Below are 72,089 nucleotides of genomic sequence, written 5' to 3'. Positions count from 1 at the left end.
TTTGAATTGAACTTCTGCACAGGATCTGATCTGGATGAAATGTCATATCTGAGACTAATCCTTATCTCCTAAACGTTTCCTTTGTTTCTTTGATTCTTTGGGCTTTACCCTCCTATTTTATTGTGAGTGGCCCAGGGCTTTGATCTTGCAGTAAGCCCTGGCTCGCAACACAAACCTTTGCTTTGGTATGACACACAGAAGGACATGGGTATACTTAGAAAATCTGAATAGACAAGAGGTTACTTCTTCTGTGGTTAGGGCTGAAGGCAAATGGGGTAACTTCAGAATTTATTGTCTCCCATTACATTATGGGAAACTAAAAATTCACACGGGTATTTTAACTTGAAGAAAGCACACCTGTGAGAACAAGTTTGATATACAGTATATACCTGTTTCTCATTTCATTTACAATAGTTTCTTGAGTTTTAAGTTGAAAGTTTTACCCTTTGTATTGCTGCAGACTTAAACAATTTGACAATTTGAGCCATCTTTCAGGTTCCAAATTCTTTCTGGTAAAAAAAATACATTAAAATAGTGTTGAAACTGTACAATAAGTATAAAATTATTAATATACTAAGCACAGAATATATCATTCATAAGTTTTCTCAAGCCTAAATAATAATTAGAAATGCCAAATGTATAATAAAAGTAATAATAATGTTTTTGCAAATAGTATTTCATATTTCCTATTTGCAAATATTTCATTTTCTTCAAAAAATATTTCATATTTTCTGACTATTTAAAACTTGTCTTACTTTAAAGAAAAAAGGTTCATAAAATTTTCTGAACCATATAATTCATTATACACATAGTTTCGGAGAATGTTCTCAATAATCCTGTACTGGAGACATGTATTTAGACTAAGAGACCTCTATACATGTTAGAGATATATATGTATAATAACCTCTAAAATTAGGGTTATCATAAATAAAATGCTTCAACACTTAGATTGCTCTAAAGATGCTTAAGGAGAACTTCAAACAGTTTCCTCCTTCAAGAAGATCTACTAATAAGTTAATTATAAACATATAAGTAGTGTTTTTTTAAGGCCGTTGTTTTATTTTTGGTCTTCGTTCAAGCAAAAAATATTAAGAAGCAAGCCAGAGCCAGCCATATGACTGTATTAATGGCAAGTTGATCATTTTGAAATGGAGACAGACACTTTCATGTCCCTCAAAATAAAAACAGCTAAGAAATTTATTTTACATGCTTAACAAATGAGTAATTAAGGTGGAAATATTTTACTTGCCAATCTCAAGACATTTCCGTAACAGACATTTGTGCTAACAGTTTTCATGAAATTTGAGCTGAAAGAACCAGTTTAGAAATATGTTGGTAGACAACTCCAAACCGCAGGGTATGGTAAGGAAGCAGTCTTGTTATCATGGCTGTTGTGTCAGTCTTTTACTCCAAGTAGCAGAGACTTTTTGTATGTTGCTCTTTATTTATATATTTACATGCATACTTATATTTTTTTAAACTGGGACTCACCCGCTAGCTCCTAAATAAGCACTGAACTTTGTGAGTGCGTAACCTGAATTCAAGTTGTAGATAATGTTTGTAATTCTAAAAATGCTGACATTTGTCATTGTGAATTATGTTTCCTTTAGGAAATTCCTTTACCAAAGAGAGGCAGTCATTTTTGACACTAATCAGATGCCTCTGTGCTGACCCTTTTGCTGAATGAGGCCAGGCTTTCTAGGTTATTGGTATTTAAAAAGAAATAACCATTCAGTGTAGCATTTCAGTAAATAATGACCTACAAGACTTATTAGGCATATTCCACAAGTTTTCCCACCCACAGCAATGATTAACTCAGAAAACGTTACAGGGCTTTTCTTGTGTCAGCTGAGCAGGGCTTGTAGTTCTTCATTCACATTTTTCACTTAATCCGATGGCTTTGAATTCCTTGCTTTGCAAGCTCCTATATATAAAGATTAGAAACTGCTTTTGGCTATGCAGAATTACATGCTTTTAGATGAAATTCAATCCATTGTAAAAGGTTTTGTTCAGAGCAACACTATTTATTCCTTGTTGAATTTGGATGACACAGAGAAGAACATTAGTTAACTGGGAACAGAAATTGTGTTACCCAATTTAAAAAAGCTGTAGCAATGATTTCGAGAAAGACTAGAAAAATTAAACATGGGTGAGTTTATTTAAGCCTTTTAAGGAAAAGAGGAAATACCGAAAGATAATTAAAAGTGCAGGGCTAACTTTTCCTCTGGAATGTCTTTGACTTGTCTGCCTTTTATATAGGTTATGTCATAATGAAGGCTGGGAATTGGAAACAAATTTTTGGTATTTAAGGAAGTGATGGGGTTTGTGTGTGTGTGTGTGTGTGTGTGTGTGTGTGTGCGTGATTATTAGTACTCACCTTTGAGTAAAACAGGTTAAAAAATCTTTAGGAGGGAAAAAAGCAAAATATTTGGATCTCATGAGCTATTGGAAATGTGTGTGTATATGTGTGTGCCTATTTTTCACATATGTAGGTTAGAAACTTAGAGAAGTCCCAAGAAGTGACTACTGTCTCCTAAATGATTTCTTTATCTGACCAGTTAAGGACCAGAGTGGAGGCTCCTCTCTGAGATTCTTGCCGTGTGGCTGCAGAATTCCAAAGAAACAGAAACATAGAGGGTGGGGGTTGGGGTGGGGAGTGGAAGTAAGAAAGGTAAGCACACATTATCCATAGAGGAAAATGCTGAACAAATATTTCACTTGTTCATATAGCAGGATTAAAATTTTTGTTCCCTGTGGAGCACAGGCATAAATCCTTAGACAATCTCTGCAAAATTTCTTGAAGGATCAAGAAATTCTTGGGGTTTTTCAGTTACACATTTTTACCTCCTTACACCCTTTTCAATTAACAGAAATGACAAAATAGCCACAAGGACCCCCTTTATTGTTCTCCGGGTCCTTCTCTGCCTTTCACATCTTATTTTCTTCCCAGATGCATTTAGCAGATTTTTGTTTTGGTTCGTGTGAATGAGTTTCACCTCAAGGTAGCCACATCCCTCCCACTTCTGAATCCACTCTTAATGGATAACCCTTACTTCCTTGTTTCCCAGTCTCCCCCCTAGAAACATTTACTGCTCCACTGTGTTTAGCATTAGTATTGAATGGTTCTCAGGATTCATTCAAAGATGGCAAATGAGTTTTCTTTTTTAATTGAGTTGGCTGGAAGACGCTCATACAAAAAGGATCCTGGGAAAAGAAAATAAGCAGGCATTCTAGGGAAGTGAGGTTGATGTATGGAACAGAGGGAGGTTCCAGAAGGTTCCACTCAGAGTGGGCTTCAGTGTTACGCAGCATGAATCTCCCAGTTCCTGGCTCAGTGCCTTGTGATAGAAAGGGTAACAGAAATATTTAATCCCTCTTTGGTGGGCCCTTCTCATCACTGATAAGTTATTGACTAATTATTTGCTTTAGGAAGATTTTTTAAAAGAATTTATTTATTTTTAGAGATAGGGGAAAGGAGGGAGAAAGAAAGGGAGAGAAACATCAATGTGGGAATGTTTCTCCTACCCCCCATACTGGAGACTAGCCTGCAGCCCAGGCATGGGCCCTGACTGGGAATTGAACCAGTGACCCTTTGGTTTGCAGGCTGGCACTCAATCCACTGAGTCATACCAGCCAGGGCAGGAAGATTGTTTTTAAAGAAACTTAAAAAAAAAAAGATTAAAAAACCATGGCTGACTTCTCTGACTAACCTTATTGAAGAGGAAACTGAAAATGCTCAACCAAAGAATGTAGACAGCTGGTTCACGTGTACCCAGCTCATACTGTTTGGCGGGGGAAGCGAATATCACCAGAAAGAACAGCACAGTGAGCTCTGAGCAGGCCAGGACTGTGGCCCTCCAGTCCACTGCATCCCCAGGGTGGTGGGTGCTTGGCACATGGATGAATGAGTTAGTTATCCTGCAAGCTGCCGCTGCCAAGTCTTTGGCTTATTCCTTTTTAATGCCATTTGTATTAGGCCTGAAATTTGCTTTGAAATCACAGGAAGAAAGACTCTATATAAACTAAATGGCCATTGTTTTCTCTAATATTATTATGTCACACCCAACCCCCAATCCCTCCCAGACAACAATTGAACCAAAGCAATATCTGTCACATGACACCTGAGGTCAAATTAGTTCACCTCCCTCCCTCTAGCCTGGCATTGTGTAAACCACTGAAATAAAGGCAAATATTTCTTTGGAGGTACACACTTAATAAAAACACAATTTGTGGTGTGAGGGCAGAGGGAGGACATTGTTTGATTTCCTCCAAAGGAGTTCATTATGCTCGGACACAGAGCAAGTCTCCTGCAAATTCCTTTTTTCCCTTCGATGAAGTTAACAGAAAAGTGATTTTGGACTTCCAGGTTGCTGTGGGGAGGGAGGGCTTGTCCTCACTTGCACCAAGCGATTTCCATCTGTCTCACGCAACGGGCTGAAGCTCAGTCAACACCAGATTCTAGGTGAGTTTATCCTGACATTTTGGTAATGGTATGGACAAAAGGAGGCCATAGATTTTGAGCCTCATGAAAATATCCTCGGGTTGGTTAAATCTCCATGTGCTTGTATTTTATAATTTATAATGGGAAAAGGAAATGCTTTCCCATGTCCCTAAATATTGATAAGACGTGTACCCTTCTCATGAGAATATGCCTCTAGGTCTTAGTGTTTTTCATATGTCTATACAGCAGATGTTTATTTAGTCTCTACTGGGCCAGGCGGGGGCAGGACAGACATGATTCCTACCTTCCTGAACTTCCTATGTTTAACATTGAAACATTTATCAGTAAACAACTAGGATTTCTCACTCTTTGAAATACTATATTTAGAAGCTGAAGACCACTTGATAGTAATAATGAAGAGGAGGAAGTGGAGAAAAAGGAAGAGAAGGATAAATAGAAGAAAATGAGAGAAAATACACCTAAGATATAAACCAAGAACATACCAAAAAGAGATGCAGGGACTGTGTTAATTAGTAGCAGAGTGTTCTGCCCGGATCCACGAATCCTCTGGGCCACCTTGTGACACCCTATCACATATTGTTTGTTCAATGGACACTCTAGAGTGGGAAGCAGCAGGAGAGCCAAGGCTTGAGTCAGGATGTAGATGTTTACTATTCTTCCAGGAGTTCCTTCCCCCACACAAGCACCTGCCAAGGTAACAGAATTGTGGCAGCCACAGAGAAAGCACAGAAGGGGCCTCCCCATTCGTCTTGCAAGGGCAAGTTTGGGCTATAAGTTCAATACACTTTTGCTTGATGAGAACCCTTCAGCAGTGACACTGAGCCTATTTACTTTAGTCACCCAGTGCCAGTGGTGGGGGACCTTCAGCAGAAAGGAGGGGAGTGCCCACACATGATAAAAGAACATCTTTTCCGCCCGTGGTCCTGTTCTTCCAGATGTGTCTATAAGCAGTGCTCGAGGCATAGCAAGCCATAAAAAATATGCTGCATAAGTTAATAAAAATATTGTCCAAGGAGTAAGTCAAATGCCTTACAAGGCAGGTGGGAAACACAAATGAGCGGAGTGGCCAACTGGATGGGTGGCACTCAAAGCTGGCCGAGCAGGCAGCACGAGCCCCACTCATGGGAAGCCGCAGCTCAGTGTTGCCATGGCAGAGACATGGGTCCAGCATTGCTCAATCTTCAGATTTTTCAAGAGGAGCCAGAAATTTAGATTTGTGTGTGAAATCTCATTTTTAAAAAATCTCATTTTAAAAATGTTGCTGTCACTATTTTTAAAACACTATGAGGAGGACCAAACAAACATATCTGTGGACCAGATGCAGCCTAAGTCTGCTGGTTTATAGCAGCAGATGAAAACAAAGGGGACTGCATTGGGGAAAACAACTCAAAGGAAATAATTTTGGAAAAATTCTTTTCAGTCCATATTCGTGAACTCTTTCGTGAACTCTTTCGGTTGTATCACTTAGAGAACATGTGAGACTGTGAGGTGCGATGCATGCACATTGGGTGCTCTCTAACTCATCCTTTGGGACACTCTTTGGCTTTCTGTTGTCTTCTGAGAGCAGGTACCTCCTTAGCTCCAGGATGCCAGAAATCTCAGGGTTGCTGCTTGTGCTCAGTTCCTCCAAAGTAATGGAAAGACTTTAAAATACTTTTGTGTGGTGGATCTTTCTAGTTGTTGGTCAGTGGAGGTACCAACAAGGCCATGCTCTGGGAATGATCACAATAAGCCACATTACCTGACCTCAATATATTTAATTATAAGTCATGGGGAGGGGTGGAGAACTGAGGCCTGATATCACTCTGGGAATAAGAGAAAATGGACTTTTTACTCCAGTCATTAAAAAGCACATTTCTAGGGTGTGACCTGCAGAGAACATCTGTGACCTTCTTTATTTTAGAAGTTCCAGGAGGGGGCTGTGGCTCTGGCTGCCACCACGGGTTGAGCTGGTCAGCAGGAAGCTTGGCCTGCCAGATAAACAAGGCAGGGAACAAGAAAGGCTTTTTTCCAACTTATCCAGATGCCTCAGAGCCTAGAGCTGATGGGCCAAAGAGAACTGATTTTAATGAGTCTATCTTCACCAGTGTGTATTAGATATGGTAAGCTACCTGATGCTGTAACAAATAAACCCCAACCTCAGTAGCTTAATACAATAAGTTTCTTTCTTTCTTTTTTATCCAAAGTTCATTGGGTGCTTAGAGGGTAGCTACTGTGGGACTCTCCCCGAAGCATAGATTCTGGGATCCAGCTCCTCCCTGTTAGAGCCTCTGCTGTCCCTTAGGGCTGGCTGCCTTGATGTCCTCTGCTGGCATAAGCAAAGAAAGGGAATTGACTAGCTTGTCTTAGAGCCAGGTCTCGTAGTGGCAGTCTTTGCTTCTGTCACATTTTGTTGTCCAGAACTTAGTCATATGGGAAGAAGCTGTTTCCCAGACTATTTGCCGTGGAGGAGGAAACAATGTGTGTGAACATGAAGTCTTCCTGACACACTGACTATTGACCATCTGAGCAGAGGAGGGAGAATTATGCCAATGTGTTCTTTTCTCCCTCCCTTCCTACCCACCCTCCCCCAATCGCCTCTTTTCTCTTTTTCTCTCTTCTCCCTCATCTTTTTTCCTCTCTCATGATGGTTATTACCAGCTAATTACAAAAACAGTGAAGCCAACTAACTATAGGTTGGTAGCTTGGCTTTCTATGAGGTTGGATTTCAAAAATCACAAAAGAAGCATGATGGTCTCATTTAGATTGGTTCGTAAGAGTTAATTGGAGCTAATGTGTCTCTAATTAGCCTATCGCTAATTTCTTACTTGATAGAGTTGTTTCCAAATAACTCTCCTTCGCCTCCTTTGTAAGTCTAAACTCATAAAATCACATAGACCGACATAAGATGTATATAGACAATTCCAAGTAAATATTTACCTAGGTTTTCATGACCAAGACAAATCATTTAATTCATTGATTGTTTGCACTTTCAAAGTGGCTTTCATCAGAGGACATAATGGTGCTTCATGAGTAATTAATTCAATATTTATCCCAATGAATTTTTGAGGTAGCTGAGCCAAGCATCAAACTTCCTTAGTTTACAGGGGAGAAACTGAGCCACAGAATTAAGGGATTTGTTCATGGCTACTCTCATAAGTAATCATTATTGCTAGAAGTTCATGAGACTCTTAATCATCTAATTCCCCAAAGCAGATCAGAATGTGCATTTAAAACCCTTACATCACTCCTGAAAAAACTAAAGCATATTTAAGTTTTGTGTATTTTAAATATGCATTTTGAACCATTTCCACTGAAATGACAAGTCCCTTGTCCTAATTCAGAAACGATTTGGACGTATATTTAAAGAGTTTTCTCAAAGACAAGATTTTGAAAGTCACAAGGTCGTGTTAGTTGTGCAAGCAAGTGGGTCCTCTTGGTTTGCGAATGTGGCTTCATGGTGAGTCTGTGTTCCTAAGAAACAAGCCTAAACAACGTGCCTGATCTGTGAATGCAACTGACAGAGCATCAGTAAGAGGTGGTGTTCTTCGCGCAAACAGCTTATGCGGGGAGGCAATGATCTTCTAACCAAGTTAGGTGAGAAATACCTATTTCGTGCACTGTATACAAAATTGTTAAATTAAAAAGTCTTCTGATTGGGCTCAAAGTGACATTTTTGGGGGAGGGTTTATTGAGCAGATGCAGTGAATCTGAGATCAATTAATTTTGCTTTGAAGTTTGTTCTTGATCCAGATCTTCAATAAGAAGGTAGTTTCCAAATCACTGGTCTGTGAACACTGCTTGTGATTAATTACCCTTTTATAATCTTAGGAATTCTGTTCTTTGCTATATTTTGAATAACTCAGACTCCATGGGGAGTTGTATTTTGGCTAGTATTTTTGGAACTGCTAATAAACACCTACTTCCTGTTTTTCTTACTACTGTGTATAGCAAAATTGTAAAATTACTTGTATTGCCATCTCTGTTTCTTGTGTTTAACCAGCCCTGATTTATGTTAGGGACTAATCTGCATTAAACAGTCTTTGCCAACACATTTCTCATAGCTTCAAAATGTAAGATACTCTATCTTACTATTGCAGTACAAACTTGAAAGATGATAGGAGAAAGTATATCGTTTCATCAACACAGAAGAAGTAGAATTTTGGTATCTTGGACCCCAAACAATTCTCGGAAAGTTTAGTGTATTTTTGTTTAGTTTCTTAATATTTTTTGAGTTCAGTAGTTTTATTCTTTTCAGATAGAAAATGTTCTTCTGTTTTCCCTTGAGGTACAGTTTTTCTTGCTAACGTCTAAACAGCATATCGAACCAACAAGTAATTATTATTATTATTGTTATTCATCTCAGGGTTTTATTTATTTATTTATTTATATTTCTTAAATTTTATTTTGAAAATTTTTATTATTTTAAATATTTTTAAATTTTTCAATTATATTTGACATACAATCTTATATTATAATTTCAGGTGTACAATGTAGTGGTTACACAATTATATAACTTATGAAGTGATTACCCTAAATCTAGTACCCATCTGACACCACACATAATTTTTATTAAGATTTTATTTATTTATATTTTTTTAGAGAGGGAAGGAAAAGAGAAAGAGAGAGAGAAACATCAATGTGCTGTTGTTGGGGGCTGTGGCCTGCAACCCAGGCATGTACCCTGACTGGGAATCAAACCTGAGACACTTTGGTTCACAGCCCACGCTCAATCCACTGAGCTATGCCAGCCAGGACTAATTTTTACAATATTATTGACTATAGTCTGTGTGCTGTACTTTACAGCCCCATGACTGTTTTTTGAACTGGCAATTTGTACATCTTAATCCTTTCCCTTTGTTCCTCCACTCCCCCAATCCCCCTCCCATCTGGCAACTACCAAAATGTTCTCTGTATCTATGAGTTTGTTTCTGTTTTGTTTGTTCCTTTATTTTGGGTTTCTTTCTTTTTTTTTTAGATTCCTCATATAAGTGAAATCATATGGAATTTGGCTTTCTCTATCTGACTTATTTCGTTAGCCTAAGACTCTGTAAGTCCATCCATGTTGTTGCAGATGGCAAGATTTCATTCTTTTTTATGGCTGTGTAACATTCCAGCATATATATGCACTACCACCTCTTTATCCACTCATCTACTGATGGACACTTAGGTTGCTTCCATATCTTGGCTATTGTAAATAATGTTGCAGTGAATGTAGGGGCACACATGTCTTTTCAAATTAGCATTCTGGGTTTCTTTTGATAAACACCCAAAAGTGGAATTGCCAGGTCCTTCCTTGTCTCTTATTATACCTTTGTTTTGAAGTCTATTTTGTCTAATGTAAGTAATGCTACCCCATTTTTTGGTTTCCATTCACATAAAATACTTTCAAAAAAATCTCTTTTCTTTCAGTCTGTGTGTGTCTTTCAATCTGAAATGGGTCTCCTGTAGGTAGAATATGTATGGGTCTTGTTTTCTTATACATTCAACCACACTATGTCCTTTACTTGGATCATTTAATCCATTTACATTTAAAATAATTATTGATAGGTATGTAGTTATTGAGATTTTTTAATTCATATTTTTTAGTTTTTCTTCTTTTTGAAAAAGTTTCATTAACACTTCTTGTAATACTGGTTTGGTAGTGGTGAACTCCTTTAGTTTTTTCTTGACTGAAATACCCATCTCAGGTTTTTAATTTACAAAACGTTCTTATTGTTTTTGTTGCACACAGTAGCCTGGCCACCACTGAAACCACCAGTCTGCGTTGTGTCGTTTGCAGGCTCCTGTCGAAGGCCAGGGAGTTGCTGATTTAGGATAGGTCAGGGCCTCCCATGGAAGCCCAGGAGGACTGGCCTGTGTCTAGCACTGGCCTTGAGAGGAGGTGACTCCCTTTCCCTCGCAAGTCCAGCCACTTATTGAGTGAATTATCAACAGATCATTCTCCTTTGCTGATAGAAATGTATAGAGAGTTAATGAGTTACTGGTGCCCTGGAATCTCTTTCCTTTTTCTGCTCACGTACCAGATCACCACCCCAGGCTCCTGATGACTCTAGTGGAAATGAAAAGGTTGAAAATGATATGTGATGTTGCTCAGCAACAGCCCACAAATTTGGCCCTGCCCTGGTGGCGGGGCAGCACTACCCTTGAACCTGGGCAGTTGGGCTCTGTGACCCGTTGCTTTAGAGAACGCAGCTCAGAACCTTCTCTGCTTTGCTTCTAACCAATGGGGTAAGGCATTTTGGGGGTTAAGAAGTATGCGCCCATAGCTCATGCTCAACCCCTCCATAATCTGGGTGCCCAGAACTAGAGAAGTCCTGCCCTAAATGACCCTAATACTTCTTCCAGGGCCTGTGAAGGCCTCATTCCTCATCTTTTATTCTGAGGGGTGATGTGTGTGTGTGTTGGGAGGATGGAGTTTGCACATAAGGAATGAGGGGTCCACACATGCACCCCAGACCCTCACAATGCAGGATGGAGCTAGTGATGGGGACAGAGGCAAGAGGCCAATACCTGAGACCTCCACATATTTTCTTGCCCAGGCCAGGAGATGTTAGGGGCAGTCCTGCTGTGTGGTGCCAAAGGAGAGACGGAACTTAGAGCCTCTGCTGTGCTCCCCAAGCTTCTCTCCTTTCCTCTTGCACTTTCTTTTCAGCTCTTGCCAGCATTCTTATATCTTCGCCTCTCATTTCTCTGCAGGTGACTGCCCAAACCACCCCACTCACCACTCTAACCTCCAGACTCCTTCAACCGCCCTCTTATTTTTTCTCCATAAACGTTCTCTCAGCATGTCACAGTCAACACATTTAAAACCAGAATGAAAATCAGAATTTCCCACAAGTAGCTCTTATTTTTAAGATTGGTGCTTCTGCTAATCACACCAGCCTCTATAATTATCCAGGCAGCTGTATTCAGAACCAGTTTTGACTTTTTGCTTTCCTGTCCTGCTCTCATTTACCTTATTCAAAATTAATGAGTTAATTCTAAATGTGAGGTAGAAGATTGCTGGGCAAAGCCTCTTGTTGGCTGCTGTCTCCTGGGGGTCTCATGGTGGCTCACCAGAGGGACCTTTCCAGCTCCTCCCCTCCCCCTGCTCCTTGTTGTAACCTCCTCACACCACCTGGCCAGACTCATCTTTCCAGAGGACAGAAGCCCATTTATGACTTTCCTGCTCAAGAGCCTTCAAGAACTCTCACATGCTGAGCAAATTTAGTAAAAATTCTTTAGCCAGCTCTTCACTTTTTTCTGTTTCTTTGATATTTATGCTGCATTTCCTATCAAACCATTGTGATCCCTCAAGATCTATTTACATAATACCAAGAAGCCTATCTTGAACATTTTTTCTTCTTTTAATGCTTTTTTTTACTGTGTAATATCTCAAAAAGGCAAGATTTTGGAGCAATATGGTGAACAGCATATACTTACCATTCAGCTTTATCAAATCCTAATTTTATGCTATATTTGTTTCAGAGTTTTCTTTTTTAGTTTAAGAAAGCAAACTTCACTGATATAGAAAAGGCCCCTGAGTACCCTATTTCATTCTCTTCCCTCCATCTTTTTTCCCAGAAATAAAAAACACTATTGTGAATTCAGTGCTTATTATTACCATACATCTGTTTATACTATATATTTATGTATTCAAAAGTATGCTTTATTACTTTTCATGTTTATAAACTTGATGTAAAAGTTATAATTTAGCAATTGTTTTGCTCTACATATTGCTTTGCAGCCAAGTGCCTGAGAGTATATTTATTTCATTTAGTGGTTATAAATTATTCCACTATATGGATATTCTACAATTTACTTATCTATTTCCAATTGATGGATATTTATGTTGTTTCTAATCTTTTACTCTTTCAATATTTTGCTTTTTCAAAATCCTGTGCCTCCTTGTTGGCCTAGGGCTTATATTTAAAGGTGAAATTTCATTATAAAGGGGTGTGGCCATATTCAGCTTCATTAGACATTGCTAACCTGCTCCTTGAATTGCACCCACTCCCATTCCTACTGGCAGGCTAGGAAGGCCCCTGCTTTTCCACACTGTCATGTTCCCTTGTGGTCATCAGAGTTTTAAAATTTTACCAATACAAGTGGTGCAAAGTTAGGTCTCATTTTTTTTTAAAGAAAGATTTTATTTTATTTATTTATTTATTTATTTTTAGAGAGGGAAGGGAGGGAGAAAGAGAGAGAGAGAGAAACATCAATGTGCGGTTACTGAGGGTCACGGCCTGAAATCCAGGCATGTACCCTGACTGGGAATCGAACCGTGACACTAAGTCTCATTGTTTTAACTTGCATTTTTTAAAAAATTTTCAGTAGAGAAGGCTTTTCTGGGCAAGACATATTAAGTACAAGCATGAAAGTCCCATAGAAGATCCATATATTTGACAGTCCAAAATTTAAGACCTCTGAATCACAAAAGCTACCATAGAGCTAAAGACACAGATAAGACACAATCAGGAAGAATAAATATGTGATGCATGTACCTAACATAAGATTAGTATCCAGAATATGTAAAAGAACACCTGTAAATTTTAAAACAAGACAACCCAAACAAAGCTGCACATGTTTTGAACAGGCAATCCTCAAAGAAGAAACCTCACAGGTTCCTGGAACTCAGTAAACATTTGCTGGTAATAAAAGGAGTAGAATGAGTGGCTGAAGCAAATCGCTGCTGATGTCAATGTCTTCCTTGGGTTCTTGGGACACAGACCCTGTGACAGGGATTTGTGTGTGGGAAATTTAATGGGAGGGCTCTCAGGAAGGGAACTAGGAAAGCAGGATTGGGCAGAGTGGGAAGTTGATTTGGGAATGTTGGAACTAAATAGCCCTTCAGAGGGCTTCTGGACTGACAAAAAAGGCTGGGCTTTTGTCTCCTTGAATGATTCCTTACTGGCTACAAGCTTCTCCAAGGAGGGGAAGTAACCTTTGGCAGATCCCTTTGGCAGAAGGGACTGTCCAAGGAGACACTCAGCTCTGAGCCATCAGTAGCCTACGCTCCTGGCAGCTGGAGGAACAAAGTGGGATCGGGATGGGTGATACCACAGTATCCACTTCATCCATTACTAAGGTTCAGTAGATTAATCAAAGTACCATGGTTACAAATACTGGCCTTAGGGTCAGAGAGCCCCTATTCAACTACTTACCCTGTGAGGCGACCTTGGACAAGTTAACTGTACTTAGTTTCAGCCATGATATTCTTTCAACAAGTGCCTGAGAGTATCTACCTTGAGGTTGTTGTGATGGTTAAGTGAATGAATACTCATAAGTACCTTAACCCAGTTTCTGGCACATGTTTAATGCTTGATAAGCAGTGACTATTATTTATTATGATTAATAATACTTGTGGGTAAAAGCCTGTGTTAGTTTTGCTCTGTCAGTATATTACAGCAAGAAACGTTCTTGGAATGTGCTTCTGTGGCTTTCTTAGATAAATGCAGCACTCATGAGGCTCGTGGGGTTTAGAGCAGGCTTATTCTTCAGTCTAAGCCGGTAAATGCCTTCGCTGTTTAATAAAACATTTCCTGGATTTATATTTAAAACTCAACTGACTTCCCACTTCTCAATGCCAGTTGTTATTTTTCTCTTCCTATTTTCATATGACTTAATTCCCACAGCAAATGGGTAATAATCTCAGAAAACAGAAATGATTCAAATGCTCCATGTTTATCAGATGACTGTGGCACCTAGAATTATGAAAAAATGCTTTTTTTTAAGAATTGAGCAGATTCAAGTAAACTTTAGAATCAGAGGGGTCTACAAACCTTAAAGATTGTCCAGAGGTAATGGGACTCTACCTCCTCCCACTTCTGCCATTTTTTAAATAAACAAAATCTCATGCAACAACCTATTATTTGGAGCAAGAAAACACAGACCAGCTCTGGTTGAAGTAGGGATGAGGAGACTAAAATGCATCCTCTTTGTTTGCTCTTGCAGTCCACCTTTTAATATAGCCGCCCTTCATGTATCTCTTGGTCATAGTTTTAAAAAAATCACTGGTGTCGTGTAATAAATTCATTGAAAAGATGAAGAAATGTCTCGTTTTCTTCCTGCCTCCCTGGCCACCTCTCAATCTCCTTTGCTGGGTCCTCGTTTTTTCCTGTTACCGAGTCTCCTCAGGACTCTGTTCTTGAACTTCTCCTTTTTGTACAGTCACATCTTTGATGATTCTTTCCAATCTTATGATTTTCACTTCCATCTATATCCTATTAATTCCAGAATTTATATCTCCAGCCCAGACTTCTGTCCTAAATGCCAAACATATTTCCCACTGTCTAACGGGAAGCTTTCTCAAGTATCTAATGGAGAGCTCAAAATGACCATGGCCCAAATAAGACACCTGAACTTCTTCAAAGCCTGTTCTATTTTATTTAATGGCAACTATGTCTTTCCAGTTGCTGGATCCTCAAAGTTCTTGACTCCACTTTCTCTCTGATGGTCCACATCCAAGCCATCAGGAAATTCCTCGGACTCCACCTTTAAAACATATTTTGAATCAGATTATTTCTCCTTCATTGCTATTTCCGTCTCATACCATCATCATTTCTCATCTGGATGATTGCAATAGTATGGTCTCTTAGAGTCTTAACATAATTTATTATCTGAAGATAATTTGAAGACCTCAAGGAGAAGGGCATTAATAATTGTATTGAGACATTTTGTCTGAGATTATTCTGGGCAAACAGGAGGTATGGTCATCCTCCTCTTAGCTCATCTTCCTATCTCTACTCTTGCCATCTTGAAGTTTAATCCCAATATATCAGCCAGAGTATCCCTGTTCAGCTATAACCCCTTCAATGAACTTCATTTTACCCAAAGTAAAGCCAAAGTCCTTACAAGGTTCTGTACCACCTGCTCTGCTCCCTTTTGCCCTCTAAGTATAGTTTCTGTTCCTTTCCTTCTCTCCCTTTGTCCAGCCACCTCTCTCCTGTTTCTCAGTCATGCCAGGCAGGCTCCCACCTCAGAACCCTTATATTGGTCATTTCCCTGTCTGCAATGCACTTGCCCTGGACATTTGCATGGCTGTTCCCTTATCTCCTTTACATGTCACTTAGTCATTGAAGCCACCTCTTACTACATTATTTTAAATTATAACCACCCTCTTCCACTCCTTATCCTCCTTTCTTTGCTTTAATTTTTGGCATAGTACTCCTCTAATATTTTATGCAATTTACTTCTTATGTATTTATTTTCTGTCTCTGACCAAAGGACTACAAGCTCCATGGAGATGGGGAATTACGTTTCTTTTTTTTTGGTTGGTTTCTGCTGTTCCTCCTGAGACTTGAACAGAACCTGGTGTATAGCAGGAACTCAAAAGATATTTGCTGATAACTGAGTGAAGAAGTTGAAGCCGCAGAAGCTTAAAAGGCTTCCTTCAGTCACTAAATGAGCCTGTGGAAAGTCTGAATCTGGAGCTGGTGTCCCTGACTTCCCATCTCAAGGGCTTCAGTCACAACATGCAATGAGGTAACAAACCAAACTCCTGGTTGTTCCGCTGAGCTCTGTTGTAATTGGGCACTGTCTTGTTTAGATCTGCTTGTCATTTCTGAAGTTCGTTTCTGAAGTCTAGGTACTAAAAATGACATTGGAAATGGTTCAGAGAAAATCGTGCAGAACTAATTCTTAGAAGTAATTCTTTGTTTTAAGAGCAGTGATGTGAAAACAAATGAAATCCTATTCAGAGGATGATCTGGGAAGGATTTCTGCTTCAATCCTATTGAACTTGAGATTAAAATACCACTTTTTCTTCAGTCGGTACCTCAGAAAACAGATTCTAAAGAATTGGCTGTGTTTGAGGAAGAGAATGGTAGCCTGGACCCTGGGCTCTGCAAATGTTTGGAAATATGGAACTCTAGGGCTCTTTGGATTCTACTTTCATCCTCTGTTTCTTTGAAAACATCAATCATTTCTTCCCGCAAGTAGGAGGTAATGAATGAGTCAAATTTTCAGTATTAAAATGGGAATTTCTACTGCTGATGTGTGACTTCTTCCATTTCTTATGTCTGAAATGTCTTCTCCACCCTCTTTCCCAGGTTTCTTCCAAAAAAGAATCCAAGTTTAACTATTTTCAATAGTTTGAAATATTTACATGTTGCTTTGTCTATTATATCCCAATTTCAAAATGTTATTAAACTATTTTCGTAAGAGTCTGTCTTGAATTTCCACTTAAATTTAAAATCTTCTGAAGGTAGAGGGTGGACACCTGTGTACCTTTTTTTCCTTAAGTTTTCTCTTAAAGTAGTCTATTCATCTCATAAGGGTCAATGAAGGGAATGAGGAGACCTTGATTCCATGTCAAGTTTTCTGTATATATAACCTCTCTGAAACTCAGTTTCCTCATCTGTACAATGAGAAGAATAATAATAACTTTGTTGGGTAGTGCAGAACATCAAGTAAAATATATATATATATATATATATATATATATCCATCCATTGGGTTGCTGGTCCTGGACCCTCACTTTTGGCGCAACTTTCCCACCTCCACTGATCGCCCACTCCCATCTGCCTGACTTACAATGGCTGTGCTCCTGCCAGACATAGTTGAGCCATTTGACCCAGCTTTCCTGCCCAGGTGATTGACAGAGGTTGCCTGGGAACCTGACCAAGGAGGCCTTTTAAACCCTCTTGAAATTAAGACCAAAAAAATTCAGTTACATTTGGCTGTCCTTTTAAGTAAAGAAGAGGCAGACTCAAAAAGTTTGCTTGGTGACATTTTGTCCCATCATGCAGTTGAATCAGAGAGAAATCGGCTCCGCGGTTAAAGACAATAAAGACAAAAGAAAAAGGATTTTTGAGGGTGTCCTGGGCTAGAACATTCCACTTCCTCATTCTTGAGCTTCTCCCCGCCCCCACCTGCCTGCCCTGAGGCGGTGAGAAACTCTGGTATCCACATAACCAATTATCATTATTATTTGCTTTATTTAGCTTGAGTTAGTTTCTGTTATAACCAAAAGCATACTGGTTAATATATTATATGAGAAAATGATTTGTGTATCAGATATAAAGGATTATTACAGAGTAACTTCTTTTTCACTGTGTTCTACATTCTCTGCTTGTGTCCTGGATGGCAGTGAAGATTTTGAAGTGAATCAACATTTTAACCTCCAGCTTCCATCCCTTGCACACACAGACACAGTCTTTGCTACCAGCAGTCACTAAATATCACTTCCTTTGCACTATATCGAGCTGATACAGCTGTTCTGTGGGCAAGAAAGGAATTGGGACTTTTGTGGTAGCAAGCTAAGACTGAGTCAGGAAAGTAAGAATGCACAGCCCTTGGGAATGACTGTTTCAACCAAAAGGCTCCTAGAGCAGCAATTATTGGCAGGGGGTTCTGGCACTGGTGGGTCAGAGACCAGTGAAGCTGGGTGTCATCGAGTGCTTTCAGGATCACTTCAGCACAGACCTTGCAGGAATACAGGGCTCTGCCTCATGTTTAACACTCTTATGTGGTCTGTTTTGGTTCTGCTCACACATTCAATGCCGTTTCATGATGTTACGTCTAAGAGCCAAGATAAAATGAGACAGAAGTGCTGCTTGTCAGACGCAAAGTTTGTACTAAACTTTTAAAAGAGATTCTAACACAATGACCCATTCAAGTTTTCTACCCTTGTAGGGAAGTTGAAAACACACGTATGCAGCATCGTACCTTGGCTGTTTGCTAGCTACAAAGGATGTAGTTAAGAGCACTACGGAGCTCCTCTCCACACCTCCCATGTGTGAAGTCAGTACATGAGGTTAATAGCAGGCATCCACATCAAAAATTATTTTTGAAACAGAACAATGGGGTGCAACCTTGGCTTCCGAAAGGAATGTGTGGATCTGCATGACAAATGTCACAGATGGCATGGCACACTGAGGAAAACCACATTTCTCTGTCATCTACTCTTTTATGTTAAAATTCAAGTGCCTTGCCTACAAGCCGAGTGTATCTGTCTCCCATCATGGGAAAATGTGAGAAGAGTCTTGAACACCAACCAGCACTGCAGTTGTTTTTAGACTGTGGCAGAAATGAATATGACGGGAAAATGAGTGGCCCAGTGACATGACTTTAGCCATCTCTTGCTGAGAGGTGGCCAGTTAGCTAAGGAAGAGGAAGGTTGAGCAGAATTGTGGTCAGAGTTAAATTGAATGACTCAGAGGAGACCCACCATCATTCCCTGAGCTGCGATTTTACTGTTGAGGAAGTTCTGCCCTCTGTGATGGGGTATGCACAGGCCACTTGTCTCCCGCTACATTTACTTTCACCCCCCCCACCACACACACACACTCACTGCTTCTGACAGTGTTAAACTATTCTGAAACACAGATGACCAAGTGATTTTTCTCTCCCCAAAGTTCTCTGCTATGGCATGTTGTTTTTTAAAAATTTGATTATTAATTATCAGGCTGTAATAGCTTGGTAACTTACCAACTTGGAAACACCCAATAAAAACATTTATGACATTAAAAATTATACACAATTATATTGTAAGTCAATGACCTAAGCATGCTCTAAAGCTAGAAAAACAATTACATTCTTTGGTTAGTTTATATAGCAGAAAGTAGCAGAGTGTTAGCCACCCACATACAGTATCCAATCCCAAGATAAGTGCTAATACACTTGTACTGGTGTGTCTGCAGGCAATGAGCACAACACAGTTCAAGGAGCTTACACTTTGGAATTGGATTTGGTTCTCCCACAGCACGGGTGACATTTTGGGCACTTTAAATAACCTCTTTTTTAAAATTTTTATTTTAGTCATTGCTCAAGTACAGCTTTCTCCCTTTTACTCCCACTCCAGCCCATCCACCCAACCCTCCCCACTTCCCTCCCATTACCACCCTCCCCCTAGTTTTTGTCCATGTGTCCTTTAAATTTGTTCCTGTAAACCCTTCCCATTCTCCCCTGAAATTCCCTCTTCTCTTTCCTCTGTTCATGATCAGCCTGTCCTCTATTTCAGTGTCTTTGGTTATATTTTGCTTGTTTCTTTGTTCTGTTGTTTAGGTTCCTGTTAAAGGTGAGATCATATGGTATTTGTCTTTCACTGCCTGGCTTGTTTCACTTAGCATAATGCTTTCCAGCTCCATCCATGCTGTCACAAAGGGTAGGAGCTCCTTCTTTCTGCTGCATAGAATTCCATTGTGTAAATGTACCATAGTTTTTTCATCCATTCATTTACTGATGGGTATCTAAATAACCTCTTAAAAGCTCAGTTTCTTTTTCAGGAGTACAGAGCTGTGATAAGAATAAAACAAAATAAAATATAAGGCACCTGGAGCTGCTATGAGTCAAAATAATATAGTTACTGTCTGCCTTATACTTAATCCTGTTTTTTCTCCAGGTACATTTGTAACTAACTAGCACACACTACATTAGTTTGATGTCTTTACCTTCCTGCTCCCCCACCATTTGTTCAGCTTTGATTTTTTTTTCCTCACAAGAAGCATTACAAAGCGAGAACAATAGAACCAGTGGAAACAACTTCTTAGGAATAAATTGATTAATTATCACTGATTATTCCGAATGTTGAGTGTTGTTCCTTGCATTTGGTAGGTACACAAGATTTTTGATTAATTGACTGATGGTTCACCAAATGCTTTAATTTAACATTTCAAGCTTTGCTTTGAAAGGAGCAGCTCCAGTTGCCAAGCAAGGAATTACTGGTAAACCTTTTTTAGAAAAATATCTCCAAGTAGGAAGGGTACCATGATATGTTTGTAGGAAGGGATAGAAAATATAAGGAAGGTAATATCAGCTCAGTTTTAAGGGTGTTTAACAACTAGAATTATCCATTTGTATAGTGGGTGTTCCTGTGAGGTATACGCATATAAGAAGGTGAAATGATCTTAAAAACACTCACTTTCCCTGGCTGGCATAGCTCAGTGGATTGAGCGCAGGCTGGGAACCAAAGTGTCCCAGGTTCGATTCCCAGCCAGGGTACATTCTTGGGTTGCAGGCCAGAACCCCCAGCAACCGCACATTGATGTTTCTCTCTCTCTCTCTCTATCTCCCTCCCTTCCCTCTCTAAAAATAAATAAATAAAATCTTTAAAAAACAAACACTCACTTTCCCTGAAATATCTCCCTCCTTCTATTGTATTGTGTATTGATGTTATTTTTTGAGAATATAATAACATTTATAAAGAACAGCTGTTTATATAAACACTGTTATAAAGAATAAAATAAACTCAGAAAAAATTAATCAGAGTATTACTTCTTACATATAAGGCAACTAATGCCCTAATATCTCAAAATTCTTTACAAAGGGAGATAGCTTAATGAGTTGTAGTTCAGGGTGGTTGTTTTTTTATGCAAATTTAATTTGTCCTCTTTTTCTTTTCATCTGCTTCCATTTTAAACTTAACTTCTTCAACTACAAGAGCTTCCACTTTTTAATGCTTTGCTCTTTTAATCTTTTCCTCGGTGGCAGCCACATTAATTTCAGTTTCAGAAGAAGCTTCCTCAGCTTTTACACCTGGTTTTTCTGTAGGTAGAATCAAAGCTCTGTTTTCCTCCTCTTGTCTCTTACTGAGAGCTTCTGCTCATTTAACCTTCACTGCTTTCATTTCTGTCCTCTTCTTTCAACTTGCCTTCAGAAAGTATTCACCACCAGCCAATTCTTGATCAATTTGACTCTCTGGCTATGGTGGGGGGATTGGTGTGTGCTCTTTCTTAATAGTTTTTTTCTTTGGTTCCTTGCATTTATTCACATTTTTGTGTTGAACTGTGGCAAAAATCATTCCCAATCTTGTGGTCATAATTCAGAATCTTTTGCCAACTCTTATTTAATCATTAAGGTCTCCTTTAGGCCACAAAAAGGTCCAAATTGCTGTAACGGTGTTTCCATGGACCATAATGTAACAGTGTGTCAAAGTTGCCAATGCCTGTCCAGATGAAACACTCCTTGCTAATAGTTTTATCAGGTCTCTGTGCCTAATGATGATATATGGATCAAAATCTTCTTTGTTTTACAAATAGTCATGCTGCCTTCGATCAGGTCCAAAGTTGCGACAACATGATGTTTATTCAAGGCTTTCTGTAGCCGTGGCCAGCACTCTTTCAAGTAAGCCTCTCTATAATTTGGGAACAAAGTTGCAAAACTGCCCTCATGTAAGAGTCCCCTGGGATTGTCGTCTTTGGAAATAGCTGGTTCCTTCCAATCATCAGGAATAGTGAGGAGCTCTACTTATCTCCATTCTCTGACTTTGGCTTCTGGTTACAAAATTCACTTTTCTTAGCCTCTGTGGCTGGCCCTTTGTTTGGAGGATGCCATCTTCAAATCGCTTCCTCTGATTTTTTAAAAACTTAATTGATATTATAAGAGGTTGTATCTGTGTATATAAACCGGATAATATTAGTGAACTTTAACCAGTCGTTCACTATACACTAACCTCTTGGAATGTTAGAGCAACACCCTGTTCTGGACAAGCATTGAGGAGGTCTAGCCTCATCTTAAGTGAATGTAAGGGGTGGGCGATGTGGTTGCAAGATGAGTGAAAAGAGGATGTGGTTATAAGATAAGTTATAAGATAAATGAATACCTTAGCCTGTGACTCAGTCTTGGAAGGGTCAAGAAGTGAGCATCCAACATTTAGCTGCATGCTAAATCAGATACTGGGATCCAGGAAAAGGGTTTAAAAAAAATTGTTCGGGGCTTTCCTGTTGAGTGTTCTTCACTACCTACCCCTGACAATTTACTCAGGGCTCTGCTGGGTGACCAGCTGGCCTCTCACATTGGTGGCAGCTGAGAGCTAGTTTTATGGCTTCTGTCTGTCCATCGGATGGGCTTTATGAACCCAGTGTAGGGCCATCCTAGAGATGTCCTATCTCCAAGACTGAGGGGTGCAGTGTAGGGAGTGGGAAGAAAAAATTACACTGAATTGGATTTTATTTATTTATTTATTTACTTACTTATTTAATAATGTGCTGACTTTCTGAACACATTTACAAGGATAAATAGTCCTTTCAATGTGGAGGAAAAGGACAGGCATTGCTCTAGCACAGAGTCAAAGCCAAGGGAACTATAAAGCACACTTGGGTATTCACTGTGCCATGAACTGGATTTTTTATTCATTTTAAAATTTCCATCTGTTTTGAAAGACTAGCTACTGATGGAAACTGATTTAACCAGTCTAATTCAGGTTGGGGAGGAAATTTGAAACCCTAGTAACTTCTGAGAGTTGTATCTCTATTAATTTGGATCTGCTTCGAACCATCCAGAGAGGTGGCAGAAGCTTCTCCCCTTGCAGACCCTTTTACGCAGGGCTCGTGTGGCTTGTGTGGCCAGTGTGAAGGCGGGCAGGTCAATTCTGTGTTCTTTTATAATTTGGAGAATCTATGGGGCTTTTTAAGATAAGGTAGAGTGAATTTCAATTTTGGAGGTGAGAAAGTTCTGGACCGGAACATTTTCTCCCGAGATTCTGCCTGCAGAGCCTCTCTTGCTGTGCCCGTTAGAATCTCAGCCCTGCTGCCCAGAGAAGTCAGTGCATTTTCCTCTAGTGCTGCTTTCGAGAAGGGGTCGACTAGCACTCTCACCGCTTGGCCTGACTTTCTGCTGCTCAGAAGGAAGCTGTGGAAATGCCTTGGATTTAATCATGGCAAATGATGTGTTTACCTCTGAACATTTTAAGTTAATGAAAAACCTGGAAAATATCAATTTGGTCGTAATGCAAAGCCCAGAAAGCAGTAAATAATTCTAGCACCTTTCTGCGTCCATGACACACAAAACTAGCTTTGTTTTATTTTTTCTATTTTAAATCTATTTTCTGTTTTAAATCTCAGTGGGATATGTTTTCAGCTTTGAAAGGCTCATTAAATCACAGATCCTTAAATTAGGTTCTTTTCAATGGGTTTGAAAAACACAAGCACCCATAAGTTCTACTGATTCATACTGCCTTAAATTGTCTGGGTGGATGCATTCACATTCAGAGAGAGAAACTTGGCCAATCTACTGAATCACTGCAGGGCAAAAACATTTTAGTTTATCCACGTATACTTGAAGGAATATACCCATATTTGCATTAGTGTCATAATCTGTATTTGTTCTGTAGTCTTCACTTTGTGATTGGCAGGTTAAATACTTATTTACATGCTCTGAAAGGTCTGTAAAGAACAATTCATGCTGCTCAGAGGACACTCTTGGGTAGAAGGAAGAGGGTTTAGGGATCGGCATGGTGCAAGTGTTGCTTCCTGAGGCTGGATATCGTAGTGTTGGCGCAGGGAGCGCACGTGTTTATCCAACCCGGACTTACCGAGTACCTGCCACACGCCACATTCTGTGTTGGACACTGTGGATACCACTGTCTGCTTCATGGGTTTAATAATTTTGTCCTTTGCTTACGCTTGGTAGGGGTCCCTTACAAGAGCTGTGTGAAGGGAGGTATGAAATCAAGTCACGGTACTGATTGGATTAGGACTGATCTCAGTATGATCCAAAGGGGGACAGCCTAATCCCCTCTTAAATGTGGCCTCCCAAGGGTCAGGTTCCCAGGAAGCCATGTTGACTTTTTGGTCAAGAAGCCAGTGGTGACTCCTTAGATTGAAGGCCAATTCAAGAGCTGCTTTCATGTGCTATATCATAAATGCCTTAGCAGAAGTCAGGTTCAAGCCAGTGAAAGAAAAATAGCAAGTGAATTTTATGTGACCAAGAGGATAAAAAGTATTATCCTATTGCTTACTTTGAAAAAAAAGCAATGTATTTACTGATTCAAAAATAGCTAGCATCACTGAGTTTTTACTATGTACCAGGACCTGTGCTAAGTATCAGATATACATACTCTCATTCAGTCTTCACCATCGGACTGTGAGCTGCATTGTATTATTACCTCAGTTTTGCCATTAGGGAACTGAGACTCAGAGAGGCTAAGTAACTTGTTCAACACCATGAGGCTCTTGAATGGGAGGGAAAGCAATGGACTTGAATCCTAATCTCTGACTTCAAAGCTCCTGCTCTCCACTGATCACTGGGTTTAGCTCTGGTGTTGGAAGAGGCATGCAGAAAAACCGAACCCCACTGCTCCTTCCGTCTTATCCAGCCTCATTTGCCGGGGCCCGGCCTCGGTGGGGTCTCAGGGTCCCCGAAGGATGCATGGCTAAGGCTAAGAGACTGAAGCGAGACACCCAGTGGGGTGCCGGAGGACGGCCAGGCTTTTTGGGCCTGACTGACTAACCGAGAAAAATCAATCTTTATTTTTTATAGGAGAGGTTATATAACATTCAATGCATAATGTGATTATTAAAACAGAAACAGTGACCATAGAAATAATTTCTAAAAACACAAAAGGCTTTACAGATCAATCATGTTAAACAAAGAAATAACTGAAAAGTACAGGAGTTCCCACAGATCAACCATATTAAACAAAGGTTATTTTGACCAAGAGGGTCATTAATCAGATAGCCAACAAAGCTATACAGGCATAAACTTTCAGGTGCCAATTAATAACTAGATATCTATTAAACTTCTAGGAATTGGTCTAAATTAAAAGGGTGCAAGGGGTGATTTATAGGTATATAAAAATCAACTATTATCTGTTAAGGTTAAATTTACTCAGTTAGGTAACTGGTTTTTTGCCTAGATTTTTTTGATTTATACATCTTGGGGGGAGGGCCGCGTTTTGTGTTCGTTTCCATGTATTGAAATTATTACTTTCAACTAGAACTCCTTGTTTCTATACACTCCTGTCCAGGGTATGGGAGGGATAGTGGCTCTAATAAATCTTAAGCTCTCAAGTGGTGACTCCCTAAGAAACATTCCTAGCAACAGCTTCCTTCAGTGTTCTGGCAGTTGGTATGCCCATAGTTTAATTTTGTCCCTAACTTCCCAGGTGAGGGAAACAGGCAACATTAGGGTTGCTAGGGGTCTCTATTCTGTGGTCAGCAAGTCATTTCGAGTAAAATCAGAGGCATCGTGCAGATTTTTTGTTATAAAACTGAGTTATAAGCCAAAATCCCATCACCTATTGCCAGCAGGGACAGGCATACAGGAAGAGATAGACAGGAGATCTGGCCACAGTCGCCTCTGCTATGCAGATGTGTCTCATCCAACCTGACTGTGTCAAAGGTCAGCTGTTGGTCAGCTCCCAACACTCATTATCTTTCCAAACCTGAAACCTAGGGATCACCTGGACCTCTTTCTTTCCTCTCTTCCCCTTTCCTCACACCCATCAGTCTTTAGGTCCTGGTCATTTTAATTCCTTTCTTGAATTGTTCTCTTCCTCCTCCCCCTCCATCTTCTTCTTTTAACCTGGACAATTGCAGTAATTTCCTAACCAGCATGTCTCTTTATCTCTCTTCCAATTCAGTCTTTACAATGCTACCAACAACATTCAATAATAAAGATGTTTGTGCCACATCTCTGCTTAAAAAGCTTCGGTGACTTTCAGACCCATCATAATCTGGACTTTCCACCCTCTCCTCTCTCGCTGTGTGCTCTAGGGACATGAACTAGTTGCAGTTAGCTGATTGTGCTGTTGCTTCCATGCCTCTGCTTAGCCTTCTCTCTGTGTCCAGAATGACCTCCTCATGGTTTTCTGCCCAGTAAACTGGCTCTAATCTCTCTTCCAAGAAGCCTTCCCTGGCCCTTCCAGACAGAGCTAGTTTCCCTGCCTCTGATTGCATCTCATCTGTGTCTCTGTGATAACAGTCACTACTTCAAGCTGCAATTTAATAACTGTCTATTTCACTCCTTCCATGATGAATGTTTCAGGGAAGAGAAGTGTAACCTATCAGACAGACGCAGGGTATTAGGAGGAGCTGTCCATACCCAAAAGACCACCAATAATGATATTAATAGTACCCTAAGTCCCACTAAAAGTCCTGTTCAGGGTCAATAAGAGAAGCTTTCCACAGGTATCCATGGCTTTCAGACATCTGTTTTGCTGGTGTGATCAGCTCATATACCAAATGTCAGTCCTGCCAGGATGCTCCCTTCATATTTTTCAGTTGGAATATTCAAACTGAGGCTTCCCACTCCTCCATCAACTGTGCTGCCCTCAAGTGTAAAGCAGGGCAAGTTTTGCCGGATCTGGTGTCTTTCCTTATTTACTGAGCATAGTCCCTATGTCCCTGTGCATGCAGAGATAATCAGTCATAGGAACATGGTCTGCTTGTCCCCTCCCTGAATAATATGCCCTTCTCTTCATTCTTCGTACTTTAGTTTTTGTTTTCATTGGAAGTATGTCACTCATAAGTTTTCTTTGGGGGCAATTTGTGAAATGGGGGTCTTGCCATTGTAAAAGTGATGTACCCTTTACTTGGAACTCAGTTTTCCTTTGAGCTCTAAATCAGACCACTGCCTTTTCAGGGTGGCAAGTCTCAGCACGCGCACAGCCTTGCCACAACTCCCTACTGCCGGTGGAAGACCTCACAAATGGATTGAAGCATTCTTGTCTCTAAGCCTGGGCACAGCCTTAGAATCTTGCTTAACCCAGTCATTTAGGCAGCTACTACCAATCATTGGGAATTGACACCTGAAAGGAAAATCAAATGAATCTGTGCTCTTGTGGTGGCTGTATAGTCTGCCTAGTACTTCTTGGAGAAAATGGAACTGTCTTTCCCCAGGGACCACGTCATGACTTTTATTAATTTCCACCTTGTTCCGATGAAGATTTTAGGTCTTTGTGGATGAGAATTTAAGAATCTGCAAAAGCCTCCTGGGTATAATGTGAAAAGCACAGGAAACCCAGACTTGTACGCAGTTTGCAGGAGCGGGAGCTGCTGTCATCTGGGCGTGAGCAGGGCACCTCTTGAAACAGTCGATGCACCAGCTATTCACTTGAAACCCAAAGGGCTGAATTCCTGGCAATTCTAACAAGATCACGTGCCTATTGTGTGGGAAATAGAAAAAAGAAATCAAAAAGCTATGGAAGACAGTTAGATTTTTTTCAAGTAAAGGAAGAAATGTGATCACAGATGTGATTGCTCCCAGTCAGATAGTTATATATTATATTTGCTTTTATTTAATTTTACTTTTTGTTTTTGTCTCAAAAGAATCTTAAATGACAAGAAGACCCACATGTATATCCTTTGAGGTGGGATTGCAAATAGCCAGCCAACTTGAAATTTAGCTTTAAAATATTTATTTTAATATGCTTTAAAATAAAGCATATTAGAGACCTATAGGAAGAAAATGAGTGTCTATGAAGCAACATTGAATTGTAGAAAAGATGCTAAGCTGGCAGCCAGAGAGCCTGGAGTTTGTCTGGTGTCTCTGCCTGTCGCCAGCTGTGTGACACTGGGCAGATCATTTAATGCCTCTGAGCCTCACTCCCTGCACGTGTAAAACTGGAGATAGTTACAATACTCAAAAGCCTGACGCATAAACGGCACTCAGTCGATGGATGTACTGTGTGTCAAGTGGACCTATAGTAAATGAAAATGCATTATTTAAATTGCAGTCAGAAAAACTGCCCTTGGTTAAGGTAATCTCTTCTCTGACAGATTTTTTACCAAGAGACCCTTAACTCAACAGCAGACTTGAACTCAGGGGCAGGTGAGCTCTGAACAAACTCATCCAAGGCTGACATGACCTTCAAGGCAGTTTTTACTACATTTGCTGCAGATGGCCTAGCTTTGCCCTAAGGCCAGCAATGTGTTATTTATTCTGTGTCCAGTACAGAAGGAGCTGGAACCCTCAAGAAAAACTATCCCTGTGGAAAAGAATGGCAAGATGAAGCCAGATCCTTGTTTGGGGAATCCTCCACTGATTTTAAGATTCAGCCTGTTGGCAACTGCTCCAGGTGCACTGTAAACAGACTCGAACTTACCTGTTGCCCTCCCACAGCATCCAAACGACAATATACTCAGAGAGGGAACAAGACAGAAACAATCGTCACTGGTCCTCAAACCCAAGGAGTACCTGTGATGGGCAAATAGAGTTCTGACTTCGACAATCCTCCCTGCAGCACCGAGAGAAATCAGCATTGCTGTTCTTATTTTATAGGCAGAAAACCCAAGGCACCAAGGGATTCAAGAATTTGTACTGGAATGAGATTTTACTAACTCCATAGGAAATTGACCTAAAATTTAAACATGGATAAACCACATCCTTTATTTAAACAGTACATTACAATCTATGATGAAAGAATACTTAGGGATGGAATTTCCAGATTGGCTGTTTGTGAACTCAGAAAAAAAATCATGCAACTTCTCATTCATCCAGCAAACATTTATTCAGTACACACCAAGTGCTAGGCACTGTGATAGGTGCTGGGAATACAAGCTCATATAAGACTATTACCTGCCTTCAGAAAAATCAGAAGGAGACACATATGTAGAGAAATAAAGTTAAATGGTATAGACATCGTGATAATAACAAAAATCTGTACATATGACGGCAGGGACCCAAAGGGGAGGCGAGTCCTGAAGGATCAAAATGGACCTCAGTTCATTTTGCCCTGGGTACGCTTGGCAACAGGAAGAATGTTACTGAACCCTGAATGAGTTGCAATATTTGCCAAGTTTAAACCCACAGATAAGTGAACTTAACGTAGGCCTACATGCTAGAAACCTAAGCACTCAGTTTAGTGCTTGTGCGCAGAGAATGTTATTTTTTGTTTAGTACCTGAAGAGACATTGTAACTATTTTCCGAATCCTGAAAAACCAGGCATTGAAGTCTCCTAAGTTTGACCTTTAAATAATAACTCCTTGCTAATAGTTTTCTTGCCAAAATGGAGACTTACCATGGGGAGGGCCTGAGATCAACCCGGAGGTCAGACTGTTGGAAGGAGGGCAGAACTCCACGGCCCGACAAAATTAAACGCAGCTTTCAACCCACTTACACTTTCTGTTCTTGAAACACTCCCTTGCATTGACTTTGGCAACACCCCTTTCTCTTGGTTTCCTTGTAGCTTGCTGGCACTCCTTCCTAGCCTCCTTTGCTGACTCATCACCCTCTGCCTTTAGTGAAGGGCATTTTCAGGCCCCTCCTGCTTTCTCCTTAGGTAATTGTACATTCTGCCATAACATCTACTAGAAAGTAAATGTCAATCCCTTTCACCCATCTTTAATTTAGATCTTTCCTCTCCCATCTAGACTTGTATGTCCAACTTTAAACTTGTTACATCACTTGGGCTTCTCTGACAAAACCCACATAAGAGTGGAAATCCACGGAATTTCTCCTCAAACTCTCTCTTTTGGGTGTTTTCTTCCCTGGGAACTCTTGTTCACCTAATTCAGGGATTCTCTAACTTGGCTTCATATTTTAAATATCTAAGAGGCATTGAAAACATACCCATGTCTGGGTGTCCTGCTTAACCAATTAAATCAGAATCTTAGGGATGAGGGTATTCTGGAGAGTTTAATGAGCAGCCAGGTTAAGAATCGCTGAGCTGGTGGCTCGAGTTGGAAATCTGTCAGCCACATGCTGATGCAGCTCTAGACTGTGTCTACTGTTTTCCATCATCAAAGTCGACACCCTAAACCAAGACATCATCATCTCTTGCTGGAAATAAACTCTGACTGTTCTCTTTGCTTCTATTTTTGGTCCCGTCTACATTATTCTTCACTATGCAGTCAGGTGATTTAAAAAATCTGATCTGATCACATCACTCTCTCTCTTTTTTTAAAATTTTAATTGTTGTTCAAGTACAGTTTTCTATCTTTTACTCCCATCCCAGCCCACCCCCCCCCCCACATCACTCTCGTACTTACAATATTACCCTGCCTTTCTTTCTGCTTGTTTTTAGAAGAAGTCCTAGATCATTATGGCCTGTAAAGATGTGGGTATAGAGGTATAGACTTTGTGTTTTGGTCTGATCAACAAACTTACTCATCTCCACTTTTCTGATAACATGCCTCCTAACACAGGGTGGGCTTATGATCAGGTGTCCCAGGGGTGGGCTCAGTGATCCAAGCCTACCAGGTGAACTGGGGTCCACCTTCCTTATTCTTTTTGGGTCTAGAGTGGAAGCAGCCTTGCCTTGGGCTCGTAGTGAAAGGGTATGGATTTGGAACTCTTGGCCAACATTTTTTTCTCCTCTCCAAGTCACAAAGTAAAATCCAGTATTCCTGGTGACACAGGGAAATCCCCTCTACAATGAATTAATTGTTTGAGTAATATTTTGCTTACTTTCTACCTTTCCTGCTCAACTGTTATCGTCATGAAGGCAACAGCCATGCCTATTTCATTCAAAGCAGTATCTTCATTTTCTAGTACAGAGAAAGTCATCATTCTCCAATGAATAAATGAATAAATGCCTAGTCTTGGAGACATCCATGGCAACAAAGGCAAGATTAAGAATGCAGGTGCCAACAGAAGGCTTGTGGACCCATTTTTACCAGATTTCCCTGGGCTGACTCAGCAACGAGGCCCTGAAGTGGAGGTGTATGTGCCAAGTGAATGCCTAGCTGCCCATCTTGGTGCAACCAGGGGTTTCTTTAACTTTATCTCGCCAAAAGATGCTTCCTCGGCATGTTTAAGCTCCTCTTCCCTAGTACGGTAAAACTGCTGTCCTTTCAAAGCACCCAAGAATGGAATAGTTGCTATGGGCTGCTTTATTTTATAATTTGACATTGGAATGGAAGAAGAGAGTATGCTTTTAAAGCTCTTTAAAATGCAGTTCTGTTAAAAAGAACTATTGAGACACATCCATAAAATAAGCTCTAAGGAAAGATAAGGAAGAGTAATAGATATGTGTTCTGGTGTTCTATCTGGAAATATTGTGCAATATGGGGATAAATTTATTCCTTAAAAATTTATCCAAAATATATATAATCCTCCGTGACTTTTGTTTCATAATTTAATTCACTAGGGTTTTTGATGTTTTGATGTAGCTATTTGATTCACTGCTATTGAGATGGCAATTTTTGACACAACTAAAAACAAACCCTAAAAGCATATCTATTTTAATTAGGAATAATACATGAATCAGATTTACCCCATCTTTGAACTTCACCCCATTCCAACCTATTCTCCAAACTATCCCCCTTCAGGTAGGGATCAGGGATGAGATGAGGTCAGGGTGGGAGACAGGTGGTATGGAATATGCTCCCAAATGGCTGGCGAACTACATGGAAAAAGGAGTCATAGTCTCACATTTGCCAGTCTTATAAAGGGCCACCTGCTCACTTTCTGAGAATTTATTTGTATCGTCTGTATGTCAATACCTTAAATTTATCTCTGAAATGACAATTGTCATTATCATTTCCTTTTAATCAATAAATGGGTGGGATCATTTAATTGAGGTATTTTTAAAAGATTGTATTTATTTTTAGAGAGAGGGAAAGGGAGGGAGAAAGAAAGCAAGAGAAACATCGATGTGAAAGAGAAACATCGATTGGTTGTTTCTCACACCTGCCCCAAAAGGAACTGAACCTGCAACCTAGGCATGTGCCCTGCCCAGGAATCAAGTGTAGACCTTTCACTTTGCAGGATGATGCCCAACCAACTGAGCCACACCGGTCAGGGTTAATTAAGTATTCTTTCTGTCTTCTCATTTGAAAAGCTATAGGACGAACACCTGTAAGTTGACTTCTTCATTGTTATCTTATTTGAGTGGGTATATATTATCCATTAGGCAAGGTGGAGGTGGGGATAGGAAAAGGATATCTGTAGCATAATAGGACCTCATATTCCCCAGAAAACACTCAGATTTCTGATGGTTTTCTTAGTAGTTCATTTTCCCATGTTCATTATACATAGACATTTTACTAGTTATTACACTCCTTCAAAGTGGAGGTTGGGGGATGAGCCTTAGAGTCTAACTTGATCAATTCCAATAGACTAAAAATCTGGGCTGTTCTTCTGATTTTAAAATTAAAGCTTATTCAAATAGAATAACATTTTGTATTCAAATAATACAGAAATAAAATTTCAAAGGAAGAAAATTCTTCATGATCAAGTTTAAACTTAGGGATAGAGTAAAATCAGAGACCAAATGTTGAAGCACAAGCTTCAAGTCCCCTCACTTGCATAGGCCCCTCTGAAAACCCTGGGAGGGCCCTCATAGTATGTAGATAGAATCATTTGCTTTTATGAAATGTATACGTGTGAAGTGTTAACTCCGGGTAGTGAAGGCAGCTTCCTCTTTCTACCCTCACCTCCTCTTGTCATGTTTTCCGTTGAGTGGCACTGGGGTTGCCACAGGCCTTTTGGAGAATAGTCTGCAGAAATGTTGAGGTGGGGATCTCTTTATATTTAGGTCAAAGAGGTATATTTACATTGTTTACAGTCATATCGATGAGGGGCTATTTAGATAGCTGTTTTGGTGTAGCCATCACTCCTAGTATCACTCCTACAATCCACTGCTTTGACTCACCAATGTGATGACACAAAAGTGTAAGCCCAGATCTTGCAGAATAACCTGTGAGTGGGCTGAAGCTCCTACCACTGACAGGATGTAGGTGGTAGAGGACAAACATGGTTTCAAATATTCGGAGCTATAAGTCAGTCTGTGGAAAATTCTTCCAATCATCGGTCACACAAAATTGTAAGAGAATCACTCAGTTTTTATCAATGCCTCATCAAAACAGAAGTTCTTTGCTGCCAGAAATATACTTGATAATGTTTCGATACATTTAGAAATATTTTGGAAGTCTCTCAAAAGGGTATTTATCAGAATCACTGTGTTTATAGAACAAACATGTTTTATGTATCCCAACATATTACCAAATCACACCGGTATTTAGAAAAAATACACTTATAACTGATGTAAAAACAAAATACTGACATCAACAATGGCAACATAGAATTATAATATATTATTATAACAAGTTCACAGACTAGTTCTGTTCACTCAAACAGTAAGATTGTTCTTTGCACAAGACAGCTTGAGATGCCTTGAAATCGTACAGTGCACATGAAAGCTGGTAGAAGTTTCCCAAAATTTGACAACCAACCTAAGAACGCATGTGTATTTGCCAGTAAGAAATTGTAATGCTAAACTATCAGTAACTTTCAGTGACTTTTCTGAACTATCAATAATTAAAAACAATTTTGATCAAGGATGCTAGAAGAAAAAATTATTTTTATATTCTCTCTAAGGTCTGATATTATAATTATACTGGCACACAAAAGGATGACCAAGAAGTACGTAGTCAAAAATTATGGGGAAAAGTTCTTTAGAGGTCTGCTAGGCTATTAATACAAAAAGTTGTTTTTCTGGGTTTTTGATGTTTGTGCTTTTGTAGCTCTTTAAAATTTGTAAAATTTTTAATTTGCTGTATGTTTTTCCTCATTCTGAATAAATAACTTATTTGCATACCAAATTTAATCTTTTTCTTTCTAATGTAAGAACTGAATCCAACACTGGTAGGGGATAACTTTTTTATTTGTTTTGAAAAGGTGGCAATTTTACATGTTGACAAGGAAGTTTGACATCAAATGGCCGTATCAAAGCGCTCCGTCAATGCACCCCACTTTGAACCAGCCCTGTCCCAGGTGGAGGCCCTTCCGCCCGCACCACTGGCTCCAGCCTCACACTCACAAAATCAGTGAGGTTATACCTGTAGTTACCTGGGCTGAGCAGAAAGTAGAACTGAAAACTGCAGAACCGAAGGTGGAAGTTTCTCACAGAGTGCCCTTGTACATGTGACCTATTGTCAAACCACCTGCCCTGGGGTTCACTTTGAATTGATATTTAAAATAAATAATCATCTTATGGCTAGTTCAATTATAGCACACTGGATTCTTTTTCCTGTTAAAGGCATTGATTTGTTAAATGCAAAACATTTCAAACAGGCCACAGTCTCTGTAACCTTGCCTAGACCTCAGGAATGTTCTCCCACACCTCAGGCCTGGTCCTTGGGCCATGAAAACTGTGCTGGGCTTAATTCTTGGCATAAGTGTTTGGCACGTAGTAGGTCCTCAAACATGACTTTTTTCCTTCCCTCTTTCTTCTACTCTTTTTCTGTTGGGTATAAGGAAATGTTTACTAAAAGAAAACATACTTAACACATTCCAATCATACTACCAAACGACTGCCTTTGTCAAGCTGTCCGGTGCGACAGAGCCCAGGTCTCTGACAACATAGCACCTAGGAACTGTCTTCACACCTGGCATAATTTTTCATTGTTTCATACAACGCTGCAACTAATGGATCAACTGTGACAAACTAGAATAAAATGTATTTATCAAGATAAAGACATATGCTTAACTGAGAGATGACATATTTGAATGCTAGTCATCCTGTGGACAGAAAAATAGCAACTAATAATAATAAAAATAATAACTACACTAAATTGTGAACCTAGTTTGGTGTAGAGGACCCTTTGACATGCATTGCCTCATGAAATCCTTTCAACAATTTTGGAGGGTGGGTATAGCCTGTCCTAATTTTTGAGAGGACAATGTTGTGTGGGGGATTAAGTGACTGACCCAGGATATCCTGGCCAATGAGTGGATGGGCCAGAACTTAGATCCATGACTATATGACTTCTATGACTCCTGAACATTTATAGCATTTATATCAGTGGTTTTCAAGGACAACACCCCCCTTGTTGACAGGCCCGTTCTTCTCTTTAACTCTGCCGAGATGGAAGCCATTGTGCAAAAAACTTGGATGTTGGATAAAATGCTATCACTTCGGGAAGTCTCTGGTGGCCTCAGGGGATAAAAATAGAAAAACAAATGACAGAAAAGAGATGAAAGCTTTGAAACAAGAAAGAGCTTGGCATTTGGAAGAAAATAAAAGAAAGTGGGAGGCATGAGCCACGGGGAGGTAGGTAGGAATAAGATACTCATGGCCTCGCAAAAGATTGTATCTGTTTACTAAACACTTACATGGCAGTTTATATGTACCAGGCTCTATTTTAGTCCTCCCACCAGTTCTGTGAAGTAGAGCTTTTTACTGACCACATTTTTCAGATGGTAAAGCTGAGGCGGTGGGAGGTTAAGCAGCTTGCTGGGTGGAACTTGGCAGTCTGCCTCCTGAGTCTGCCAACCTGGAAGGTAGATGGAGGCAGTTTATTACGGAGCACCCGAAAGGAATGTCTCAGATCATTGTACACAAAGCCTGAAACACAGGGGTGGCCTGGAGATTGAAGATACAGAGTTATCAGTCATGATGGCTGCAATTGATGACTTCTGATCACTTTTAAATGTGTTTTACTCCGGCAGATTTAAAGATGATGTTGTTTCTTTCTGTTTCTATTCTCAATTCAGCCAAATTACTGCATGTGTTGTAGCTTTTGACTTTAAGGCCTCATGGTTTTCCATGAATTTTCTTGTGATGTATTGAAATCACAGCATTTGTTCATTCTTTTGCTTTATTGAAAATTTTTAATGAAAAAAATACTACTATTAAATAGTATAAATCTATAATAAAAAATAGTATTAAGCTATTAATCACCATTTTTAAAAGAATATATAAAATAAAGCAAAATACATGTACATTATTTTAAAAGTGATGCAATATAACTACTTAACAAATCCATGAATATAAAAATTTCATCTTATTCTGGATTTTAATGTTATATATCAATAAGGTTCACTGGCATAGTCCTGATGTTAGTGTACTGAAAAATTCCTGGCAATTTGGTTTTAAAATAATTCTTGCTTTAACTATTGGCAAAAAAACAAACTTTATTATGAATTAAAAGAGAAACATTAGTTTGCTTTTGCCAAGGTTCCTTTTGGTTTAGCGTTGTGCTAGAGAAATTGTGAGTGGCAATCAGCAAGAGGTGGTTCTAGCTCTGGGAGGGTTTGCAGTCCAGGGAAGCATCCACCATGTAAACAGCTGACCATAATACAGTAGGTGCCCAGCTCCAAGAGTCACAGATAAAATCCACTGGAATCAATGACCAGAGAGGGAAAAACTGTAGCTATTGGGAAACCCAATACCTATGCCCACTTCTTAGTTTGCATAAAATAATACTGCAGTAGTTAATACAGTCACTTAGAAAGATTACACATTAACTTCTGCAGTGTCTTAGAGTCACTCAAGTTTACAAACCGAATATACCTGGAGTTTAAGAATTTGAAAGAGATGTAATGAAATTTCACCACTGTGCCGATGTGGTTTTTCATTTTTCATCCTAGTTATCTGACTTCTTTGTTAATATTGTCTCTTTATTTTCAACATCTTTTTTTTTGTATTTTCTTTTGTAGTTAAGTCCTTGTCCTTTAAACCTAAATAAAGCAGTTCATGCCATCCTGCTACAAATAGGTCCTGAATCAGACTCCCAGTTGGAGAAGATGAACCAACCAAATGGCTTTCTCCTCTTACTCTTCCCATATTTAATCTGTGTTTATTTGATTGTGTGGCACCTGCACAGCTGCACGGAAGTATATGGTCTATTCATTGCTGCTCATGAAGAAAATTAAAAGCAGACATTACTGAGTTAGATAGAATTATAAAATCCACTTATGGGAACAGACTATTTCTTTGCCTAGGATTATTTAGAGGTTAATTTTTTAGTAGTACAATGGAATTATATGCTTAAATTGTTTTCACTTTTGTCTGTCAGCAGGATGATTATAAACACATCCAAGCATTATGAATTTTGTGCTGGCTATTTTCCCAACTCTACTATAATATATGTGAAAACTGGATGTTTGCTGGTAAAGATAATTTTGGATAGATTTTCTAATTTGGCCCACTAAACAACAGATTGAACTAAATGCTTAATTTAAATTTTGAAACAAAATCCTAGACTTTAATGCCTTTCCCTGCTAAAAATTGTCCCAAATATGTCCTGTAGTAAAATAATATGTCCTTTTCTGTTCCCATTATAGTTTCCTTGTCTCTTTAAAAAAACATAGCCCCTCCTACTGCTCTCTGTCCTCCATAATTTAGATTAGGGACATAGTTGTTTGCTAAGCCTCTGTCCTCATTTTCCTTTTTTTCAGAGAGCATTTTCCTTTTTTCCAGTTTGTTTTTCTCCTGATGAACCTTACCTGTATTGTTTCTAGCTTCGTGTGTGTGTGTGTGTGTGTGTGTGTGTGTGTGTGTGTGTTTATCCTTTAAGCTCTTTCTCCCCCTGGTATCATTAGCCCTGACCATGGATTAAGGACCAATCTTCCTTCTCTCATCCCAATTCTCTTACTATCTGCACTATGCTCACAGAATCTCTTCATTCTTAAGTGGAAAGTGGTAAAAAGTTTGATGGTCTTTGAGTTATATGTGACTGTGAATTAGTTAAGACTTTTTTTAAGTGACAAAAAATACAAATGGAAAGTGGGGGAGAGAGAGAGAGAGAGAGATAGAGAGAGAGAGAGAGAGAGATGCATCATTGGCTCATATGAAACAACTAGAGAAGTTTTGGATGGCCAGGATCCAGAGGTACAAATGACACAGCAGCTTCCTCCATGATGTATGCCCTGGGAAATTTAGCTAATACCTGGCAAATTCAATCCCAGCAGGAGACCTTCCCCCTCTGATATTCCAGTGCAAATTCTCAGATCAGTTCTTGATTAGACCAATTCAGATCAGTTGCCATCTCTGAGCCAATGATTGCTACTGAAGGCATGGAATATGTTAATTGGGCAAGCCTGGGTCAGGTGTCCATTCTTGGATTCTGGGAATGGAGATCAACCCCATCAGAACCTCAAGGTCTTAGGCAAGGAGGAGTGGTACCCACGTGAAGATCAGGGTGGTAGTACAGAAGTGGATTGGATATTGACCAGGCCAACACAACAGGTGTCCATCATGATCACCTTCCAAGGCACACTATGTTCCGTTCAGACCCCTGGTTTCTGTATTTGGGTTTTGAACTCTACCCACTTCAATAAAAATACTGTAGAATAAAGTGTTTTCATTTCATTTAATACTAATAGCAAATCATGACTGCAGAGTAATAGAGCAATGGTTTAAATTTTCTCACTTAAAGAAATGTGGCATAAATAAATATCTGCTATCTCTCTCTTTGTGGTTACTAACAATAGCTTGGAGCAATAAGGAAGGTTTGCGGGGAGTAGTTGATAGGGCTCCATTGCTGACCCCACATTCCTGAGGCCTGATATCTGTATACTGTTTGGTCTTTGAACTTGGCTTCACTCCCGGGCATACCTGATACTGTCCTGGCTCATCTCTGCCCGTGGAGGGCATGCTGGATACATCACGTGTTATACTCTGCCAATATAACTACAACACAATTCATTGCCTAATCTGTGTTGTATGACTTCCTAGTGATGTGGCTTTGCTCAGGACACTTCACTTAGCTGACCTTCATCTCCAATTGTACTTATTTGCTACTTCAAAGGGTGATCATAAGGAAGTTTTGAGTTGATGTGAAAGCGGCCTGGCATACAGACCGCAGCCAGTAAGTAGAGGTTATCCCTGGAAACATGTCCTCAAGGGACAAGATCTCTGCTTGCTCCTCCGGCTCCACCCTTTTAGAATTTTCTTCTGTTCAATTTCCTCCTTGTGTCTCCTTCATCTAGTCACATTTGGTGAAGCTTTTTCTTTTCTTGTGGGAAGAACACTTAACATGACATTGACCCTCTTAACAAAATTTTAAAATGTGTAACATATTATCATATGTTACTTTGTTGGTAAATTCTTCATGAATTTATTATAAGTTCTATTGAATTTACTGAGCACCTGCTATATGTCTAATAACCTTAGATTGTTAATCATTTAATCCTCCCAACAAAACTAGAGGTAGATAGTATTTATTGATTTTATTCAACAGATGGGGAAACTGAGTCTTTGAGGTCAGAATCAGACACCCTTGTTCTCATCTAGTGACTGGTCAGAAACTTCAGAATACAGAAGAATCACCTGCAACGTGTTCAAAGTACAGATTTCTGAAGCTCACCTTCAAAGGTTCTGATGTGAGGGCTCTGCCGTATGTCAAAGAAATATTCATTTGTAACAAGATGTCCAGGAGATTTCACAGGGGGCCCACAAACCACATGCCTTCATCAGGCTTTCAGATGACTGATTCCCCTTCCTGCGGTCTCTCACCTCTCCCAGCTTCTCTGGTGGGAGGAGAGAACTGCTCTTCTACCTGGAGGTTCTGGCATCTGCCCTGAGCCATCCTCTCCTGGTTTTCTGTTTGTTGTTGTTGTTGTTGTTGTTGTTGTTGTTGTTGTTTTCAGACAATTCCTGAATCTTTGGAACACTAAGCTAATCAGATCTCCCTTTGAGCCATTAGCACTTATGCTGAGAGTGCTTGTGTATTAGCCTTTTTCATATGAGTACCTGCTGTGCACTGTGCATGTAACAGGAGTTCCATAGATGTTTGTTGATTACTTTTGTATTGTGTGAATTTCCGTTTAGTCCTCTTCAGTTTGTATGTTCAGGTTTCCTCAACTACATAGTAAAATGCTTAAGAAAAGGGGATGACAGGTCTTCCATTGTTCGTTAGCTGAGCTCTCTCCATATTTTGTATGCTCCACAAAGACTGCTGACTCAGTTACAGCAGAAGATGCTTAATACATGTTTGCTTAATTAATTAACCATTCAAAGGTGTTGGTTACCACTATATTTTCATAGATGATGAGATTTTCATGGCTAGAAATCTTTTGAACATTTACACTTGGTTTTCCACCTTAAACATTCAGCAGGGAGGGAAACAATAACACAATTTTAGCCTCAGAGGTAAAATATTTAACTACTCAACCTTCTTTGTTTTTGCCTGAAGAAATGTTTAACCAAGATTCCTCAGGTTACAGTCAGATGGCCAAACTTTTAAAAACAAACACGTGGACAAAAATTTGCAGGCGGGATTTAGCTCAGATGCAACTGCTTATGGACTATGTCTCTACTTCTGTGTCTTTATGGGATCTTGAGCTCTTTCTAACACTTGGATCTGCCTGAACAAATGGTTTGTTCTTTGACACCAAAGTCCTTATCAAGGACAATTGTTGAGATCCTGGACATTCAGTTGGAGCACTGGGAGTTAGAAATGGAAGTATAAGACAAAATGCCTAATGTGTGACATGGTGACTACAGTTCATGAGACTATAATGCATAATTAAAATTTACTAAGAGAGTAAAATTTGAGTGTTCTCACTAAAAAAGAAGAATGGTAAATATGTGAAGTGATAGGTCCGTTAATTAATTTGATGGGAGGAAATCCTTTCACAATGTATATATGTATCAAATTATCACACTGTACACTTTAAATATCTTACAATTTTATTGGTCAGTTATACCTCAATAAAGCTGAAAAATAAAAAAAAAACTAAAAGTAAGCTCAAATGCCCGCCTTCAAGGAGGTTGCAATCTAATTGCGGTGACAGCAAATGTGTGTACCAGACAATTGAGAGTAAAAGGCTGTTCTTTTGTGTTTCCAGAATCTTGAAGACTATCTAGTTCAAACTTCTCAGTTTTCAGATAAAAAGGGTGGGAGTGATGTGGCAACGTCACAGAGAACGTTAAAGGCCTAGGCTGAACCAGAGCCCCGATCCCTGTTTCTGATTTATGGGTCCTTTCTAAACCTCAGTAAAACCTACACTTCTGGGAGAAAAACGTTTACATGTCACCAGAGCTCCAGCAACATGATGGAGATGGACAGGACCAAAAGGCCTGTCCAACCAGAGGGCTATTCATTATATCAAAGGGTGACTATTATGGGATTGCAGCCAGGAAGCTAATTAGCATGGGGATAGGTATGTGAGTCATAACAGTTTCAAGCCAGGAGGCAGAGGATAGGATTTAGAGTAGTGCTGGCCAGGAAAAATATAATGCAAGCCACAAGTGCAAGCCACATGTATAATTTTAAAATTTCTGGTAGCCACAGTAAAAAAGTAAGAAAAAACAGGTGACATTAATTTTAGTAATATATTTTATTTAACCCAATATGTCTAAATATTATTATTTTAACTTATAATTAATATGAAAAGTAAAGTATTTTACACTTGCTTTCACGTATTAAGTCTTTGAAATCCACTGCATATTTTATGCTGACAGCACGTGTCAAATGTTCCATAGCCACAAGTGGCTGGTGGCTTCTGTATTGGACAGCGTGGGTTTGGAGGATTCTCACTGATGAGAAGGGTTGGGGGAGGAGCAACATACCAAGTAGATTGTCTTGGTGTGAGGGCCTCTTAAAGAATGCTTCTCACACTTTCGAATGCAGAGAACTCCCCAAGGATATGACAAAAATGCTGGCTGTCATTCACTAGGTCCAGATTCTGCATTGCTAGCACGCTTCCAGGTGATGCTGGCCTGAGACCCACACTTTGAACAGCCAGGTAAATTTAGGAGATCAACTGCAGTAGGGAGAAAAAAACAGAAATAAGGAAGTTCTAAGTGGGCCAACCAGAATTTTATCAGCAAGGAAAATATCTTTCCTCACTGAGTTCCTTGTCCCATGAAATGGGCCAACTTCTACCAACACTTCTACTTTCTCACAAAAGCAGGGATGCTTCTGTTCTGTCTGGGCTGTGACTCAGGTGTGCTTCTGTGGGGGAAGAAGAAAGCACATGTTAGTAAAAATTTGTATTTCACATCATGAATGTGATATCTCTTTTCATTTACATAGGTCTGTTCAATGTATTTTAAAATCTTTTATAATTTGCTCCTTAAGGTCTTGAATATATTTTGATAGATTAATTTCTAAGTATTTTCCCCTCTGTAAAATTTATCATTTTTTTCTGTAGTAAACAATATTTTAGAAAACTATATATTTTTTCCTCAGTTTGTTGCTGGTTTCTAGAAATCTAATTAATTTTCATTTTATTTCTAGATAATCCACTAAACTTTCTTACTGATTCTCATAATTTATGTGAGAAATTTTATGGATTTTCCAAGACGACAATCATATCATCTATAATTAACACCAATCTTTTTTTCTTTCTGATCCTATTCTTCTATATTTTTTCCTTGTTCTGTTGCACTGTCTAGGTTGTTCAGTGCATTGCTAAATTGAGGTAAAAGTGGATATATTTATATTGGTTTTGAAGCTTAATATGTCATTTGTTGTATTTATATTTTATAGATGTTCTTTATTAATTTAAGAGTATTTTATTCTATTTCTGTTTTTTGAATCATAAAAATATATGCTAAATTTTATCAAATAATTTTTGCATCTATTGAGTTGATCTTTTCCCTCTTCTAAGCTTTTTAAAAAACATTTTTAAATATTATTTTTCAATTACAGTTTACATTCAATATCATTTTGTATTAATTCCAGGTGCACAGCATAGTGGTTAGACAATCATATACTTTACAAAGTGTTTCCCCCGGTATTTCCAGTCCCCACCTAGCACCATACATAGTTTCCCTTCTGAGCTATTAATGTGGTAAAATAATAGATTTTCTATCACTAAACCAACTTTTCATGTCTGGAGAAAACTCTACCTGGTTATTAAATATATTTTTTATACTTTGCCACATTTGGATGCTAATCTTTTGCTTAGAATTTTTATATGGTTTGTGTATTACTGGGATTAGCCTAGGGCACTCTTTTTTTAAAAAAATGCTTTCTTTATTTTGCTGTTACAGATATATTAGCCTCCTACAATGTGCTGGGGAGAGTTTTCTCTTTTGCCCTTCTTAAAAGAATTTATATATGTGTATAGTAATCTATTATTTGGAAATTGGAAGGAGCTTTCCTGTGAAGTTACCTAAGCCTGATATTTTCATTTTGGGAAGACATTTATCTACTAATTCAGTTTCTTTTTATAAAAAAGATTTTACTTATTTATTTATTTTAAGGAGAGGAGAAGGGAGGGAGAAAGAGGCAGAGAAACACTGATGTGTGAGAAAAATATTGGTCAGTTGCCTCTCACACACCCCCAACCAGGCCCCTGGCCACAACCCAGGCCTGTGCCTCAACCAGGAATCGAACCTGTGACCTTTAGGTTTGCTGGATGTTGCCCAACCCACTGAACCACACCAGTCAATTTCTTCCATTTTCATAGTATTATCCTTTTTTAAAAAATTTCCTCATAAGTTGGTTTTGGTGATTTCCATTTTAATAACTGAACCATTTCATCAACTTTAAACCTATTTTTAGCATAACTTTGTTCATTTCTTTTGTTATTAGTTTCCTGAAGAATCTACAGTTATGTCCCTGTTTTTATTCCTAAGATTATTCATTTAGAAATTCTTTTTTCTTGATCAATCCTGTCAGAATATTGTCAGTTTCATGAGTTCTTTAAAGCACTTTTTAACAAAGTTAAATAAAGTTTTACAATGTTTAACAAAGTTTTTAAAAATAAAAATTTTTCAACTTTGTTAATTTTTTCTGTTCTGCTTTGTTTTCTATTTCATTAATTTCTGTTGTCTTTACATTTTTACGTTACATTACACTTCAAAGAAAATGGTTTTCTTTGGCTTTATTTTAATTTTTTAGTCTCAATTTTTAGATATTTTTCTTTATATATAATTTAAGGTAATACATTTTTCTTTAGGTACCACTTTATCTTTGTCATGTAATTTTGTTTTCTAATTCCCATTGCTTTTTGTGCATTAGTCAGTGAATTATTTTAAAGTGTTTTAAAATTTCCAAATCTATTGCTTTATTAGCTATCTTTTTTGTAATTGTGCCTTATGTTATTGTCATTGTGGGAAGTGATATCAACCCTTTCATAATTTGTGAAAGCTTGCAATAGCATATGGACATATAAGATGTGCATACGAATTAATTTGTTCTCAAAATTTAGGTGAGTTAGTCTATAAAACTTGTTTCAAACCTTTACAATTTAACTTCTGCTTTTTGTATCAATTACTGAGAGGGTATATTAAAAATTACCTGTTGAACGATGGATTTGTCAAATTGCTTTGTTGTTTTGCCTATTTAAAAATATGGGGCGGGGGTGGAAACTAGAGGGAGGTGGGAAGGGCTGGGGTGGGCTGGGGTGGGGGTGAAAGGCAGAAAGCTGTACTTGAACAATTAAAATAAAAAATAAAAAAATACATTTTAAGGCTATATTATTAGTAAGTACAATGGTCAAATTAATTTCATGTTGTTGAACTTTTTATTGTAATGCAGCGACCTTTTCATTTAATCTTTAGTAATTCTTTTTGCCTTAAGTCTACTTTGCCTAATATCAATATAGCTACAGAAACCTTTTATGTGAAGATAATGGTTACCTTGCATATCTCCTTCCATCCTTTAAACAGATCTATGTTGTACTGTTTGTGAGTATCTCTGGTAAACAGTATTTATCTGGAATTCTTATTTTATCTAAGCTGATAAGCTTTTTCTTTGATCTGGAGAGTTTTAGTCTATTTATAATTATTTTCATTACTGATGCATTTGTATTTATTTTTGCTATATTCCTTACTCTTTTTTTCCACATTTTAAATGTTGTTTCTCCTTTCATTTCTCTTCTGTAGTATTTTTCTCTTTTTCTCATTCTATAGCCTCCTTCTATTAGGTTAGAGAAAATAATTTTTAATGTGTATCCATTTAGTAATCACTATATATAATCACACACACACACACACACATATATATATATAGTTTCTCTCTCTATAAAAATATATATATTTGATCCTCACCCAAGGACATTTTTTATTTTCATTGCTTCCAGAAAGAGAGTAAGAAGGAGAGAGAGAGAGAGAGAGGGAGAAAGGGAGAGAGAGAGAAACATCGATGTGAGACAGAGACATAGCTGATTGTCTCTGGTCTGCTCCCCAGCTGGGGATCAAACCGGTAACCTGTGTATGTGCTCTAACTGGGAATAGAACCCAGGACTCTTTGGTCTATGGGAAGAGACTCCATCCAACTGAACCATACAAGCCAGGGCTACCTTTGTTATTTTAATACACTCACTTAATTTACCAAAGCTTACAGACCATTAGGTTTTTCCCTCCTTCCAAATTAGGCAAAGATCTTAGAATACTTTAATCACCATCTTCCCAACTTATACTCTATTTTTGTAGTATATTTTAATTCTAACCCTGAAAGACAAATTTTTATTAGTGCTGTACACAGTGATAATGTAGAGCATTTCTCCTCAGCATTTCTCAACCTCAGCACTGTGAACATTTGGGCCAGATAAACCTGTTGCGAGGAGCCGTTCCGTGCATTGCAGGGTGTTCGGCAGCATGCCTAACCTCTACACAGTGGATGCAGACAGCACACTCCCCCACAAGCTGTCACAGATAAAAATGTCTTCCAGTTTGTCAAGTGCTGCCTGAGGGAGAAAAATCGCTCCAGGTTGAGAACCATTGATTTAGATCTCTCCACTTCTTTAACAATATCTTTTCTCAACATTCTGTCATGTCTCACACCTTCTGTTGTTTTCCTTCTGCCTAAAATAAGCAATGTAGAATTTTTTTTAGTAAAGTCCGTAGGGTACAAGGTAACAAATCTGTTTTCTCTTTCTTTGGTAATTCTGATAAAAGTCTTTTTTCCTTTGTTCTATAAAGATAATTTATTAAGTATAGACTTTTAGATTGAGGGTTATTTTCTTTTGGCCTTTTGGATAAATCATTCCATTGTTCAGTGACATGGTGGCTGTTGAGGAGAAAGGGCTAATTGTTATTCATTTTTAGATAATATTTCATTTCTCTATGGCTCATTTGAAGAAAAAATTTCATCTTTTGTATTAAGTATCATAATCATGAGTCTAGGAGTATATATCTTTTTCTTTTTGCTTGTGATTTGTTGGGATTTCTAAATCCAAGAACTTTCAACAGTTTTGGAAAATTCTCAGCTATTATATCTTTGAAAGTTGTTTATGCCCCATTCTTTCTGTAGTGTTTCTGGAAATTAGACACATATTACATTTTCTCATATTATCTTCTGTTTTCCCTTAAGTTTTCTTTTATATATTCCTTCTCCTGGCCTCTCATTTCTGTATTTTTTATATTTACCTTTCAATTTAGTAGTTATCGCCAGTGTAGTCTAAGACACTGTTTCCCCTCTGAACTGAACTTTTTACTTTTAGTTTTTTTTGTTTCTACTTGTTTCTTTGCAAGTGCCCTTGAAAACTTTTCAATTATTTCTTCATTCTATTTACATTTTACAGCCTCTCTTTTTTTATTTAAATATATTAAACAACATTCATCATTTTGTGATGATTACTGTATCTTTGTGTGTCGGATTTTGTTGTCTGTTGTATCTACTTGTGTTCTCTCATGGCACTTTGTTTCTTGGTGTGTTTTGACTTTTTGAAATATTGGGGATTCTGTGAGGCCTGGATCAATATTGATTTTTGATATACTTACTAGTCACATAGAGGTTACTGCCGATATGGGATCTTCAAATCAAATGTTCCATTTATGGTTTCTTTGGACCTGCATACATAGGTAACATTGATCTGAACACCCATGTGATGGAGAGCTTATGGTTATGAGTTTTTATGGGTGATTCACCTTCTTCAGCCAGTACCACGTTTCCGTGATATCCCTTCTACCGATGAGTTTATTTCTCGAAGGTTGTAGTCATTTACACTCCCAGCTTTTTAAAAATCTTCAATGCCCCCTAGCCTTTCTTTTTAAAATATGTTCCATCCCATGCAGCCATTATCAAGAATTGTGCAGGGCCTGCTATTTTTATCCTGATCTTACCCTATTTTTGAGCCAAGAAATTTCATGGATGCTGGTACAAGACTGGAGACACCTGAGTCAAAGATAAAGGACAATTTATTTTTGTAGCAATAGGGAGTAGCCCAAGTGTCACATTTTGCACTCGTTCCCCAGGGTCAGTCCCCACAAGGTGACACAGAAGGCTTTCTGATGACCTCTGTGCATTCATTGGGTTGTACTGTTAGACAGAAACTCTGAGTTTAAGGAACCCACACCTTTTATAACGGCCATTTAAGCATGCCTGGTTTTGCTCTGGATGGAGACACTATCGCTATATTCCGAGGCCATCCAGTGAATAAACATTATGGAAAAGATAGGTTAGAACAAAGGGTAATGAGAACCTTTTTCACAAAACATGTAGAAACAAGACAGACCTGTGCAGAATTATTCCCCAAAAGTCATCAAAAGGAAAACTTGACCATCATGGAAGGTCAAGTTCCAGGAGATATCCTTAGCATAAAATTTATTAATGCTCACTAACCTCAGAGAATTTCTGTTTCATTTTAACCTTTGCAGCTCCTTAGTTTTTTAAAAATAAAATATTTAGTATATTTGATTCACCATTTTAAAAAAACAAAAGCATCTCAGAATTCTAGTTTGTGATTTTGCTGGAAATTGAAATTGCAAAGTTAATTTACAGAATTTAAAATAAGCCAACCACTTATCTTAAGCTTGTTTCTTACTGTAATTCTTCCATGGTCTGCAAGATCAGAATTACAAACAGTTCCTTTATATTTCCTTTTCTAATTTGGTATTTCAAAATATAGCTTTCCATTTTTTAAAAGATTTTTAAATGGATAAAAAAGATGTTTTAGCAGACAAAGGAAGATTCTGCTCTTGTGTTGAATACAAAAATGGTTCTCCACATAAGCATCTGTAATCTTCCTTGATGGCAGAACAGAAGAGAAACACTACGCAAATCCCAGCTAAGAACGGCATCTCCATAGATTATGGAATTAATCCTCAAGAATAAAACTGTATTAGACTAGTCTCTTTGTTGAAATGGTTTTCCTCAGTTAAGTGGGAACACTTTGGAGTCATAAATATAAGTGAAATGGTTTTAACTTCCTTTATGTATGTTTCAAACTCTCATGCAGCTTATTTCCCACAAGATCTTTGTTGTGTCCACATGCATCTGGCCTTTGTGTAGATTTCAGGAAATAGTTAAGTAGCCAAATTTTAAAGCATAGTCTTGTTAAATTCTAGCTCCAGGCATAGCTTGTCTTTTGTATTTTGCTATCTACAATGATAGTATTTGGTAGTGAGAAATAGAATAAGTACCATGAGAAGACATTTATATAGGAATAGAAAACCTTCGAGACAGAATTTGCCAGAATTGATTTTCTCTAGCCAACCCCAAGGCTAAAGGTGAGGTTAAAGGATTTCTAAAAGGTCACCACAAGGTGCTTACAGGTCACTCGAGCTGTAATCGTTAGTCCATTTCCAGATTCCCATGCCATTTCATGGTTTTGTGAACTTTGGACAGTGCCAACTCCACACTGCAGGTTAAACACCATGACCCAGATAAGTAAATGTTTTTGTATCACGTTGCTGAAGAAAAAAGAGCTGGGTAGAGACCTAGGCTAAGGTTTTTTTCCCTGCCAGGTTTCATGCATTACCATAATATAGAAACTTTGCAAATTGTACACATGGGATGCTTTTTTCATAGGTGTTAGGAAGTATTCCTTTAAATACAGGTCTAATCATTTTTTAAATGCTGGCTTGAATAAAATTTTGAGTATTTAAAAATATATTTTGGATCCTATTCCTTTATAAGTTATATGATTTGTAAATACCTTTCCTCATTCTGGGTCTTGTCTTTCCACTTTTTACAGCATCTTTTTTTCTACTAAAGTATAGTTGGCATACAATATTATATTAGTTTCAGGTGTACAACATAATTATTTGACAGTTATATACCTTAAAAATGATCACCACAATAAGTCTAGCCACCATTTGACAACACACATAGTTATTACAATATTAATGACTGTATTTCCTATGCTCTACAGTAGCTTTTGATGGCTAGAAGTTTTAAATTAAACTATAGGCTAATTATTAATTTTTTTAACATTTGGTCTTTTTGAAGTTTGATTTTAAGAACTGTCTTTTGACCCAGCAATTCCACTGCTAGGATTATACCCTAAGAATCCTGATACACCAATTCAAAAGAACCTATGCACCGTATGTTCCTAGCAGCACAGTTTATAATAGCCAAGTGTTTGAAGCAACCTAAGTGCCCATCAGTAAGTTAGTGGATCAAAAAACTATGGTACCTTTACACAATTGAATACTATGCAGCAGAAAGAAGAAATGAGCTCCTACCCTTCATGACAGCATGGATGGATCTGGAGAGCATTATGCTAAGTGAAATAAGCCAGGCGGTGAAAGACAAATACCATATGATCTCACCTATAAGTGGAACCTAATCAACAAAACAAACAAGTAAGCAAAGTATAACCAGAGACATTGAAATAAAGAACAAACTGACAGTAACCAGAGGGGAGGGAGAGGATTACAGGGGGAAAAGAGGAAGGATAGTCAAGGAACATGTATAAAGGACACACGGACAAAGCCAAAGGCAGATAGGATCGAGGGTGGGAGATGGGGATGAGTGGGGTGGAGGGAAGTGGTGGGGGGAAAATGGAGATAGCTGTACTTGAATAACAATAAAAAAAAGATTCCTCCCTACTCCCATATATTTTCTATTAGAAATTTAATGTTTTGTTTTTTACATTTAAGTCTATACCTAAAACTGATAATGTAATATAACTGGAACTGATTTGGAGATATGGTGTGAGGTAAGGATCTAACTTTTTTGACACATATAAATAATTTTCCCTGCACTATTTGATAACCAATCTTCAGGGGTCACCTCTATCACATGTGAAATTTCCACATGTGTGTGAATCTGTTTCTGGCCTGTCTATTCTCTTCCATTTTGCTACTCTGTCTATTCACACAGTAATACCAATACTGTTTGTAATTGAAAACAAAACAAAACAAAACAAAGAAGCAATCTACATGTCCAACAGGAGACTGGATGGATAAATTGCAATTATTCATACAATTAAATATTATTCAACAGTGAAAAAACAAACTAGAGCTACATATGTTCAAATCTCAAAAATATAATGTTCAACCCCTCCAGAAAGAATTAGCAAAGCAATATCTAGAATATTGAACCATTTTTAGGAAACCTAAAAATGTAAAAAACAAAACTATTCATTGTTTAGGAGTATGTGGAAGTACAATAAATATATTAATAAATGCATAGGAACCATTTGCCTTCAGCGTGTTGTTACTTCTGAAAGATGGAAAGAGTATAATGAGGGAAAGACACACAGAGCTTTCCACTGTATTTGTAATACTTCTTAAGCTGCTAGGTGTGTACCTGTGTTTATTTTATTATTCTTTACATATTTTTATGTCTTAAATTATTTCTAATGTTGTACAATAACAATACAAGATGCCTTTGCTGTAGCAGCTCTCAGAGCCTTTAATTTGCCAATAGGTCCTGTCTTTATCCAAAAAAAAAAGAGAGCATTCTATAAATATTTCCCAAATTTAATCGAGCATGGAATCTTCTTTTCCCAAGAACACCCATTGGTACCTTGGGAATTAGTCTGTTTTATGGATCCCAGATTCAGAACATGCACATGAGACCATACTGCTTATAAAGATGAGACCAATCCAAGGTCTAGTCTTGACTGTGTCACCGAGTTACTAGATGTGCTTTGAACCCAGCAGGATGTAAAGGGAGGTGTTGTGCATGTGGTCTTTTACCTTAGTGTCTTTTCTTAAGTCTCTGGATGTTCCTATGACATTTTCATTGGGTGCATCCTCCTCCCATTCCACTCTGTGGGGGCAGTGGGAATGTTGGAAGTAGAGGAGTCAGTTAAGGAGAATTTCCATGTGGGGAGAATACAGCTACAACATGACCTCCTCTTTGTTTCTAAAGTGCAATTCGAATCGCACACAGTGTAGAGAATGTTTGTTACGGGATGAGGAACCACCAAAGGCATTCATTGATCAACAATCAATTGTTATGAAAAAATGTTTATCCCCCTAATGATAGAGCATTTTTATGATGGGTTACCCTAATAAATAACATGTCGCTTTTTTTGTAATGAAAGTCATTGTAATGAGACTTTGATTTAATTAGTACTTTTAATATAGAAAAACGAGCCTGATTCCCACTTTTTTGCAATAGGAATGCTTTATTTGGCAGACTTCATATAAAAAAAAAGAATGTATAAATAAAGCAGCTGATTTGACCTGGCAAGCTTCGATTCCAATTCAGCGTACTTTCCCTATTTATAAAGTGCAGTAAAAATGTTGGCCTTTAGAAACTGATATTCCCTGGGTGTGCAAATGCGGTAAGGCTTTTTTTGTTTGTTTTGTTTTGTTTTGCTTTTGTGAATATTGCTCTTTTTTTAAAAAAAGTAGTAAAATTCTAATAGAAAAACTCCAAATAAGAGCTAAGGTAATGTCTGTAGGCAGATAAAAAGGAATGAATTATTTTTAAATGACTTTTTAAAGATTGTGGCCCCAAAGGGTGACCACAGGCCTCATGCAGTCCAGCGTATGTGCTACTATGATCTTGCTCGAGGCTCATAAATCTTGTATTATTTGGAGTGAGCATAGACACTCCAAAATGAATTTAGAGGCAAACGTGAATGTGTTTCTGGGCACAGGCCGGGTGGAGAGAATGCTGTGATCATGTCTCAAAAAATTCTAATCATCTGGTCTTATAATGAATGGATTAGTTCCTCCATTCTGCCAATAGAACATGAGCATATGAAAACTTTGAAGTGCGGGAGGCAACGGCAAAGAAAACAATAAACTGTGCATGTGAGACTGGCTTGATGCTCGGTGATTAAGAGAGGAGGACCCCGCGGGTCAGCTCCCCATAGGTACAAACAGATGTTTGCACTGTTTCACAGCTGCTAAATATGATATAAATCCAAAGAATTTTTCTTGTTTTTATAAAGGAAAAAAATACCCAGACAGCAAATTTTTGGTCATTCAGATACTCTTACCAAATGACATCTGGTTTCTGTACTGCTTATTTAAGCAATCCTTAAAAAAAATGTTTGCCAAGGGGAGTAACTCTAAACTTTCAGTCCTTCACCATACATAACAGTGCAGTTTAAATTACAGTGTAGCATGCAGAGTTTATTATAAGCAATGCCATTCTTTATTTCTTAACTAGCAAGTTTTACTTTTGAGAAAATGGGTTAGATATTATGTAATTAGTTTGGGGAAATCTATGGTGGAGTTACATCTAGAATATCTAGGATTCCTATCCTAATGATGGCAGAGAAAATGAATTAATTGTTTCCATATGTTAAGAACAGTGGTGAGCAAAGTTAAATTCTACAGTTACCTAAACGAAAATGTCAGCAGTACAGCAGGACAGTATTTTGACTTGCATCAAGGTGAGAGAACATGAAAGCCAGAAAGGAAGCAGTGACAGGTTGAAGGTCAAGATGGAAATGAACCTTAATAAAAGACTTGCCCAAATCTTTAGAGAAGAACCAGATTTTTGCCATCTCTATGTCCATTGTACCTCTGAGTTTGTATGCAGAAATTGGTTGATTATTATGCTCAACAGCAAATATGTTTATATTGCTTGTCTTCCCAAAATTGTCTATTTTAAAGGACCTAATGACCAGGTTTACAGGCTTGCTTTCTGAAATTCTTCAACCTCAAACCTTTGTGTCTGACATTGATCTATATTTTTTTTTTGGAGCTTTTATTCAGTGAGAGCTTACCACTGAAACAGAAAATGTGATAATTCCATAACAAATTTGGCAATTAGCAGCATTCTTCCTTTTGGGTTTTACATCATTATTTGGCTTGATATTGTAATTCCAGTGTGATATTAATAAAGAGTAAACAGCTTGACAAGTCCAGCTTTGCTGGAGAGTCCTCACCCAAAGATTTGCTAGGTCTGTGTAGCATTCAAGCAGACAGTGCAATGGGAGTTGCCCAGAGTGATGATAATATACTGCATGGACCTCTCTTTGTCTCCTTTAAAAATTGACATGTTTGTAATGCTAAGCAAAATCAGTGAGTCAGAAAAAGCTAAGAGCTGTATGATTTCACTCATATGTGGGATATAAAACTGAAACTCATACACACAGACAGACAATGGCATGGTGGTTACCCTAGAGAAGGGCATGGGAGGTTAGTAAAGGGTAAAGGGGGCCATATACTTGGTGACAGAAGTTGATTTGACTTGGGGTGGTGGGCACACAATGCAATATACAGATCATGTATCATCGAAATGTACACCTGAAACCTATACAACCATATGAATCAAAGTCACCCCAATAAATTTAAGAAAATAAAAATGAAAGATAAAATAAAAATAAATAAAATTGATATGCTTGTGTCTTGGGCACTAGACTCTTGCCATGAGCTGACATAGGGCCTACCAGAGCTGTACTTTCAGAGAGGTAGTGATTTTTCTCACTGTGTTTTACTTTGTAAAATTTGTATAAGCATGCAGGATTGGCATATGTAATGATCTTAGGTTTCAGCTTGAAGTCTACTTCACTGCTTCACTTACTGTTTCTTTTTGGTCTCTAGCAGGAATGTTGCTTCCTCCTGATTCCATGTTGAGGTTTACCCCACATCTAGCATCCATCATCTCTGTGTTTACTAACTTTGAGAAACTTCTCATGTCAAACTTTCTTGTAAATACCATCTGCATGTGAAAGTCCCAGGTGGGGGCTCATCAAGAGGTTGCATGGAATCGTAGCTGAGGAGTCCTGAATTCAGATTGGCACTCAGCTGTGCACATCGAAATCCTCCTCCCCCTCGCCCCCAGTGCCAAGTTCTCCTTATCACTAACAGCTTCCTATTGATGTCAGGGAGACTAAATATGCACAGGAAATATGAAGCTCTTCATTCCCTGAGAACCAGGATATTTAGCTTGTGCAAATCCCTGAACCCTAAAATGGATTTAATCAGCCCAATTCACATCATAAATATCATGTTGCAAGGACACACATGTGCTGGAACAGATATGAGATTTCATTTTAACTTTAAATTTGCAAAATCATACCCTCTGGGCCATCAATTTTTCTTGGACACTCCAGGGACTTCATGCCAAGAGAAGTTCTTGAGAGACTCCATGCCAAGAGGAATTCTTACTCACACTGAGTAAGTTCATATTCTTTATTGAGAAGGGAACAGTTTTCTTTGTTTTCGAAGATATTACATTGCACCTTCTAGAACCCCATTGGAACCTCTTGGCTGTTCTTCCTGCCTCCATCCTGGACTGTTTCGAAGAAAGGTTAGATGATCTCTTCCAAGGTCTATTCCTATTTTTTTCTCCCTTCTCCACCCCACCTCCTGTCCCAATCTCCCTACTGTCTCCCTCCTTTCCTCCCTTCCTTCCTTCTTTTCTTCTCTCCTCCTGTCCTCCCTTCCTTCCTTCTTCTTTCCTTCCTTTCTCCCTCCTATCTTCCAAATATCCTCTTAATATATAGTGATTTCCTACTGGATGTCTTCTAAACTTGAGAAAATTTTAAAATTAAAAGACCAGAAGTTTTTTAAATTCAATTTTTAATTTTGAAATCATTGTAACCTGCAGTTGTCAGAGATAATACAGAGATCCCCTATACACTTTACCAGTTTCTGCAATGGGAACATCTTGCAAAACTATGGTACAATGTCACAACCGGGATTTTGACATTAATTCAGTCAAGATACAGAACATTTCCATCAGTACAAAAATCCCTCACTTTACCCTTTTATAGCTATACCCCACTATACTAACCACTGGTGAATGCTAATTGATTTCTATAATTTGGTCATTTTGAGAATGTTATATAAATGTAATCATACAATATGTAATCATGAGGGTAGTTTTTTTTTCACTGAGCATAATTTGCAGGACATTCATCCAAGTTATTTCATGTATTAATAGTTGGATCCTTTTTTTAAAGGTAAGATTTTCATTCTTTATTTATTTTTAGAGAGAGGGTACGGGAGAGAGAAAGAGAGGGAGAGAAACATCAGTGTGTAGTTGCCTCTTGCTTGCCCCCAACCGGGGACCTGGCATGCAACCCAGGCATGTGCCCTGACTGGGAATTGAACCAGCAACCCTTTGTTTTGCAGGCTCATGCTCAATCCACTGAGCTACACGAGCTAGGGCAGTTGGATCCTTTTTATTGTTGAGTAATATTCCATGGTATGTATGGATGTACCAAAGTTTGTCTAATTTTTCACCTGGTGAAGAACATCTGTGCTCTTTCCAATTTGTGGCCAGTATCACTAAAGTTGCTATGAACATTTGTGTATAGGTGTGTGTGTGAACGTGTCTTCATTACTCTGAGATAAATGCCCAGGAGTACAATAACCAAATCATATGATCATCGAAGGTTTAGTTTTTTAAGGAACTACCAAGCTGTTGTCCAATGTGGTTGTACCATTGCTCATTCCTGTCAGGAACAACATAAATTATACAGTTTGTCCACATTTGGTGTTGTCAGTATTTCCTATTTCAGCCATTCTGATAGATGCGTATTGACATCTCATTGTGGCTTAATTTGCACTTCCCTAATGGCTAACGAAGCTCAACATGTTTTCAGCTTCATGTGCTTATTTGCCATCTGTATGTTCTCGTCAATGAAATGCCTGATAATGTCTTTTGTCCATTTTGTAATTGGATTTTTTTACTGTTGAGTTTTGACAGTTTTTTAACATTTTCTAGCTACTAATCCTTTGTTGGATATGTGATTCACAAATATTTCCTCCCAGTTTCTAGCTTGTCTCTTCATTCTTTTAACAGGATCTCAAGCAGAACAAAGGTTTCTATCTTTGATAAGGTCCATTTTATCTACTTTTTCCTTTCATGGATTATGCTTTTTGTGTCAAGTGTAAGAACTCTTTGCCTAGCCTATGTTCTGAAGACTTCTTTCTGATTTTTTTCTAAAAGTTTTAAAGCCTATAAAGTTATAGCTTATATAGTTTATAAGTGATATATATAACTTTATATGTATATCTTATATCACATGTATATCTTCCATAATTTATCATTACAGTTTATGGCTATTGACATTTTACAAGTTTGGATGAAGTATAAAAAAGCATTATCTCCCTTTACATGGGCTTACCTTACTGTATTTGTAATGTAATTGTCTTAAATGTTTCCTCTATAAGTTTAGAATCATATCTGCCAGTGTTATAACTTTTGATTTCATCATCAAACATAATTTTGAAAACTCAGGAAGAAAGAAGTCTATTTATCTATGTATTTTCTTACTGTGTTCTTCTTTCTTAGAGTTCCAAAGCTCCTATTTTTATCATTTTCTTTCTGTATAGAGAGCTTTCTTCTATCATTAGGTAGGTTAGCTGTGCTGGTGACAGATTCTCTTAGTTTTCTTTCATCTGAGGATGTCTTGATTTCTAGCACAATCATGAGTCCACATACAAACTGCTAGGATTTATTAATGGGGACAAACTACTCTTGTCGGTGAGTTTCAACTCAGTCACTTAAAGAAGCTATTTGCATATGTGCTCAAGGCCAGTTAAACTTGTGGTGGGTGAGCAGGAGTAATCTGTGCTGTTCAGGTTATGTGACTGGCGAGACAGAAGACTGGTACGACTTTGCAGCTTCATGTAGATTCCTTCTTTTTGTGTGACTCCTCAAGAACACAGCTTATTTTAATTACTACATACAGAGAACTGTGACAGAGGGTGGTCTCCTGGAAAGTCGAACCATGAGCCCCGCCGTTCCTCAGGAGTCATTTGAGACGATGCCTTTTGAGGTGATTATAGTTGATTGGTAATTAAAGGCCTTCCTGAACAAGCATTGATTTTTTTTATCAATTTTTTAAAAACCAGGTATTTCTTTTCTGTAGATATTAAAGTAAGTATATCTATCATTTCAGAAATTGAATTTCTGAAAATATGAATTTTAAAGTCTAATAGAAAGATAATCAGAAGGAATGGGTAGTAGTACAACAAATGCTTTTAAAATTAACTCATATTTCACTATTTTATCTTTTCTTTGTTTTGGGTAGAATAACCTCTTTGAATATTTCCTGCAATGGAGGTTATCTGGTAATGAATTCCCTCAGTGTCTGTACTTCTGGAAAAGTCTTTATTTCTCCTTCATATTTAAAGGATAACTTTGATGGGCACACAATGCAATATGCAGACAATTTATTATGAAAATGTACACTTGAAACCTATATGACCTTATGAACCAATGTCACCTCAATAAATTTAATAAAATAAAATAAAATGAAATTAACTCATATTTATGGGACTTACTTTGTAGCAGGCATTGTGCTAGTTGCTTTATATATGCATCTCACTTAATTCTCCTAAAAGACTCTTGAAGTTCTCACAGCTATTAAAAGATGGGCTCTGGGTTTGAATCTAGGTCTGTGTGATCCTAAAGCACGTACGTGTTTTCTTTCCATGCTCTGTCACCATCCCCCAGCAACTGGCCCACTTGCCATGCAAGGCTGTCTTCTCTATACCCTGTCTCCTGGTGGCTGACTAGCTTCCACGGCTTCTGTTGCCACTGCAGCGGTGAGATCCCAGATTCACAACTCATGGGCCAAATTCTAAACCAAGTGTTGTTCCATTTTACTGACTTTTCAACAATGACTTCTGCATAGCCTAAGGCCCATCTCAAATGCAACCTTTTTATTAAGAAAACAAAAAAACCCTTTCCTAATCCCCCATCTTTCATTCCTTTAAAGTCAAATCTTTTCATGACACTTATCTTGCCTTTTATGTTAATTGTGTGCCAAACAAGATGGCAAAAATACTGTTATTTTCATCGTTTGTACAGTATAAGACAGTGTCTTAGTCTTCTTAATAGGTCTTCGATATTTGTGGCTTTGGGTTTTGTAAATGAACCTTCAAGGATTAGGGGTCCTACCAAAGCTTGTTCTACATTGTTGTGTTATTACTGACAAATATACTTTTCCTATATTTGGGTTCATCTGGATAAAATGCATTACTGATCTTTACAAAAAGGATGATAACCACCCACTAAATGCTCTTCTCTCACTTGCCATCAGAATGACTCTTAAATGTAGTGAGGATTAACTCTAAAGATAGATTTCTGAGCATAAGCCTGTTACAAATAAAATTCCACAAGGATATTTTTCAACTGAGAAAACAGGTAAATGACATTTTTTGAAATGTGGTGGTGTATGTATGTCTGTTATGGACATGTTATGCCTTGGAGATGATAAAATATTTCTGGAAAAACAATCCCATTAAAAACTAAGTATTTCATTAGTTTATGAATAATGAAATCTGTTAAAATGTGTAAGCAATACCTTCATCAGTATTTTGTAAAAGCTGCATATGTGTTCCTCTAGATTTGGAAACCTTACATCTGAAATAGGAGTGTAAGATTGGCTTTTGACATTCTTATTGTAGAGGTCTCTGTAGGTTCTATGCAGAGCAACTGTGGAGGTGGGAGAATTTTGGGCCAATGGGTTCTGAGTTCTGGTGTATAATTTTCAGTTCACAGAACTATTTTTTTGCAGAATACAAGAATGTGGATTTATAGCCTTTATAATTTGGTAATTATACCCAATAAATGAAAATGACATCATGTAACTTGGAGAATACAAGAATGTGGATTTATGACCATTATAATTTAGTAATTATACCCAATAAATGAAAATGACATCATATGACTTGGACTGGAGAGTCTAAAATTGCAGAAAGATGCCAGGGACAAATGTTCATGATCAAAATCAGGGCCACTAGTTATTCACTATTGAGCTTGGAAGTTAGATGACTGCGCTGTGAATATAAATAATTCTCAGCCATGGAAACAAGCAATACCTTTTTTTCTCAGCACATTTTAAGCACCAAAATCCCACTAATAAATCCTACAGTGTAGATTACTCTTCTTTTCTTTCCCCTCCCCCAAAATGGCCTTCATCCTCTTTATTACCATTTGTTAATAATAGTTCCATGTTAGAAGGTTGTAAAGTACTTGGTTGAAAGAACAGTTTAGAGTCAGACAAACCTATTTCAAACTTAGCTCTTTAACTTTCTGTGTCCCCTTAAACAAACAACTTAGTGAGGTTAGGCCCTGGTTTCCTTGTATGTAAAGTAGAGATAATCCTATCTCGTAGGTTGTGGTGAGATAGAAATAATTTATAGAACCCAGTGACAGCTGTGATTATTGTTATTATTAATTATTACTTATCTTTATATTTGTAATTGTAAGTAATTTGGAATTAAAAGCCATTGGTTTTGTCTTCAACCCTAAGGACCTACCTACCTGAGGTAACTGGAACATTCCTGAAACCAGAAAGAAGGAAAGCCTGCAACAAAATGCACGCACATTTAGCAGACCTAATGGGCGGCAGAGTCCGTATATGTGATCCTCATAGAGCACTTGACTGACATTCTTTTTCTTTTAATATATTTTATTGATTATGCTATTACAGTTGTCCCATTTCCCTCCTTCCCTCCCCTCCACCCTGTACCCCCTCTCCCACGCACGTTCCCCCCCTTTAGTTCACGTCCATGTGTCATTCTTGAGTTCTTTAGCTTCTACCTTTCCCGTACTATTCTTGCCCTCCCCCTATCTATTTTCAACCTACATTCTATGCTACTTATTCTCTATACCTTTCCCCCCCTCCCCTCCTCCCACCTCCCTGCTGCTAGCCCTCCATGTGATCTCCATTTCTGTGGTTCTGTTCCTGTTCTAGTTGTTTACTTAGTTTCTTTTGGTTTTGCTTTAGGTGTGCTTGTTAATAATTGTGAGTTTGCTGTCCTTTTACTATACATGTCTTTTCTTTATCTTCTTTTCTTACATAAGTCCCTTTAGCATTTCATAAAATAAGGGCTTGGTGGTGATGAACTCCTTTAATTTGACCTTATCTGAAAAGCACTTTATCTGCCCTTCCATTCTAAATGAGAGCTTTGCTGGATAGAGCAGTCTGGGATGTAGGTCCTTGTCTTTCATGACTTGGAATATTTCTTTCCAGCCCCTTCTTGCCTGTAAGGTCTCTTTGGAGAAATCAGCTGACAGTCTGATGGGAACTCCTTTGTAGGTTACTGTCCCCTTATTTCTTGCTGCTTCTAGGATTCTCTCCTTCGTTTTTACCTTGGCTAATGTAATTATGATGTGCTTTGGTGTGTTTCTTCTTGGGTCCAATTTCTTTGGGGCTCTCTGAGCTTCTTGGATTTCTTGGAAGACTGTTCCCTTTGCCAGATTGGGGAAGTTCTCCTTTATTATTTGTTCAAATAACTTTTCCAGTTGTTGCTCCTCCCCTTCTGGTGCCCCTATAATTCGAATGTTGGAACGTTTAAAGGTGTCCTGGATGCTCCCAAGGCTCTCCTCAATTTTTTTGAATTCTTATTTCATCATGCTTTCCTGCTTGGTTGATTCTATCTTCCTTCTGGTCCACTGTATTGTTTTGAGACTCAGATTCCTTCCTGTCTCTATTGGCTCTCCTTCACATATCTTCCTGCATCTCTTTTATGGTAACCTGCATCCTTTCATCTAAATTGCGCCCAAAATCAACCAATTCTGTGAGCTTTCTGATCACCAGCGTTTTGAACTGTGCATCTGATAGATTGGCTATTTCTTGGTCGCTCAAAAGGATGAGTCCTGGGGGACTGGTCTGCTCTGTTGTACACATGTCTTATGTCTTTCCCTGTCTCTCCTATTTTTTTTTTTCCGGTCTGGTCGCTCTTGTTACAGTGGGGGGCGGAGCCTTAGGTGTTCAATGGGGCTGGGCGCCAGTTGCTAGATTGTGACGTTATATGTGGGGGTGGGGGTGGGGGTGGGGGTGGGGGGCGGGGACGGGAGGGAATCAATGGCGGCAGTTCAGTTCTCCTGGGCCCAGACCCTTCCCCGGGCTCCTGGGCTGCGAGCTCTGCCCTGGTCCACAATTGCTGCCCCACTGGGTCCGGCAGCCGCAGCTTGAGTACTCAGGGATCCCCGCTGCATTCTTGTGCCCCGGATGGCTGTCACGCCAATTCCGCGCCAAACTTTCCCCAACCTTCGAGCGCCGCCGACCTGCGCCAGCCCCGCGCCCGCTCGGCTCGTCGTCTCCTACCAGTCTGGATGTACGGGTCTACTTCAACTTCTTGGCTGTCCAACTTCCATTCAGATAGATCCTCTATCAGTTCTGTGTGTTATGCTGACCGTAATTTATTGTTGTTCTAATCTTGGTTGTGCGAGGAGGTACGGTGCGTCCACCTATTCCTCCATCTTGCCGGAAGTCTCCTTGACTGATATTCTGAGTCAGCAGATGTCTCATTCATTTGCTCAGCATTGCCTGGAAATGTATCAGGTGCTAGACATTGTGCTGGCACTGGGGTCCATGCCCTAGTACTGCTCACAACCAGTTTGGCAAACAAAATCCATGCTTTAAATGGTTACCAACTGGTTTTTCTCAGATGAATATACATAAGGTATCTGCTAATTCAGAATATCAGGGCTCTGTTCTCTCTCTACATGTTGTTGCTTGGATTTGAAGATCAAACTAGAGTTCTCCAGTGGGCTTATATCTTTGTCAGTGGGGAAGCCTCAGTCGCCCAGGAATGTAGCCTGTGAGCATGGTGGCAATTGTAAATAATATGGCCCCTCTCTAGAAAGAGGACTGGGCGTTCCCCTCTGACATCCTCAGAAATGTGTGGTCTCACACGGGGGGTTCCCATACGTGCATCCTCTGGGGATACAGGGTCGTGGTTGTGGTGCGATGTGTGTCTCCATCCTGTGCCGAGTGTCTCACACTGCAGAGAGAAAGGGGCTGCCGAAGCCTTCCTTAGCCTGTGTGCAGATGAACATGCGGCTGTAGCTTCATTGCAATGAAGTGTTAGAGTTGATCTCCTTCATCTGTTTTCATTTTGCTAACCCACTACATAAGGCACCACAAAAATACGTTTATTAATTAAACGTCCCACTCTCTAACTCTAAAGGAAGGCATTTGGAATGTGGAAAAATGTTCATTTGCAGCAGGGAAAAATATAAACCAGAGAATAATTTGAATCTTGAAACTTCTGCAGTTGGAATAACAATATGGCTATAAAATCATCTGTTCTTGGCATTGCTTAATTGGCCTATTTATTTTTCTGTCTCTGAAGCTGTCTTTAGTGACACCTACTGATAAGAGCCAATCGGAACCACGGCTGAATTCCTTCGTGCTGGACCTGCCAACAAGCTGCTCAGCCCTCCAGATGTTGCTGCTCCGTGAGAAATGAGAACTCAATAAAGCAGGCTCACCCTTACCCCTGGGGTGAACGCAAAGACAGGCAGATATGGAAAATCACTGCTCAGCACCACGAACAATGTGCTCAAATGAGGGGTTGGGCCAGTTCTTATTCGTCTTGGTGGAACAGGCAGTTGTGAGCCTAACGCAAGAATTTGAGCTGGCAACCGGTCAAAATGTGACTATACATTGAAATTGCCCAACAACAAAAAAGGCCTTTTAGCTAGGAAAAAGCCCAACAGTGGGTTTCAACAAATGCAGAGGGAACTTATTGATGGGGTTAAATATGTATCACACATGATTTTACTACGCTGAACATTTCTCCACTGTTTGTGTTTTTCAGATTCCATTCTTTTGTGTTATGTAACAAATTAGAAAGATGAGGCAGTAAACAGCCTCATGGCACATCCTAACTATCAGTGAATAATATTCAGCGAGCACGCGCAGTTCTGGGAATAGAACAAAGTGAACCAAAGTGAATTCGTTTTTGTTCTCTGGATCAGAGTGTCCCAGTCTTTCTCAGTACAGGCCAGCTTCTGGTGTTGCTGAAAACTAGTAAGAAAGTATATTACCAGTCTTTTATCTTGAGCCAGTCTCTCAATCACTTGTCTGTACATCCAAACCTACCTGTACCCACATTACATGCATTCATGCACCCCACAAATGCCCAAATGGAAAGTCAACCTCGATATATGATGAGACATTATTTTTCTCATGATAATCCCCAAGTAAACCTTTTGGCTACCTTAAATAGGGTAAGCATAATGGATATTAATGAGTTAAATTTGTGTCAATGTTTTTTAATTTATTAATCTAATCTCATATGCCCCTGGCTGGTGTAGCTCAGTGGATTGAGTGCAGGCTGCGAACCAAAGTGTCTCAGGTTTGATTCCCAGTCAGGTCACATGCCTGGGTTGTAGGCCATAACCCCCAGCAACCGCACATTGATGTTTCTCTCTCCCTCCCTCCCTTCCCTCTCTAAAAATGAATGAATAAAGTCTTAAAAAAATCTAATCTCATATGTATATACTTGCAACCCCATCTTATATATACTGACATATTAATTTAGAACCAATTTTTTGAGTTCACATCTGACATAATTTTTATTTGAGCTCTTCACAGGGATCTTGGAGACAGTCGAAATGCAGCAGAAACTTCATCTTCACTAGAGCTATTTTTTGAATCACCTACAGTTTTCTAGAGTCTGTTGCCAAAACTTCTGTTTCATTTTCTGAATCCGAGTTTGTAATACTCTACTGCAAATTGTATCCCAGCCACTTGTACCCATTGCATAACATCAGAATTTTAAGGAAACCTACCTGTGGTCCCCAGAAGAGAACCACTGGAGTGAACCTTGAAGGTCTCATTTCGTGATACCCAACATGTGAAACTGTCAAACATCCAACAATAATGACTACATCTATGGCATTGCTTTCTTTTTTAAAAGCTGCTCATATCAGATAGCTTCTACAAGCTTCCAAGACTAGCATTAATTGAGACTGTGTCAGCCTAACAAATCCCCATCGAGTGGTGTTTTTTGTTCAGAATAAAGTAATTGAGAGCATCCCCATGAAACAAGATACTTGGCAAACACTTAATATGAGATGATCTTGTTATTTAAGAGATAATATTTTGGGGGAAACTTTGTCTAATACACAAGCATATTCAGTACATTCAGATATTTTGTGCCATCTCTTCTTCCTGTCCTGTCCACACCTCAAGCTCCCACTCAGAAGTTGGCAGAAATGAATATGACCCGCTGAGAGTGACTCCATGCCTCAGAGTTGGGAGGTGTGAGTGAAGAGCCAATGCTTTAGATGCTCACTGCCTAAGATAGATTATTGTCTCCCCAGATAATTTCATAACAGGAGCAAGAAGCTTTATCTAATGCCTGCTTTGACCCTGGAGGACTTTGTGGAGGATGAGAAATATTTAGATCTTTGAGTTGAGAAGACAGATTGGGTAAATTATTGTAGAGTAGGTCACATAGGAGTCATTGTTAGTAAATGGTTAATGATAAAAAGGTTGGATAAAACCAAGCAGAGGCTATGAAGAGAAGGGAGTTGACAAATCAGAGTTGGTAGTTGGTAGGCACATCTAACAGAAAGGGAAATGGGAAAGGTGGTGGCTCAGAAAGGAATGGAAAGTGAATTTATGTTGATGGGTGAGAAGAAGAACAGCTATTGTAGGAGAATGTGAGGCTGACTGAAGGTGAGTGCCGCTGAGAAGGAGAGAAGAGCCATCCAACTTGGATACAGATGATGAGATAACATATCAGGATTCAGATTTGGGGAAATGGTATAAAGCATGGATTTGAGAAGCATTTATGTTATGAAATTAGATTTTGCTTCTCACATACACATGTGACTAGGTTCATTTGAATTAGATCTATTTACTTGCAAGTACTTTGGAGATTGGATGCTCAAGTTATAGAACGTGGTCAGACATTGTCTGTTAATCAGTTTATTAGTCATGTGGCACTTAGGATATACTCAATAAATGTTTGTTAAAGCTAATTGTATACTTGGCTTTGTATAATCAAAAAACAGATGTAAATACCATATATTTAAGTCTAACATTGGTGTTGATGACAGTGTTGAGGCAACTTCCTACTTCTTGCGCTTGGATTTTCCAAGTGGATTTTCTTGCGCTGTGTATATATTCCAGAGCTTTCCCCTGCCCAGTAGGTACCTTTCACCTATGAAAGTCCTGGGAGATGCAGCTCACCATGTTATCTGCTTACGCAAAGCCAGTTAAACATATAATCTGTGTTGCATATTTGAGTACTTAGTATTTGCCAAATACTTTGCCCACATTAGATTTCATGTAGGCCTCACAACAACTGTGGGAGGAAACCACTACTATCACAGATAAGGAAAGCAAGGCGCAGAGCAGTTGGGCAACTTGCCAAAGTTTACATGACTGGAATGTGGAGCTGGGAGGGGGCTGAAGTCGATATTCCAGAGTTGATGGTGTCCAACCAACCTCGCTCTAAGTTGCATCTGTACTTTATGCATGTAGAGTTGATTTTTTGAAATAAGGACTCAATTAATTAATACAGGCTTTTACAGAAGAGAAAAGAATTTTAAAACATAGAAACACTTATTTCTAATTACACGTATTTGATGTTATTCTTTTTGTCAAGAAACAGTTTGATGAAAGGAAAAAGCCCAGGCTCTTGCCTAAGACTGACCTGAATTTGAATTCCACCCCACTGTCATTTGCTGAATATATGACACGGGAAAAAAAACACTTCACCTCCAAACTTGTACTTGTAAAATGAAGATAATGATATTCACCTTATAGGAATAATAAGATTCACCTTGCAGTAAAAGAAAACAGGTGAGTTGAACGGTAAAACAAGAAAATAATTGACAAGAATTGATAGATGTGTCCAGGGAAAGAAAAGAAGCAGCAGTTTTTTAACTTGTATAACTGGAAAATGTACCTCTAACAGAAATAGAGAAACCAGGGGTGGAAAGAGGAATTGATTTTATATTGAGATGCCAAAAATCCATATAGATAGAACTACTCACCAAGCAGATGAAAATGACCATCAAGTTTTGTAAATATGTCAGAATTATCAGTGTGGAGTTTTATCAGGTTAGATTTTTTGCAGTAGAGATTTCTTGAGTGCAAAAATAAAAATGAAAATAAGAACAGTCATAGAGGACACATGAATTTAGGGAACATGGCAGAAAGAAGAACTAGAGAAGGAGACAGAGAAACAGTGGTTGCAGTGAAAAAGGGAGAATTGGAAAAATGAGTGTCATGAAAGCAAAGGAGGGCTTGGATTCAAGGAGGCTTGAGTCAACTATGTCATGTAATGGAAGGGTTAAGATGAATGAGAGAAGTCCTGGATGCCAGACATTAAAGTTATCAAAGGCACTGGCCTTGAATAAGATGAAAAGGAAAACTCAGCCAGGTTCTAACAACATTGAGGAGGATGAGACTGAATTGAGAGATTAGTAGAAATCTGAAATTCTTGGTATCAGTGGATAGGGTATACTTCAGTGCAGTTTGCTGAGTGGTCATGGAACCAAATCATGGTCAGAGGCTGTAGATAGGGAGGTGGAGAGAGTTGGAACAGACTACAGGTAGAAGCATCCTTCTCTGAGAACTGTGGAAGAGATGATATCAGGTAAAGAAATCATCACGAGGTAAAGAAAACAACTAGAAAAGAGGACAGCCAGTGAGGTAAGAGTTCCATAGGATGTGATGACCAAGTTTGGTAGAGGCTTGGGTATGGAGGAACTGGTAAGAGGAGGTATCAGGCTAAGCTTCTTAGAAGTGATGGTGGAGGACGATGGTGGCAGTGAGAGGTCACTCAGGAGATGGATGCACACAACAGGTGTGATGGAGACAGGCACGGGCAAACTAGCTGCAGGTATGCATTTGGGAAAGAGCCATAGCCTGGCTTGTTGTATTACTGCCACACAGTTTTTGTTCTCTATCTGTGTATAATCTTATTTACTTACAATTTCTTTGATGAATCTTTTTTTTTAAATCCTTATCTGAGGACGTTTTTTTCATTGCTTTTGGAGGGAGAGGAAGGGGGAGAAAGAGAGAGAGAGAGAAACATCGATGTGAGAGAGAAACATCGATTGGCTGTTTCCCGAATATGTCTTGACTGGGGATTGAACCCACAATCTAGGTGTGTGCCCTGACTGAGAATCAAACCCACAGCCTTTTGGAGTATGGGATGGTGCTCCAACGAACTGAGCCGCACCAGCCAGAGCTTTCTTTGACCAATCATTTAAAAATCCTAAATAAATCCTAAGCAGTAATATTCATGGAATCGAAAACTTGATGAACAATTTACATGTTTTCCTAAAATTCATGTACATAAACACAGGAATACTAAAGATGTTTGTGTACAACCTTTGGAAAATAGTGTCTTATTGGGTTGGATAGAAATTTGAAATAGCACTCAGGCCTGAGTGACAGTTCAAATATCCTCCATGAGAATTAAGCCAGTGAAGTATATTAACACCCCAACAGAGTCAGTATAGAAGGAAGGGGTCTATAAATAAACCTTGTGTGGACTTATAAAGCAGCCATCAAGGAGAAAAGGGTTATTGGAAGGTGAAATGGTCCAAGGATCTGTGGGGATAAGAGAGTGTGTTTGGGGAGAGGGGTCAATGTTATCAGGAGATACTTTGTAGGAATGGTTTTAGAAGACCGATATGGTTACAGAAAGCATACTGTAGTAAAAAAAAGAGGATTGGACAAAGTAAACAAATAGTAACATTAGACAATCCATCCCAAGAGGTGAGCTTTGAAGGTTAGCTTCCAAGGACAGAAATATTCTTTACTTTGTAATACTATTTTGAGGATTAAATAAAATAATAACAAAGTTCTTAGCCCAGTGCCTGACATATGGTCATCAATAAATGATACATGATAGAAAGGTTAATGATGATAAAATGATAGCCTTATAAGACATAGACAGACATAGGGATGTGTACGTTCTAGGTCCAAGGAGAAACAGCTGCAGGAGGTACTGTCAGGGAGAGGAAATAGGACTAAGGGGCAGGCCTCCCTATCAGGAGAAGACATGCACAACTAAAGTAGTAACAGAAGTCACTATTTCTGAAGATATTGGCATCATTCTCTTCCAGAATTGAAAGGATAAAGAGGAAAGAGGTGGGGTAAGGCATCTGTTGGAACAGTAGTAGGCGCAGCCTGAGACTGATCTGTCTGAGGGAGCTTGGAGTGGGCTAGGATGAGGGGCCAGTGAAGAAGAAATGGTGCAGAAGAACCTGTGCTCGTGCATTCTGAAGACCCTGGAGATGTTCTGCGGGGAATGGTACTAGGCAAGTACTTAAAATTCTGCACTTGACTCAGCTTTGGTAACTTGAGACCAGTCAAGTGTGTTGAGACATTGAAAAACAAGGATCATAATTTCAAATACGGAGCTATTGAAGAGTCAGAGAAAAAAATCAACTTTTAAGGACAGGTATGTATTTTGGTTCAAATTTCAAGGAATTTACAGTTTTAACTTTCAGAAAAAGTACTTAACATTAACCTTGATGTGGTTAGGAGTGCATATTATTTGAGGGATTTGGAAATCTAGGTATATATTCCAGAATTGCCCAAACTCAAAATGTGACTTAATGCTCCAGAATTCGAGAAGCCTTCATATCACTGGACCAATGTAAACTGGTTCTGCACTCTGTGTAGTCTGGGTGAAAGTTCCCAGTGGCTGCACTGGGTTTCCCGAGTGTCTGAAACTCCCTGAGAGTCAAACACTGGGTTGGGTTCCTTCAAGGTCAGTCATTACGTTTTCATTCCAAAGATTTTCTTGTTCTTGAAAAGGACCTGGCAAAAGAGGGCCCTCTGATCTGCAGCATCTTTTCCTTTGGCCCAGGCACCTAAGCACCCATTACCACATCATTTTGATTCCTGCTCCGTAACCACAAAGACAAGTATGATGGATCTCCTTTTGGAACACAATGCAGTTTGCTTGGAAAAACATCCACTTTAGACAAACAATAAAAGCAGCCCAAGTGGGGCCTTGGCTGCTCTCCTGGTGTTACGCTCATGCATATGCCTCTGGTGCTTGGCAGCCACCGTTTTCTGGTTGCAAAGAACAGCAGACAGCCCTCTGGGAACACCCATCCCCTGTCATTGTTCAGAAATGCAACTTGGAAAACATAACTTAATAACCTTTAGTTACTAGCCCCAAACAAGATGCGAATTTGACTATCTAAATTTCAATTTCTAGGTATCCTAAAGCAAGATTTTTGTTAATCCACTAATCTCCAGGGAGGAGAGGGCTGGGGGAGATGAGGGAACAGATACTGTGTAAACACCCTTCTGTTCTGTTCTGCTGAAAGATCTGTCAGACTCAGTCATGCAGCCTCCACCGATCCCCTGTCGGAAATCATCTGGCCTCTCCTCCAAACTCCTGCTAGACTTTGTTTCTTCTTACAGAATATTTATCAGATTCTATCTAGTATTGTAATTACTCGTGTGCGTGTCTTCATTTCCTTTGTAGACTGTGATTTTCATACTGGCATGGACGGTGTCTTATTCAACTTTGTTTTCCCTGTGAATTCTATATGTATATTTCTATAATCAATCTCTTCCCATGGAAACTTCTATTGTGGTAAACTTCTTCTTTTATTCAAACTTTTACTGAATATCTAGTATCTGTCAGTTCTTGAAAAGAGCTAATATTTCAAACCATTGTTCTAAATACTCTACCTTGTTTAATTCCACCACAAAGTAGCAACTATTATTTTGACCCTTATTTCATAGGTGAAGAAACAGAGGCATAGAGAACACTAGCACTCTTCCAAAGGCTGTACAACCTGTAAGGGGGCTGAGCCGAGACCCCACGCCTCAGGGCAAGAGCCCATGCTCCTAACCACTAGGACATACTGCCTCTGGGTGTTGTGTCCTGGAATAGGATTGGCAATGATGAAATAGGGAAGAAAAGATGAAAAACATATGGTCCCTGACTCAAGCATTTCCCATTCTGGTAGAAAAGACAGACCTGTAAATACATCATGAGCATCTAGAGTGACTGGGTGTGGTGACGGTGCTGCGTAGAAAGGGGACCACACAGAGAAGTGGCTGTCTCCAGGGCTCTGTGGTCCTGGAGAGAGGGCTTAGGTTGGCTGTGGGTTTCTTTCACCTGATAGGCCTTGTCTCAGAAAAATAAGATTGTTAAAGACCATCTTCTAGTTCACTCCCTTTATAGCAAAAGAGGAAGCTGAAACAAAGAATTGGCGATTGCCTCAGCATGCACAGCTAATTAGTTGCCCATCCAAGATAGGACAGAAAATGCTAACTATCAAATCCTGTTGCAAATCTAAATTTTCTGGACAAATTCATTCAGAAGAAAAAGCGTCTAGGAAAAAATGAAAGTAATGGAGATGTAACTTAGAAGTGAAAAGTGAAATGAGCATGCCCCTAGAAGGCCATTATGAAAGACAAAAAATAAAAATTAAAAAATCAGTGAAGAAACAAAAAGCTCTAGAACCTCAAATGTTGTCCTGTATCTCTTAATTTTAAAAAAAGTGTAAAAATAAAACTTTCTCCCATATTCCTCTCCCATCCCTGCCCCCGCCCCTACACAATTTCTCCAGATGCTTCTAATAAGAGAACTGTGAAGCCATTATGCTTGGTGGTCTGTGCCCTGGACCTCAAGTATGGTTTAACTGACTGCTAGTTTTCCAAGAGAATATAAATCTAAGTGCTTATTGTACTGTCACAAGTTTACCTCAGGCTTGCACTGTCTATTTCAGCTAAAACAGGTGTTATTTGGCCAGAGAGAATATTATAAAATCAAGCTAACTCTAGTGATTTAAGCTATAACCATTGGGTAGATTTCTTTGACCTCCAATCCTGTAGGTTAATTTTGATTTCCACCTCATTTTTCTGTTATTCTCTCTGCCTGCATTTCCTCCTCATCCATCTTAGTTCTTTGCTCCTAGCAACACCCACTAGGCATTCCACCTGTCTGTCCCATAAAGTGAGTCTGAGCTAGGGTTCCCTAGGTGAGTTCTGTGGAACACGGTTTCCTGAGGAGCTTCCTGAAAGCCGGGTTTCATAGTCAGAGGTACTCAGGAAATCCTGCAGGCTCTCTCTGATCAGATTTTAGGAATTATAATCTGTACCTCAAATTTTAACACTCATTTACCGCATATGTGAGAAATGATTAAATATCTATCATGGACCAAGCATGCACAGTGCTGGACCTTGGAATTAGAATTATTTCTTCAGAGCAAGTCTTGCTTTTTTCCCCAGGTTTTAGACTTTGGAAAAGTAAGCACAGGGATTACTATAGTTATATAGTTACTAATAGAGATGCAGAACTGGGGAAATAATAGAATCTCAATAAATGATTGTTGGTTGCTTCATTGGGTAAGTAAGTAAATGTGAGTTAACTTTTAGCAATGCAAATTCTTTTTATTTTGGGTTTGAAAACTATTCTTTGAGAGAGCATACCTTCAACCCACTTTGTGGTATTTCTAATAACAAAACTCTTCCCAGAAAGTGTGAAATGCATCTGTATATTGTGACTGGCTCAAAGGGCATTACTCCACATAAGAAGAATACCAGACTTCTGATTTGGGAGTGCTTGCCAGAATAAATAGTAGACATCAGGGAAAACACCACAGTTATTCCTGTTTCAGTTTCTAGAGAAACCCATCCTCAGTCACTTGATTGTCAAGTCATAATCACATGGAACTGCATCGAGTTCATGAATTGATTTTGGGTTGATCTCAAATTCCTAAATAGAGGGGAACATTTTTCCTTGTTCGACCAGCCTTGACTAAAAGGCATCTCATGGGAAAGACAGTGCACAAGACAATGGAAGACGAACCTGACTGCCCCCCCCACCCCCCATCACTGAGATGTCTGCCTAGGAATCGGGTCAGCACCAGATTAACACCGTCAGTCTGACACAACTGACACAATCCTTGTTTGGGAAGTGGGTGTCAGGAAAGAGGGATTTATTGTGTCATCAGATGCTCACTAACAAACTCCAGGGACAGATGGGGGGAGGACAGGACCGAAAGCACTTGGTGAGAGTGTCCCACTTGCTCTTTTTGTTTGTTTGTTTCTAGTTATTCTTTAAGGGACCTGTCAATCATTACATTAACTGAAACACAGTTTCTATGATTTTTTCTTTTCCATAAGTGGAATGTCAGTAATGTTAGCAGAGTTAATGCCACCAAACTTGAATACTTGAGTGCAGCTTTGTCTTTAAGTATGTGTTAGGAAAAGAAAGAAAAAAAGGCCATTTGTGGCTTGGCACAAACTTTATATACAAAATAGGAGAGAATGAACTATTTTTGAATTACACGATTAAGAAGTTGAAGGGACCTATGGAAGACATTTCACACTGTTATCATAAAGTAGAATTCCAACCACTGAATAATGAAGATGAAAACTTGATTCAGAGTATGAGTGAACTTAGCATTTCCCTCACCATGGCTGCAGTGTCACCACATGCATACATGTCATATAAATGGTTCTCTAGTACCCGAGGATAAGGCCTGATGTTTCCCATTGCTATTGGGTGAAAAATTAAAAGCAAAAATGGCTTCAAATTTTATG

General features: G+C 38.8%; 1 non-coding gene and 1 pseudogene across 1 annotated transcript; both read right to left on the bottom strand.

Moving 5' to 3' along the window:
- Window positions 1-20,741: 20,741 nt before the first annotated feature.
- LOC123807880 lies at window positions 20,742-23,736 on the bottom strand (annotated as a pseudogene).
- On the bottom strand, window positions 22,344-22,477 carry LOC123809039. The gene has a single exon (XR_006783915.1). It is a non-coding gene; the product is annotated as a small nucleolar RNA SNORA22 (small nucleolar RNA).
- Window positions 23,737-72,089: the final 48,353 nt, after the last annotated feature.

This window comes from Phyllostomus hastatus, unplaced genomic scaffold, assembly GCF_019186645.2.
Source record: "Phyllostomus hastatus isolate PE091 unplaced genomic scaffold, TTU_PhHast_1.1 phas_scaffold_501, whole genome shotgun sequence".
NCBI classification, from domain to species: domain Eukaryota; kingdom Metazoa; phylum Chordata; class Mammalia; order Chiroptera; family Phyllostomidae; genus Phyllostomus; species Phyllostomus hastatus.
This window is presented reverse-complemented; position numbering and strand designations above follow the sequence as displayed.